Here is a 72,089-nt window from a genome sequence, read left to right as displayed (position 1 = left end):
TAGTAAAGACATAGCTATTACTAATATCTATGCACCCAACTCACCAGACTCCGCATTTTTTCAAGAGATGATGACTTGGTTGGTGGCAGTACCAGGGACTCTACACCTAATAGGAGGAGACTTTAAATCAGTCATGTCCCCCTCGATTGATCGTACGGGTAAAGTGACACATAGGGGGACCAGCAATGACAGTCTAAACATATCCCAGAAGCCCCTAGCGCAGACAATAGATTCTATATAGTTAATAGATATCTGGGGGTTAACACACTCGACAAACAGGGAATATAGCTTCTATACTCCACCCCATAACTCTTTTTCCCCAATTGATTATTTCTTCGCATCACCCGCGCTTTTACAAATGTTACGCGAGCCGGAAATTAACAACACTAGAATTTCAGACCACAGCCCCATTGCAATACATCTGATCAACACGCAACCCTCTTCCCCAATACAAATGTGGCGCTTTCCTTCATACCTAGCAGAAGACTTTCGCCACATGTTGCAAGCAACATGGACAAAAATACCTCAACTAATGCAGCACACTTCTCAGACTCAAATCTCTTCTGGGAGGCTGGAAATGCCTTCTTATGAGGAAAAATTATTTTGTATACTTCTCGATTTAAGAGAAATGCCAAACAACACTACATGCACATGAACGACTAAAGCTTAAACACATGCCTGACAATATTCAGACCTGGAGAGCAGCTAAACGAGAATTTGATCTATGGCCAGAGCAACAAGAATTAGCCAAAACCTTTTACTCTACCTTACATCTACATAAATTTGGTAATAAGGCGGGCAAATTACTGGTGAAACTCTGCACAGGGACAAAATGACCCGCCCATATCCGTGCTCTGAAAAATAGCACGGGGGTACTATCCACCACACCATACGGGCATTAGCCAAATACTAGCAGATTATTATACTAATTTGTACTCAGCAGACCCTAATGATCAGCAAATCAGAAGGCAGAAACCCTCTTAGTTAAGTTGCGTCTACTCAAACTTCAGGAGGACTTTTTAGGTGCCCTTAACGAACCCATCACTATGGAAGATATCCAAGAGACAATCAAATCACTAGCATTCTCTAAAGCCCCAGGCCCAGACAGCTATACTGCCAAATTCTACAAAGTAACAAAATAATTTATCCCAGACATTTTGAAACAGGTCTTTACAGCCATTTGGGATTGGGGTCCATATCTTCCTAAAAAGATAAAGACCCCACGCTCCCAGGGTCATACTGACCAATAGGGATGAGCTTCGTGTTCGAGGCGAATTCCGAACATTATGGGCCGTTCGCGCCAAATTCGTGTGGCGCTCATGGCCCACAACTGTGTCATCGCAGTGCATTGCTGGCTCATGATTGGCCAAGCATGCACTGTGACCCCGCATGCTTGGCCAATCACAGCACCAGCAGCGAGGAGAGCCATGATTGGCCACAGGCAGGATGCCTGTGGCCAATCATAGCTCAGGCTGTGTAGTACACGCCCCACACTATATAAGGCCGCCAGCGCGGCGGCCTTGTGTAGTGTGTTGGCGTCTGAAGCAGATAGTGGGTGTTCTGTGTACCTTCAACACAGTATACACCGATCGTTATCGGACGATTTTCGATCTTGCTCTTCTGTAGTGGTTGTTGTCTGCATGCCCTGACCGCAGTATACACCGCTATATTCACCTCACCTATATAGCTAGTGATCTATCTTTTATAATAGAGCTTGCAGTCAGTAGTGTTAGGAGCTTGTGCGTGCTGTCTGCGTGCTCTGTACCCAGTACACACCGCTATATCCACCTACATAGCTCTTCTCTATTTGAGCCATCTGCCATCTGCAGGAGTTATTGGAAGTTGTGTGTGCCTCCAGCACAGCACAGTATACATCTGTATATACCCCTTTAACTCTGGTGTTCTATAATAAAGGCATCCGCAGGAGTTAGTGGGTGTTGTGTGCCTCCAGCACAATATACACCTGTATCTACCCTTTATTGCTGTTCTCTAATAGAGCCATCTGCAGGGCTTAGTGGGTGTTGTGTGCCTCCAGTACAGTATACCCCTTTATCTCTGGTGTTCTATAATAAAGGCATCTGCAGGAGTTAGTGGGTGTTGTGTGCCTCCAGCACAATATACACCTGTGTCTACCCTTTATTGCTGTTCTCTAATAGAGCCATCTGCAGGGCTTAGTGGGTGTTGTGTGCCTCCAGTACAGTATACCCCTTTATCTCTGGTGTTCTATAATAAAGGCATCTGCAGGAGTTAGTGGGTGTTGTGTGCCTCCAGCACAATATACACTACCCAACTGCTGTTTTACCCAACTCCCTTCAGGCCATTACCATGTCTGGAAGGCCAGCAAGGAGAGGCAGACAGGCGCGAGCCGATAAAACAGGGCAAGCAGGCTCTGTGTCCAGAGACAACAGTGCTGGTCGTGGATGCGGTGCATTGTCATCAGCACGTGGCCATGGGACACGCTTGTCCTTCTTTTCGGCAGCTGGACATGTTGAACCGCAACATGCCAACGACTTGGTAGAGTGGATGACCAAGCCCTCTTCATCCTCCTCATCCTCTCTCACCCAGTCTCAGGGTACTAGCAAAGCAGCTGCCAACGCATCGTCTTCCCTCGTCTCAATGTCATCATCAGTGACTCCTTCCCTAGACCCACCACTTCCTCCTGAGGAGTCTCCTGAACTCTTTGAGCACAGGGTTGGGTACATGCTCCAGGAGGATGCCCAGTGTTTTGTAGGCTCTGATGATGACACTCAGCTAGAGGAAAGCAGTAGCGTGAATGCAGAGAGAGGGGATGCTCAAGAAGGACAGCAATCTGGCAGTCATGTTCCACAAGCTGCAGCATATTGCCAGGTTTGCTACAGCGATGAAGAGGGAGGGGATGATGAGGGCACTGACTCCACGTGGGTGCCTGGTAGGAGAGAGGAGGAGGAGGAGGAGGAAGAGGCACATGTCCAACGAGGCAGGATGCCCTCCGGGGGCTTAGGGGCAGCACACCGACTGAATCACACCGCAGAGCTCCGCCTGTGCAGGGCGCTGCCTCTGCGCGTTATTCTAAAAGTTCTTTGGTGTGGGCCTTTTTTGAGACGAGTGCATCAGATCGCACCACTGCTATTTGCAACATATGTCTCAAGCGTATCTCGCGTGGCCAAAACATCAGTCACTTGGGCACCACATGCTTGACCAGATATATGTTGACCTGCCATGCAGCTCGTTGGCAAGCGTACCTCAAAGACCCACACCAAAGAACAAAGCGGACCTCTCCTTGCTCCTCATCAGCTGGCATCTCCAACCCCACTAGACCTTCAGTCCTCTCTGAAACCTGCTCGGAGAGGAATGAAGGTGTAGAATTAGTTGTGTCACAGCCAAGTGCTTCCGGGCAGTCTGCTAGCAGTACACCCACGTCCAATTATAGCAGGCAAATGTCCCTGCCCCAGCTGCTGGAGCGACGAAAGAAGTTCACTCCCAGCCATCCATATGCCCAGCGGTTGAATGCTAGCTTGGCTAAATTGCTAGCACTTCAACTTCTGCCTTTTCAGTTGGTAGACTCGGCCCCCTTCCGTGAGTTTGTACAATGTGCGGTTCCTCAGTGGCAGGTCCCCAAACGCCACTTTTTCTCACGGAAGGCGATTTCGGCTCTCTACCGGCATGTGGAAGGAAATTTCCTTGCCTCGCTGGACAGGGCGGTCAGCGGTAAGGTGCATATTACCGCTGACTCATGGTCCAGCAGGCATGGACAGGGACGTTACCTGTCTTTCACGGCCCATTGGGTCACTCTTCTGGCAGCTGGGAAGGATGCAGGACAAGGTGCAGTAGTGTTGGAGGTTGTTCCGCCACCACGCCTCCAAAATGCTACTATTGGTTGTGACACACCTCTCTCCTCCACCCCCTCCTCTTCTTCTTCCTCCATGGCCTCTTCCAGTGCTCTGTCCTCAGAACCAGCGGTGCTTCGTAGGAGTTCCAGGGGCTACGCAAGTACGCAGGCAAAATGATGCCATGCCGTGCTTGCGCTGGTTTGTTTGGGGGACAGGAGCCACACTGGGGCGGATGTTTTATCAGCTCTGCAGGGGCAGGCCGAGAGGTGGTTGACGCCAAGCCAGCTTAAGCCAGGAATGGTGGTTTGCGACAATGGCACCAACCTCCTCTCCACCCTCCGACAGGGACAACTGACCCATGTGCCCTGTGTAGCTCACGTCCTTTACCTGGTGTTGCAGCGGTTCTTGGGCAGGTACCCAGGCTTACAGGATGTCCTGAAGCAGGCCAGGAAAGTCTGTGTGCATTTCTGCTGATCATTTAATGCCTGTGCTCGGCTGGCTGAGCTCCAAAAGGAGTTGAACCTGCCCAAGAACCGCCTTATATGTGACATGCCCACCAGGTGGAACTCAACGTTGGCCATGCTGCAGCGGCTGCACACGCAGCAGAGGGCCATCAATGAGTACCTGTGCGACTACGGCACCAGGACAGGGTCAGGGGAGCTCGGTTTTTTCTCACCACGCCAGTGGGGCATGATCAGGGATGCATGCACTGTCCTGTCATCGTTTGAGGAGGCCACAAGGATGGTGAGCAGTGACAGTGCATGCATCAGTGACACTGTACCTCTTGTCCACCTCTTGGAGCATACGCTGTGTGGAATAATGGACAGGGCACTTGAGGCAGAACAGAGGCAGGAAAAGGAGGACTTCCTTGCCTCTCAAGGCCCCCTTTATCCAGACAGTGTTCCTGCTGTGCCACCCATCACACAGGAAAAGGATGAGGAGGAGGAAGAGGAGGAGGAGGATGATTGTGTCAGCATGGAGGTGGAGGCTGGTACTCAGCATCAGCAGCAGCAGCAGTCTTGTAGGGATGATTTACAGTCCCAAGAAACTCGTGGACTTGTACGTGGCTGGGAGGAGGTAGCTGCGGATCATGTTGTCCTTAGTGACCCAGAGGTTTCCGGACCGAATGCCTCAGCTAACCTACGCTGCATGGCCTCCCTGATCCTGCAAAGCCTGCGGAAGGATCCTCGTATTCTTCGGATCAAGGAGAGGGACCATTACTGGCTGGCCACTCTCCTTGATCCACGGTACAAGGGTAAGGTTGTCGACCTTATCTTGCCATCGCAGAGGAAGCAGAGGATGAGACATCTCCGGGAGGCCTTGCAGAAAGGTCTGTGCAACGCGTTCCCAGAGACTGGGAGGTTACAAACTCCTGGTCCTGGACAACGTGTTGCTGAGGCATCGGTCAGAAGGAGCGGAAGAGAAGGTGGCCGTCTGACTGATGCTTTCAGACAATTTTTTAGTCCGCAGCCCCAAGGTATGATCGGTTCCAGCAACCATCGCCAGCGTCTGATTTACATGGTGCAGGAATACCCAGGGGCAAAGTCAGACTTGGACTCCTTTCCCACCGAAAATCCTCTGGCTTACTGGGTCTTGAGGATGGATCACTGGCCAGAGCTTGCACAGTATGCAATTGAGCTACTGGCCTGTCCTGCATCCAGCGTTCTTTCGGAAAGCACCTTCAGTGCTGCTGGTGGCTTTGTTACCGATCACAGGGTGCGCCTTTCCACCGAATCAGTTGATTGACTGACCTTCATCAAGATGAATCAGTCTTGGATCACCCACAGCTACCAAGCACTTGAAGCTGATGTAACCGAATAATTTTTTTTGAAATATCACATCCCTTCAAGACTGCCTATGCTGATGCTGAGTGACTGTCCTGTTATGTTGATTGTCTATCCTCTTCCTCCTCCGCTGATATATTGGAAGAACATTTCTGGTTCTGGGTGATGTCATCAGCCCAATTTTTCTGCCCCTGTTTAACAGGGGCGTTTAATTACAATTTTTGATGCAATGCTTTGCAGTAGGGCTAATTCCTGCAATAAAAATAGAGTATATGGGAGAGGTTGCAGTGTCGTGGCACCAGCACCAGTGCCAGCAGCCCAATTTTTCTGCCCCTGTTTAACAGGGGCGTTTAATTAAAATTTTTGATGCAATGCTTTGCAGCAGGGCTAATTCCTGCAATAAAAATAGAGTATATGGGAGAGGTTGCAGTGTCGTGGCACCAGCACCAGTGCCTAAGACCCAATTTGTCTGCCCCTGTTTAACAGGGGCGTTTAATTACAATTTTTGATGCAATGCTTTGCAGCAGGGCTAATTCCTGCAATAAAACTAGAGTATATGGGAGAGGTTGCAGTGTGGTGGCACCAGCACCAGTGCCTAAGGCCCAATTTTTCTGCCCTTGTTTAACAGGGGCGTTTAATTACAATTTTTGATGCAATGCTTTGCAGCAGGGCTAATTCCTGCAATAAAAATAGAGTATATGGGAGAGGTTGCAGTGTCGTGGCACCAGCACCAGTGCCATCAGCCCAATTTTTCTGCCCCTGTTTAACAGGGGCGTTTAATTACAATTTTTGATGCAATGCTTTGCAGCAGGGCTAATTACTGCAATAAAAATAGAGTATATGGGAGAGGTTGTAGTGTCGTGGCACCAGCACCAGTGCCTAAGGCCCAATTTTTCTGCCCCTGTTTAACAGGGACATGTAATTACAATTCTTGATATAATATTTCACAGGAGGGCCCGTTCCTGTGCCCACCCAGAGTAACTGTGAGGACTTATAGTGTTGTGGCACCAGCACCACAACCACCAAAGGTCAATTTTTCTACCACTGTTCAACAATGGCATGTAATTACAATTCTTGATATAATCGTTCACAGCAGGGCGCTCCAGCGCCCACCAAGAGTCACTTTGAGGGCTTACAATGTTGTGGCAAAACCAACACCTTGTTCCGCCATTTCTGCAGAGCATATAGGGCAGGCCCCTACTTTCAAACATCCAACTTACAAACATCTCCTACTTGCAAACGGAAGGAGACAACAGCAAGTGAGATGAAAAAAGATGTACGACAAAACAAATTATACAGGGGTGATAACCCTTCCCTATGTTTTCCAAAAAGCTTAAAAATAGTTTTTTTGACTGGAGCTACACTTTAAAAATGTACCAGTTGAAAATTACAAACAGATTCAACTTAACACAACAAACCTACACAGTCCCTGTCTTGTTTGCACCGTCTGTATACTGCTGTTCTGAGTATATAGGGCCTGGGGGCCACATGCATTTCCTTTTTTTAATATGGGTACTGGGTTCCCCTTAATATGCGTACAAGACCCAAAGGGGCTGGTAATGGGCAGGGAGGGCTACCCATGCCATTTTTCTCAATGATTTTCAACCATATTGCAGGAACCAGATATAACATTAAAACCGCAAGCAGATTTAAATGATGTTATTTAATGTAATTTTGTGCAGGGACTGTTCTAAACACGGGAAACACGTGGCACTTCACAGGCATACTACAGACACCCCCAAGGCACCATATTTAAAGGAATATTACACTTTTTTTTCACTATAATCGTCATTTAAATCAGTGCTCCCGCCAAAATGGCCATTTTTAAAAACATTTTAGGCATTGACCCATGTCCCCAAACCCTTTTTAGGACAGTATCTTGCATATTAGCCGTTAAAATTAGCACTTTTAATTTCGAACGTTCGAGTCCCATAAACTTCAATGGGGTTCTAAAGTTCGTACGAATCTGGGGTCTGTTCGAAAGTTCTGGTGCGAACCGAACCTGGGGGTGTTTGGCTCATCCCTACTGACCAATTTCATTAATTAATGTGGATGGGAAAATTCTGTCTAACATAATCGCGACACACCTAGCCCATCTACTTCCATCTTTACTACATCCGGCCCAATTGGGATTCGTAAAGGGATGTTCGGCCACTCTAAATATTCGCAAAGTCCTCATGGCACTGGAATATGCTAGATTGAACCCGGAACAAGATGTCGCTATAATGTCGCTAGATGCCGAAAAGGCTTGTCGACAACATCAGCTTGTCTTGGCTATTCCGAGTAATGGAGCTCTTCCGGTTTTCGGGTCCAATTATGTGTTTTCTACAACGAATGTATGAATCCCCAACGGCGCGTTTGGTCACACCTGACTTCATCTCAGACACGATCCCCCTGACAAAAGGAACTAGACAAGGGTGCCCCCTTTCCCCTTTATTGTTCAACATTGCAATCGAGCCTTTATCCCAATTACTTACAGTGGTTCTGCACCTAAAAAAAAAAATATTAAAAGCCAGCAGCTACTAATATTGCAGCTGCTGACTTTTAATAAAATCAAACTTACCTGTCCCTGGGTCCAGCGATGTCGGCGGCAGATGACGATCGATCGCTCGTCTCGCTGCTGCCCCCGCCGCCATCCTCTGTCAGGGAATCGGGAAGTGAAACATTGCGGCTTCACTGCCCGGTTCCCTACTGTGCATGCGCGAGTCGCGCTGCTCGTCTCTTCTGGTCCCCCGCTGTGTCCTGGGAACTGTGTGTTTCCCAGAACACAATGGGGGGGCGGGGCGTCTGCGGCGGTCTGCCCGGAAGTGGGTGCAGATACCTGGATTATCCAGGTAACTGCACCCCCCTCCCCCCTGAAAGGTGCCGATTGTGGCACCGGAGGGGGGAGAGATCAGATTAGCGGAACTTCCCCTTTAGGGTGAAGAATAGGGATGAGCCGAACACCCCCCGGTTCGGTTCGCACCAGAACTTGCGAACGACCCCCGCGTTCGAAACGAACGTTAGAACCCCATTGTAGTCTATGGGACTCGAATGTTCGAAATGGAAAGTGCTAATTTTAACGGCTAATATGCAAGATAGTGTCCTAAAAAGGGTTTGGGGACCTGCCTCCTGCCTCAGGGGACATGGGTCACTGCAAAAAAAAGTTTTAAAAACTGCCGTTTTGGCGGGAGCACTGATTTTAATGACGATTAAAGTGAAAAAAAAAGGTGAAATATTCCTTTAAATATGGTGCCTGGGGGGTGTCTGTAGTATGCCTGTGAAGTGCCACGTGTTTCCCGTGTTTGGAACAGTCCCTGCACAAAATGACATTAAACGGAAATAACACCATTTAAAACTGCTTGCGGTTTTAATGTTATATCTGGTTCCTGCAATATGGTTGAAAATCATTCAGAAAAATAGCATGGGTAGCCCTCCCTGCCCATTACCAGCCTATTTGGGTCTTGTACGCATAATAAGGGGAACCCCGTACCCATAATAAAAAAAGGAAATTCGTGTGGCCCCCAGGCCCTATATACTCAGAACAGCAGTATACAGGCGGTGCAAACAAGACAGGGACTGTGTAGGTTTGTTGTGTTAAGTTGAATCTGTTTGTAATTTTCAACTGGTACATTTTTAAAGTGTAGCTCCAGTCAAACAAACTATTTTTAAGCTTTTTGGAAAACATAGGGAAGGGTTATCACCCCTGTATAATTTGTTTTGTCGTCCATCTTTTTTCATCTCACTTGCTGCTGTCTCCTTGCGTTTGCAAGTAGGAGATGTTTGTAAGTTGGATGTTTGAAAGTAGGGGCCTGCCCTATATTATAGCGGTATGTACTGGGTACAGAGCACGCAGACAGCACGCACTATCTCCTAACACTACTGACTGCAAGCTCTATTATTAACCACTTGACCACTGGGCACTTAAACACCCTTAATAACCAGACCAATTTTCAGTTTTCGGTGCCCTCACATTTTGAATGACAATTACTCAGTCATGCAACACTGGACCTATAGGAAATGTTTGTCCTTTTTTTTAACACAAATAGAGCTTTCTTTTGGTGGTATTTAATCACCTCTCAGTTTTTTATTTTTTGTGCTATAAAAGAAAAAAGAGCGAAAATTCTGCGAAAAAATGAATTTTTCTTCGTTTCTGTTATAAAATTTAGCAGATTAGTAATTTTTTCTTCATAAATTTTGGCCAAAATTCATACTACTACATATCTTTGGTAAAAATAAGTACAAATTGGTGGATATTATTTGGTCTTTGTGAAAGTTATAGAGTCCACAACTATGGTGCCAATATCTGAAAATTGATCATACCTGAAGTACTGACGGGCTATTTCCTTTTTTTTTTTTTTTCCACAAAATTGTCATATTATCAGGTTATTTCACACACACAGCATATGCATACCAAAAGACCCTGGAGAATACAATGGTGGTCGTTGCAAATTTTTATCTCACACGGTATTTGCACAGCAATTTTTCAAACGCGTTTTTTGGGGGGAAAAAACAGTTTTGTGCTTAAAAAACAAACAAAAAAAACAGTAAAGTAAGCCCAATGTTTGCATAAAGTGAAAGATGAAGTTATGCTGAGTAAATAGATATCAAACATGTCACTCTTCAAAATTGCACATGCCCGTGGAATGGCGCCAAACGTCGCTACTTAAAAAATCCCCATAGGCGACGCTTAAATTTTTTTTTACTGGTTACATGTTTTGAGTTGCAGAGGAGGTCTAGGACTAGAATTATTGCTCTCGCTCTAACGTTCTCGGCGAAACCTCATATGTGTGGTTTGAACCCCGTTTTCATATGTGGGCGGGGCTTACGCATGCGTTCGCTTCTGCATGCGAGCACATGGGGACATGTGGGGGATGCCAGTGGGGCATGATCAGGGATGCATGCACTGTCCTGTCATTGTTTGAGGAGGCCACAAGGATGGTGAGCAGTGACAGTGCATGCATCAGTGACACTGTACCTCTTGTCCACCTCTTGGAGCATACGCTGTGTGGAATAATGGACAGGGCACTTGAGGCAGAACAGAGGCAGGAAAAGGAGGACTTCCTTGCCTCTCAAGGCCCCCTTTATCCAGACAGTGTTCCTGCTGTGCCACCCATCACACAGGAAGAGGATGAGGAGGAGGAAGAGGAGGAGGAGGATGATTGTGTCAGCATGGAGGTGGAGGCTGGTACTCAGCATCAGCAGCAGCAGCAGTCTTGTAGGGATGATTTACAGTCCCAAGAAACTCGTGGACTTGTACGTGGCTGGGAGGAGGTAGCTGCGGATCATGTTGTCCTTAGTGACCCAGAGGTTTCCGGACTGAATGCCTCAGCTAACCTAAGCTGCATGGCCTCCCTGATCCTGCAAAGCCTGCGGAAGGATCCTCGTATTCTTCGGATCAAGGAGAGGGACCATTACTGGCTGGCCACTCTCCTTGATCCACGGTACAAGGGTAAGGTTGTCGACCTTATCTTGCCATCGCAGAGGAAGCAGAGGATGAGACATCTCCGGGAGGCCTTGCAGAAAGGTCTGTGCAACGCATTCCCAGAGACTGGGAGGTTACAAACTCCTGGTCCTGGACAACGTGTTGCTGAGGCATCGGTCAGAAGGAGCGGAAGAGAAGGTGGCCGTCTGACTGATGCTTTCAGACAATTTTTTAGTCCGCAGCCCCAAGGTATGATCGGTTCCAGCAACCATCGCCAGCGTCTGATTTACATGGTGCAGGAATACCCAGGGGCAAAGTCAGACTTGGACTCCTTTCCCACCGAAAATCCTCTGGCTTACTGGGTCTTGAGGATGGATCACTGGCCAGAGCTTGCACAGTATGCAATTGAGCTACTGGCCTGTCCTGCATCCAGCGTTCTTTCGGAAAGCACCTTCAGTGCTGCTGGTGGCTTTGTTACCGATCACAGGGTGCGCCTTTCCACCGAATCAGTTGATTGACTGACCTTCATCAAGATGAATCAGTCTTGGATCACCCACAGCTACCAAGCACTTGAAGCTGATGTAACCGAATAATTTTTTTTGAAATATCACATCCCTTCAAGACTGCCTATGCTGATGCTGAGTGACTGTCCTGTTATGTTGATTGTCTATCCTCTTCCTCCTCCGCTGATATATTGGAAGAACATTTCTGGTTCTGGGTGATGTCATCAGCCCAATTTTTCTGCCCCTGTTTAACAGGGGCATTTAATTACAATTTTTGATGCAATGCTTTGCAGCAGGGATAATTCCTGCAATAAAAATAGAGTATATGGGAGAGGTTGCAGTGTCGTGGCACCAGCACCAGTGCCAGCAGCCCAATTTTTCTGCCCCTGTTTAACAGGGGCGTTTAATTACAATTTTTGATGCAATGCTTTGCAGCAGGGCTAATTCGTGCAATAAAAATAGAGTATATGGGAGAGGTTGCAGTGTCGTGGCACCAGCACCAGTGCCTAAGGCCCAATTTGTCTGCCCCTGTTTAACAGGGGCGTTTAATTACAATTTTTGATGCAATGCTTTGCAGCAGGGCTAATTCCTGCAATAAAACTAGAGTATATGGGAGAGGTTGCAGTGTGGTGGCACCAGCACCAGTGCCATCAGCCCAATTTTTCTGCCCCTGTTTAACAGGGGCGTTTAATTACAATTTTTGATGCAATGCTTTGCAGCAGGGCTAATTCCTGCAATAAAACTAGAGTATATGGGAGAGGTTGCAGTGTCGTGGCACCAGCACCAGTGCCTAAGGCCCAATTTTTCTGCCCTTGTTTAACAGAGGCGTTTAATTACAATTTTTGATGCAATGCTTTGCAGCAGGGCTAATTCCTGCAATAAAAATAGAGTATATGGGAGAGGTTGCAGTGTCGTGGCACCAGCACCAGTGCCATCAGCCCAATTTTTCTGCCCCTGTTTAACAGGGGCGTTTAATTACAATTTTTGATGCAATGCTTTGCAGCAGGGCTAATTACTGCAATAAAAATAGAGTATATGGGGGAGGTTGTAGTGTCGTGGCACCAGCACCAGTGCCTAAGGCCCAATTTTTCTGCCCCTGTTTAACATGTAATTACAATTCTTGATATAATATTTCACAGGAGGGCCAGTTCCTGTGCCCACCCAGAGTAACTGTGAGGACTTATAGTGTCGTGGCACCAGCACCAGTGCCTAAGGCCCAATTTTTCTGCCCCTGTTTAACAGGGACATGTAATTACAATTCTTGATATAATATTTCACAGGAGGGCCCGTTCCTGTGCCCACCCAGAGTAACTGTGAGGACTTATAGTGTTGTGGCACCAGCACCACAACCACCAAAGGTCAATTTTTCTACCACTGTTCAACAATGGCATGTAATTACAATTCTTGATATAATCGTTCACAGCAGGGCGCTCCAGCGCCCACCAAGAGTCACTTTGAGGGCTTACAATGTTGTGGCAAAACCAACACCTTGTTCCGCCATTTCTGCAGAGCATATAGGGCAGGCCCCTACTTTCAAACATCCAACTTACAAACATCTCCTACTTGCAAACGGAAGGAGACAACAGCAAGTGAGATGAAAAAAGATGTACGACAAAACAAATTATACAGGGGTGATAACCCTTCCCTATGTTTTCCAAAAAGCTTAAAAATAGTTTTTTTGACTGGAGCTACACTTTAAAAATGTACCAGTTGAAAATTACAAACAGATGCAGCTTAACACAACAAACCTACACAGTCCCTGTCTTGTTTGCACCGTCTGTATACTGCTGTTCTGAGTATATAGGGCCTGGGGGCCACATGCATTTCCTTTTTTTAATATGGGTACTGGGTTCCCCTTAATATGCGTACAAGACCCAAAGGGGCTGGTAATGGGCAGGGAGGGCTACCCATGCCATTTTTCTCAATGATTTTCAACCATATTGCAGGAACCAGATATAACATTAAAACCGCAAGCAGTTTTAAATGATGTTATTTAATGTAATTTTGTGCAGGGACTGTTCTAAACACGGGAAACACGTGGCACTTCACAGGCATACTACAGACACCCCCAAGGCACCATATTTAAAGGAATATTTCACTTTTTTTTCACTATAATCGTCATTTAAATCAGTGCTCCCGCCAAAATGGCCATTTTTAAAAACATTTTAGGCATTGACCCATGTCCCCAAATCCTTTTTAGGACAGTATCTTGCATATTAGCCGTTAAAATTAGCACTTTTCATTTCGAACGTTCGAGTCCCATAAACTTCAATGGGGTTCTAAAGTTCGTACGAATCTGGGGTCTGTTCGAAAGTTCTGGTGCGAACCGAACCTGGGGGTGTTTGGCTCATCCCTACTGACCAATTTCATTAATTAATGTGGATGGGAAAATTCTGTCTAACATAATCGCGACACGCCTAGCCCATCTACTTCCATCTTTACTACATCCGGCCCAATTGGGATTCGTAAAGGGATGTTCGGCCACTCTAAATATTCGCAAAGTCCTCATGGCACTGGAATATGCTAGATTGAACCCGGAACAAGATGTCGCTATAATGTCGCTAGATGCCGAAAAGGCTTGTCGACAACATCAGCTTGTCTTGGCTATTCCGAGTAATGGAGCTCTTCCGGTTTTCGGGTCCAATTATGTGTTTTCTACAACGAATGTATGAATCCCCAACGGCGCGTTTGGTCACACCTGACTTCATCTCAGACACGATCCCCCTGACAAAAGGAACTAGACAAGGGTGCCCCCTTTCCCCTTTATTGTTCAACATTGCAATCGAGCCTTTATCCCAATTACTTACAGTGGTTCTGCACCTAAAAAAAAAATATTAAAAGCCAGCAGCTACTAATATTGCAGCTGCTGACTTTTAATAAAATCAAACTTACCTGTCCCTGGGTCCAGCGATGTCGGCGGCAGATGACGATCGATCGCTCGTCTCGCTGCTGCCCCCGCCGCCATCCTCTGTCAGGGAATCGGGAAGTGAAACATTGCGGCTTCACTGCCCGGTTCCCTACTGTGCATGCGCGAGTCGCGCTGCTCGTCTCTTCTGGTCCCCCGCTGTGTCCTGGGAACTGTGTGTTTCCCAGAACACAATGGGGGAGCGGGGCGTCTGCGGCGGTCTGCCCGGAAGTGGGTGCAGATACCTGGATTATCCAGGTAACTGCACCCCCCTCCCCCCTGAAAGGTGCCGATTGTGGCACCGGAGGGGGGAGAGATCAGATTAGCGGAACTTCCCCTTTAGGGTGAAGAATAGGGATGAGCCGAACACCCCCCGGTTCGGTTCGCACCAGAACTTGCGAACGACCCCCGCGTTCGAAACGAACGTTAGAACCCCATTGTAGTCTATGGGACTCGAATGTTCGAAATGGAAAGTGCTAATTTTAACGGCTAATATGCAAGATAGTGTCCTAAAAAGGGTTTGGGGACCTGCCTCCTGCCTCAGGGGACATGGGTCACTGCAAAAAAAAGTTTTAAAAACTGCCGTTTTGGCGGGAGCACTGATTTTAATGACGATTAAAGTGAAAAAAAAAGGTGAAATATTCCTTTAAATATGGTGCCTGGGGGGTGTCTGTAGTATGCCTGTGAAGTGCCACGTGTTTCCCGTGTTTGGAACAGTCCCTGCACAAAATGACATTAAACGGAAATAACACCATTTAAAACTGCTTGCGGTTTTAATGTTATATCTGGTTCCTGCAATATGGTTAAAAATCATTCAGAAAAATGGCATGGGTAGCCCTCCCTGCCCATTACCAGCCTATTTGGGTCTTGTACGCATATTAAGGGGAACCCCGTACCCATAATAAAAAAAGGAAATGCGTGTGGCCCCCAGGCCCTATATACTCAGAACAGCAGTATACAGGCGGTGCAAACAAGACAGGGACTGTGTAGGTTTGTTGTGTTAAGTTGAATCTGTTTGTAATTTTCAACCGGTACATTTTTAAAGTGTAGCTCCAGTCAAACAAACTATTTTTAAGCTTTTTGGAAAACATAGGGAAGGGTTATCACCCCTGTATAATTTGTTTTGTCGTCCATCTTTTTTCATCTCACTTGCTGCTGTCTCCTTGCGTTTGCAAGTAGGAGATGTTTGTAAGTTGGATGTTTGAAAGTAGGGGCCTGCCCTATATTATAGCGGTATGTACTGGGTACAGAGCACGCAGACAGCACGCACTATCTCCTAACACTACTGACTGCAAGCTCTATTATTAACCACTTGACCACTGGGCACTTAAACACCCTTAATAACCAGACCAATTTTCAGCTTTCGGTGCCCTCACATTTTGAATGACAATTACTCAGTCATGCAACACTGGACCTATAGGAAATGTTTGTCCTTTTTTTAACACAAATAGAGCTTTCTTTTGGTGGTATTTAATCACCTCTCAGTTTTTTATTTTTTGTGCTATAAAAGAAAAAAGACCGAAAATTCTGCGAAAAAATGAATTTTTCTTCGTTTCTGTTATAAAATTTAGCAGATTAGTAATTTTTTCTTCATAAATTTTGGCCAAAATTCATACTACTACATATCTTTGGTAAAAATAAGTACAAATTGGTGGATATTATTTGGTCTTTGTGAAAGTTATAGAGTCCACAACTATGGTGCCAATATCTGAAAATTGATCATACCTGAAGTACTGACGGCCTATTTCCTTTTTTTTTTTTTTTTCACAAAATTGTCATATTATCAGGTTATTTCACACACACAGCATATGCATACCAAAAGACCCTGGAGAATACAATGGTGGTCGTTGCAAATTTTTATCTCACACGGTATTTGCACAGCAATTTTTCAAACGCGTTTTTTGGGGAGAAAAACAGTTTTGTGCTTAAAAAACAAACAAAAAAAACAGTAAAGTTAGCCAAATGTTTGCATAAAGTGAAAGATGAAGTTATGCTGAGTAAATAGATATCAAACATGTCACTCTTCAAAATTGCACATGCCCGTGGAATGGCGCCAAACGTTGCTACTTAAAAAATCCCCATAGGCGACGCTTACATTTTTTTTTACTGGTTACATGTTTTGAGTTGCAGAGGAGGTCTAGGACTAGAATTATTGCTCTCGCTCTAACGTTCTCAGCGATACCTCACATGTGTGGTTTGAACACCGTTTTCATATGTGGGCGGGGCTTACGCATGCGTTCGCTTCTGCATGCGAGCACATGGGGACATGTGGGGGATGCCAGTGGGGCATGATCAGGGATGCATGCACTGTCCTGTCATCGTTTGAGGAGGCCACAAGGATGGTGAGCAGTGACAGTGCATGCATCAGTGACACTGTACCTCTTGTCCACCTCTTGGAGCATACGCTGTGTGGAATAATGGACAGGGCACTTGAGGCAGAACAGAGGCAGGAAAAGGAGGACTTCCTTGCCTCTCAAGGCCCCCTTTATCCAGACAGTGTTCCTGCTGTGCCATCCATCACACAGGAAGAGGATGAGGAGGAGGAAGAGGAGGAGGAGGATGATTGTGTCAGCATGGAGGTGGAGGCTGGTACTCAGCATCAGCAGCAGCAGCAGTCTTGTAGGGATGATTTACAGTCCCAAGAAACTCGTGGACTTTTACGTGGCTGGGAGGAGGTAGCTGTGGATCATGTTGTCCTTAGTGACCCAGAGGTTTCCGGACCGAATGCCTCAGCTAACCTACGCTGCATGGCCTCCCTGATCCTGCAAAGCCTGCGGAAGGATCCTCGTATTCTTCGGATCAAGGAGAGGGACCATTACTGGCTGGCCACTCTCCTTGATCCACGGTACAAGGGTAAGGTTGTCGACCTTATCTTGCCATCGCAGAGGAAGCAGAGGATGAGACATCTCCGGGAGGCCTTGCAGAAAGGTCTGTGCAACGCGTTCCCAGAGACTGGGAGGTTACAAACTCCTGGTCCTGGACAACGTGTTGCTGAGGCATCGGTCAGAAGGAGCGGAAGAGAAGGTGGGCGTCTGACTGATGCTTTCAGACAATTTTTTAGTCCGCAGCCCCAAGGTATGATCGGTTCCAGCAACCATCGCCAGCGTCTGATTTACATGGTGCAGGAATACCCAGGGGCAAAGTCAGACTTGGACTCCTTTCCCACCGAAAATCCTCTGGCTTACTGGGTCTTGAGGATGGATCACTGGCCAGAGCTTGCACAGTATGCAATTGAGCTACTGGCCTGTCCTGCATCCAGCGTTCTTTCGGAAAGCACCTTCAGTGCTGCTGGTGGCTTTGTTACCGATCACAGGGTGCGCCTTTCCACCGAATCAGTTGATTGACTGACCTTCATCAAGATGAATCAGTCTTGGATCACCCACAGCTACCAAGCACTTGAAGCTGATGTAACCGAATAATTTTTTTTGAAATATCACATCCCTTCAAGACTGCCTATGCCGATGCTGAGTGACTGTCCTGTTATGTTGATTGTCTATCCTCTTCCTCCTCCGCTGATATATTGGAAGAACATTTCTGGTTCTGGGTGATGTCATCAGCCCAATTTTTCTGCCCCTGTTTAACAGGGGCATTTAATTACAATTTTTGATGCAATGCTTTGCAGCAGGGATAATTCCTGCAATAAAAATAGAGTATATGGGAGAGGTTGCAGTGTCGTGGCACCAGCACCAGTGCCAGCAGCCCAATTTTTCTGCCCCTGTTTAACAGGGGCGTTTAATTACAATTTTTGATGCAATGCTTTGCAGCAGGGCTAATTCCTGCAATAAAAATAGAGTATATGGGAGAGGTTGCAGTGTCGTGGCACCAGCACCAGTGCCTAAGGCCCAATTTGTCTGCCCCTGTTTAACAGGGGCGTTTAATTACAATTTTTGATGCAATGCTTTGCAGCAGGGCTAATTCCTGCAATAAAACTAGAGTATATGGGAGAGGTTGCAGTGTGGTGGCACCAGCACCAGTGCCATCAGCCCAATTTTTCTGCCCCTGTTTAACAGGGGCGTTTAATTACAATTTTTGATGCAATGCTTTGCAGCAGGGCTAATTCCTGCAATAAAACTAGAGTATATGGGAGAGGTTGCAGTGTGGTGGCACCAGCACCAGTGCCTAAGGCCCAATTTTTCTGCCCTTGTTTAACAGGGGCGTTTAATTACAATTTTTGATGCAATGCTTTGCAGCAGGGCTAATTCCTGCAATAAAAATAGAGTATATGGGAGAGGTTGCAGTGTCGTGGCACCAGCACCAGTGCCATCAGCCCAATTTTTCTGCCCCTGTTTAACAGGGGCGTTTAATTACAATTTTTGATGCAATGCTTTGCAGCAGGGCTAATTACTGCAATAAAAATAGAGTATATGGGAGAGGTTGTAGTGTCGTGGCACCAGCACCAGTGCCTAAGGCCCAATTTTTCTGCCCCTGTTTAACAGGGACATGTAATTACAATTCTTGATATAATATTTCACAGGAGGGCCCGTTCCTGTGCCCACCCAGAGTAACTGTGAGGACTTATAGTGTTGTGGCACCAGCACCACAACCACCAAAGGTCAATTTTTCTACCACTGTTCAACAATGGCATGTAATTACAATTCTTGATATAATCGTTCACAGCAGGGCGCTCCAGCGCCCACCAAGAGTCACTTTGAGGGCTTACAATGTTGTGGCAAAACCAACACCTTGTTCCGCCATTTCTGCAGAGCATATAGGGCAGGCCCCTACTTTCAAACATCCAACTTACAAACATCTCCTACTTGCAAACGGAAGGAGACAACAGCAAGTGAGATTAAAAAAGATGTACGACAAAACAAATTATACAGGGGTGATAACCCTTCCCTATGTTTTCCAAAAAGCTTAAAAATAGTTTTTTTGACTGGAGCTACACTTTAAAAATGTACCAGTTGAAAATTACAAACAGATGCAGCTTAACACAACAAACCTACACAGTCCCTGTCTTGTTTGCACCGTCTGTATACTGCTGTTCTGAGTATATAGGGCCTGGGGGCCACATGCATTTCCTTTTTTTAATATGGGTACTGGGTTCCCCTTAATATGCGTACAAGACCCAAAGGGGCTGGTAATGGGCAGGGAGGGCTACCCATGCCATTTTTCTCAATGATTTTCAACCATATTGCAGGAACCAGATATAACATTAAAACCGCAAGCAGTTTTAAATGATGTTATTTAATGTAATTTTGTGCAGGGACTGTTCTAAACACGGGAAACACGTGGCACTTCACAGGCATACTACAGACACCCCCAAGGCACCATATTTAAAGGAATATTTCACTTTTTTTTCACTATAATCGTCATTTAAATCAGTGCTCCCGCCAAAATGGCCATTTTTAAAAACATTTTAGGCATTGACCCATGTCCCCAAATCCTTTTTAGGACAGTATCTTGCATATTAGCCGTTAAAATTAGCACTTTTCATTTCGAACGTTCGAGTCCCATAAACTTCAATGGGGTTCTAAAGTTCGTACGAATCTGGGGTCTGTTCGAAAGTTCTGGTGCGAACCGAACCTGGGGGTGTTTGGCTCATCCCTACTGACCAATTTCATTAATTAATGTGGATGGGAAAATTCTGTCTAACATAATCGCGACACGCCTAGCCCATCTACTTCCATCTTTACTACATCCGGCCCAATTGGGATTCGTAAAGGGATGTTCGGCCACTCTAAATATTCGCAAAGTCCTCATGGCACTGGAATATGCTAGATTGAACCCGGAACAAGATGTCGCTATAATGTCGCTAGATGCCGAAAAGGCTTGTCGACAACATCAGCTTGTCTTGGCTATTCCGAGTAATGGAGCTCTTCCGGTTTTCGGGTCCAATTATGTGTTTTCTACAACGAATGTATGAATCCCCAACGGCGCGTTTGGTCACACCTGACTTCATCTCAGACACGATCCCCCTGACAAAAGGAACTAGACAAGGGTGCCCCCTTTCCCCTTTATTGTTCAACATTGCAATCGAGCCTTTATCCCAATTACTTACAGTGGTTCTGCACCTAAAAAAAAAATATTAAAAGCCAGCAGCTACTAATATTGCAGCTGCTGACTTTTAATAAAATCAAACTTACCTGTCCCTGGGTCCAGCGATGTCGGCGGCAGATGACGATCGATCGCTCGTCTCGCTGCTGCCCCCGCCGCCATCCTCTGTCAGGGAATCGGGAAGTGAAACATTGCGGCTTCACTGCCCGGTTCCCTACTGTGCATGCGCGAGTCGCGCTGCTCGTCTCTTCTGGTCCCCCGCTGTGTCCTGGGAACTGTGTGTTTCCCAGAACACAATGGGGGAGCGGGGCGTCTGCGGCGGTCTGCCCGGAAGTGGGTGCAGATACCTGGATTATCCAGGTAACTGCACCCCCCTCCCCCCTGAAAGGTGCCGATTGTGGCACCGGAGGGGGGAGAGATCAGATTAGCGGAACTTCCCCTTTAGGGTGAAGAATAGGGATGAGCCGAACACCCCCCGGTTCGGTTCGCACCAGAACTTGCGAACGACCCCCGCGTTCGAAACGAACGTTAGAACCCCATTGTAGTCTATGGGACTCGAATGTTCGAAATGGAAAGTGCTAATTTTAACGGCTAATATGCAAGATAGTGTCCTAAAAAGGGTTTGGGGACCTGCCTCCTGCCTCAGGGGACATGGGTCACTGCAAAAAAAAGTTTTAAAAACTGCCGTTTTGGCGGGAGCACTGATTTTAATGACGATTAAAGTGAAAAAAAAAGGTGAAATATTCCTTTAAATATGGTGCCTGGGGGGTGTCTGTAGTATGCCTGTGAAGTGCCACGTGTTCCCCGTGTTTGGAACAGTCCCTGCACAAAATGACATTAAACGGAAATAACACCATTTAAAACTGCTTGCGGTTTTAATGTTATATCTGGTTCCTGCAATATGGTTAAAAATCATTCAGAAAAATGGCATGGGTAGCCCTCCCTGCCCATTACCAGCCTATTTGGGTCTTGTACGCATATTAAGGGGAACCCCGTACCCATAATAAAAAAAGGAAATGCGTGTGGCCCCCAGGCCCTATATACTCAGAACAGCAGTATACAGGCGGTGCAAACAAGACAGGGACTGTGTAGGTTTGTTGTGTTAAGTTGAATCTGTTTGTAATTTTCAACCGGTACATTTTTAAAGTGTAGCTCCAGTCAAACAAACTATTTTTAAGCTTTTTGGAAAACATAGGGAAGGGTTATCACCCCTGTATAATTTGTTTTGTCGTCCATCTTTTTTCATCTCACTTGCTGCTGTCTCCTTGCGTTTGCAAGTAGGAGATGTTTGTAAGTTGGATGTTTGAAAGTAGGGGCCTGCCCTATATTATAGCGGTATGTACTGGGTACAGAGCACGCAGACAGCACGCACTATCTCCTAACACTACTGACTGCAAGCTCTATTATTAACCACTTGACCACTGGGCACTTAAACACCCTTAATAACCAGACCAATTTTCAGCTTTCGGTGCCCTCACATTTTGAATGACAATTACTCAGTCATGCAACACTGGACCTATAGGAAATGTTTGTCCTTTTTTTAACACAAATAGAGCTTTCTTTTGGTGGTATTTAATCACCTCTCAGTTTTTTATTTTTTGTGCTATAAAAGAAAAAAGACCGAAAATTCTGCGAAAAAATGAATTTTTCTTCGTTTCTGTTATAAAATTTAGCAGATTAGTAATTTTTTCTTCATAAATTTTGGCCAAAATTCATACTACTACATATCTTTGGTAAAAATAAGTACAAATTGGTGGATATTATTTGGTCTTTGTGAAAGTTATAGAGTCCACAACTATGGTGCCAATATCTGAAAATTGATCATACCTGAAGTACTGACGGCCTATTTCCTTTTTTTTTTTTTTTCCACAAAATTGTCATATTATCAGGTTATTTCACACACACAGCATATGCATACCAAAAGACCCTGGAGAATACAATGGTGGTCGTTGCAAATTTTTATCTCACACGGTATTTGCACAGCAATTTTTCAAACGCGTTTTTTGGGGGGAAAAAACAGTTTTGTGCTTAAAAAACAAACAAAAAAAAACAGTAAAGTTAGCCCAATGTTTGCATAAAGTGAAAGATGAAGTTATGCTGAGTAAATAGATATCAAACATGTCACTCTTCAAAATTGCACATGCCCGTGGAATGGCGCCAAACGTTGCTACTTAAAAAATCCCCATAGGCGACGCTTACATTTTTTTTTACTGGTTACATGTTTTGAGTTGCAGAGGAGGTCTAGGACTAGAATTATTGCTCTCGCTCTAACGTTCTCAGCGATACCTCACATGTGTGGTTTGAACACCGTTTTCATATGTGGGCGGGGCTTACGCATGCGTTCGCTTCTGCATGCGAGCACATGGGGACATGTGGGGGATGCCAGTGGGGCATGATCAGGGATGCATGCACTGTCCTGTCATCGTTTGAGGAGGCCACAAGGATGGTGAGCAGTGACAGTGCATGCATCAGTGACACTGTACCTCTTGTCCACCTCTTGGAGCATACGCTGTGTGGAATAATGGACAGGGCACTTGAGGCAGAACAGAGGCAGGAAAAGGAGGACTTCCTTGCCTCTCAAGGCCCCCTTTATCCAGACAGTGTTCCTGCTGTGCCATCCATCACACAGGAAGAGGATGAGGAGGAGGAAGAGGAGGAGGAGGATGATTGTGTCAGCATGGAGGTGGAGGCTGGTACTCAGCATCAGCAGCAGCAGCAGTCTTGTAGGGATGATTTACAGTCCCAAGAAACTCGTGGACTTTTACGTGGCTGGGAGGAGGTAGCTGTGGATCATGTTGTCCTTAGTGACCCAGAGGTTTCCGGACCGAATGCCTCAGCTAACCTACGCTGCATGGCCTCCCTGATCCTGCAAAGCCTGCGGAAGGATCCTCGTATTCTTCGGATCAAGGAGAGGGACCATTACTGGCTGGCCACTCTCCTTGATCCACGGTACAAGGGTAAGGTTGTCGACCTTATCTTGCCATCGCAGAGGAAGCAGAGGATGAGACATCTCCGGGAGGCCTTGCAGAAAGGTCTGTGCAACGCGTTCCCAGAGACTGGGAGGTTACAAACTCCTGGTCCTGGACAACGTGTTGCTGAGGCATCGGTCAGAAGGAGCGGAAGAGAAGGTGGGCGTCTGACTGATGCTTTCAGACAATTTTTTAGTCCGCAGCCCCAAGGTATGATCGGTTCCAGCAACCATCGCCAGCGTCTGATATACATGGTGCAGGAATACCCAGGGGCAAAGTCAGACTTGGACTCCTTTCCCACCGAAAATCCTCTGGCTTACTGGGTCTTGAGGATGGATCACTGGCCAGAGCTTGCACAGTATGCAATTGAGCTACTGGCCTGTCCTGCATCCAGCGTTCTTTCGGAAAGCACCTTCAGTGCTGCTGGTGGCTTTGTTACCGATCACAGGGTGCGCCTTTCCACCGAATCAGTTGATTGACTGACCTTCATCAAGATGAATCAGTCTTGGATCACCCACAGCTACCAAGCACTTGAAGCTGATGTAACCGAATAATTTTTTTTGAAATATCACATCCCTTCAAGACTGCCTATGCTGATGCTGAGTGACTGTCCTGTTATGTTGATTGTCTATCCTCTTCCTCCTCCGCTGATATATTGGAAGAACATTTCTGGTTCTGGGTGATGTCATCAGCCCAATTTTTCTGCCCCTGTTTAACAGGGGCATTTAATTACAATTTTTGATGCAATGCTTTGCAGCAGGGATAATTACTGCAATAAAAATAGAGTATATGGGAGAGGTTGCAGTGTCGTGGCACCAGCACCAGTGCCAGCAGCCCAATTTTTCTGCCCCTGTTTAACAGGGGCGTTTAATTACAATTTTTGATGCAATGCTTTGCAGCAGGGCTAATTCCTGCAATAAAAATAGAGTATATGGGAGAGGTTGCAGTGTCGTGGCACCAGCACCAGTGCCTAAGGCCCAATTTGTCTGCCCCTGTTTAACAGGGGCGTTTAATTACAATTTTTGATGCAATGCTTTGCAGCAGGGCTAATTCCTGCAATAAAACTAGAGTATATGGGAGAGGTTGCAGTGTGGTGGCACCAGCACCAGTGCCTAAGGCCCAATTTTTCTGCCCTTGTTTAACAGGGGCGTTTAATTACAATTTTTGATGCAATGCTTTGCAGCAGGGCTAATTCCTGCAATAAAAATAGAGTATATGGGAGAGGTTGCAGTGTCGTGGCACCAGCACCAGTGCCATCAGCCCAATTTTTCTGCCCCTGTTTAACAGGGGCGTTTAATTACAATTTTTGATGCAATGCTTTGCAGCAGGGCTAATTACTGCAATAAAAATAGAGTATATGGGAGAGGTTGTAGTGTCGTGGCACCAGCACCAGTGCCTAAGGCCCAATTTTTCTGCCCCTGTTTAACAGGGACATGTAATTACAATTCTTGATATAATATTTCACAGGAGGGCCCGTTCCTGTGCCCACCCAGAGTAACTGTGAGGACTTATAGTGTTGTGGCACCAGCACCACAACCACCAAAGGTCAATTTTTCTACCACTGTTCAACAATGGCATGTAATTACAATTCTTGATATAATCGTTCACAGCAGGGCGCTCCAGCGCCCACCAAGAGTCACTTTGAGGGCTTACAATGTTGTGGCAAAACCAACACCTTGTTCCGCCATTTCTGCAGAGCATATAGGGCAGGCCCCTACTTTCAAACATCCAACTTACAAACATCTCCTACTTGCAAACGGAAGGAGACAACAGCAAGTGAGATGAAAAAAGATGTACGACAAAACAAATTATACAGGGGTGATAACCCTTCCCTATGTTTTCCAAAAAGCTTAAAAATAGTTTTTTTGACTGGAGCTACACTTTAAAAATGTACCAGTTGAAAATTACAAACAGATGCAGCTTAACACAACAAACCTACACAGTCCCTGTCTTGTTTGCACCGTCTGTATACTGCTGTTCTGAGTATATAGGGCCTGGGGGCCACATGCATTTCCTTTTTTTAATATGGGTACTGGGTTCCCCTTAATATGCGTACAAGACCCAAAGGGGCTGGTAATGGGCAGGGAGGGCTACCCATGCCATTTTTCTCAATGATTTTCAACCATATTGCAGGAACCAGATATAACATTAAAACCGCAAGCAGTTTTAAATGATGTTATTTAATGTAATTTTGTGCAGGGACTGTTCTAAACACGGGAAACACGTGGCACTTCACAGGCATACTACAGACACCCCCAAGGCACCATATTTAAAGGAATATTTCACTTTTTTTTCACTATAATCGTCATTTAAATCAGTGCTCCCGCCAAAATGGCCATTTTTAAAAACATTTTAGGCATTGACCCATGTCCCCAAACCCTTTTTAGGACAGTATCTTGCATATTAGCCGTTAAAATTAGCACTTTTCATTTCGAACGTTCGAGTCCCATAAACTTCAATGGGGTTCTAAAGTTCGTACGAATCTGGGGTCTGTTCGAAAGTTCTGGTGCGAACCGAACCTGGGGGTGTTTGGCTCATCCCTACTGACCAATTTCATTAATTAATGTGGATGGGAAAATTCTGTCTAACATAATCGCGACACGCCTAGCCCATCTACTTCCATCTTTACTACATCCGGCCCAATTGGGATTCGTAAAGGGATGTTCGGCCACTCTAAATATTCGCAAAGTCCTCATGGCACTGGAATATGCTAGATTGAACCTGGAACAAGATGTCGCTATAATGTCGCTAGATGCCAAAAAGGCTTGTCGACAACATCAGCTTGTCTTGGCTATTCCGAGTAATGGAGCTCTTCCGGTTTTCGGGTCCAATTATGTGTTTTCTACAACGAATGTATGAATCCCCAACGGCGCGTTTGGTCACACCTGACTTCATCTCAGACACGATCCCCCTGACAAAAGGAACTAGACAAGGGTGCCCCCTTTCCCCTTTATTGTTCAACATTGCAATCGAGCCTTTATCCCAATTACTTACAGTGGTTCTGCACCTAAAAAAAAAATATTAAAAGCCAGCAGCTACTAATATTGCAGCTGCTGACTTTTAATAAAATCAAACTTACCTGTCCCTGGGTCCAGCGATGTCGGCGGCAGATGACGATCGATCGCTCGTCTCGCTGCTGCCCCCGCCGCCATCCTCTGTCAGGGAATCGGGAAGTGAAACATTGCGGCTTCACTGCCCGGTTCCCTACTGTGCATGCGCGAGTCGCGCTGCTCGTCTCTTCTGGTCCCCCGCTGTGTCCTGGGAACTGTGTGTTTCCCAGAACACAATGGGGGAGCGGGGCGTCTGCGGCGGTCTACCCGGAAGTGGGTGCAGATACCTGGATTATCCAGGTAACTGCACCCCCCTCCCCCCTGAAAGGTGCCGATTGTGGCACCGGAGGGGGGAGAGCTCAGATTAGCGGAACTTCCCCTTTAGGGTGAAGAATAGGGATGAGCCGAACACCCCCCGGTTCGGTTCGCACCAGAACTTGCGAACGACCCCTGCGTTCGAAACGAACGTTAGAACCCCATTGTAGTCTATGGGACTCGAATGTTCGAAATGGAAAGTGCTAATTTTAACGGCTAATATGCAAGATAGTGTCCTAAAAAGGGTTTGGGGACCTGCCTCCTGCCTCAGGGGACATGGGTCACTGCAAAAAAAAGTTTTAAAAACTGCCGTTTTGGCGGGAGCACTGATTTTAATGACGATTAAAGTGAAAAAAAAAGGTGAAATATTCCTTTAAATATGGTGCCTGGGGGGTGTCTGTAGTATGCCTGTGAAGTGCCACGTGTTTCCCGTGTTTGGAACAGTCCCTGCACAAAATGACATTAAACGGAAATAACACCATTTAAAACTGCTTGCGGTTTTAATGTTATATCTGGTTCCTGCAATATGGTTAAAAATCATTCAGAAAAATGGCATGGGTAGCCCTCCCTGCCCATTACCAGCCTATTTGGGTCTTGTACGCATATTAAGGGGAACCCTGTACCCATAATAAAAAAAGGAAATGCGTGTGGCCCCCAGGCCCTATATACTCAGAACAGCAGTATACAGGCGGTGCAAACAAGACAGGGACTGTGTAGGTTTGTTGTGTTAAGTTGAATCTGTTTGTAATTTTCAACCGGTACATTTTTAAAGTGTAGCTCCAGTCAAACAAACTATTTTTAAGCTTTTTGGAAAACATAGGGAAGGGTTATCACCCCTGTATAATTTGTTTTGTCGTCCATCTTTTTTCATCTCACTTGCTGCTGTCTCCTTGCGTTTGCAAGTAGGAGATGTTTGTAAGTTGGATGTTTGAAAGTAGGGGCCTGCCCTATATTATAGCGGTATGTACTGGGTACAGAGCACGCAGACAGCACGCACTATCTCCTAACACTACTGACTGCAAGCTCTATTATTAACCACTTGACCACTGGGCACTTAAACACCCTTAATAACCAGACCAATTTTCAGCTTTCGGTGCCCTCACATTTTGAATGACAATTACTCAGTCATGCAACACTGGACCTATAGGAAATGTTTGTCCTTTTTTTAACACAAATAGAGCTTTCTTTTGGTGGTATTTAATCACCTCTCAGTTTTTTATTTTTTGTGCTATAAAAGAAAAAAGACCGAAAATTCTGCGAAAAAATGAATTTTTCTTCGTTTCTGTTATAAAATTTAGCAGATTAGTAATTTTTTCTTCATAAATTTTGGCCAAATTTCATACTACTACATATCTTTGGTAAAAATAAGTACAAATTGGTGGATATTATTTGGTCTTTGTGAAAGTTATAGAGTCCACAACTATGGTGCCAATATCTGAAAATTGATCATACCTGAAGTACTGACGGCCTATTTCCTTTTTTTTTTTTTCCACAAAATTGTCATATTATCAGGTTATTTCACACACAAAGCATATGCATACCAAAAGACCCTGGAGAATACAATGGTGGTCGTTGCAAATTTTTATCTCACACGGTATTTGCACAGCAATTTATCAAACGCGTTTTTTGGGGGGAAAAAACTGTTTTGTGCTTAAAAAACAAACATAAAAAACAGTAAAGTTAGCCCAATGTTTGCATAAAGTGAAAGATGAAGTTATGCTGAGTAAATAGATATCAAACATGTCACTCTTCAAAATTGCACATGCCCGTGGAATGGCGCCAAACGTCGCTACTTAAAAAATCCCCATAGGCGACGCTTAAATTTTTTTTTACTGGTTACATGTTTTGAGTTGCAGAGGAGGTCTAGGACTAGAATTATTGCTCTCGCTCTAACGTTCTCGGCGATACCTCACATGTGTGTTTTGAACACCGTTTTCATATGTGGGCGGGGCTTACGCATGCGTTCGCTTCTGCATGCGAGCACATGGGGACATGGGCGCTTTAAAAAAAAAAAAATTTTTATTGTTCATTTTACTTTATTTATTTTAGTTTGACATTTTTTTCCCCAAAAATATATTTTTGATCACTTTTATTCCTATTACAAGGAATGTAAACATCCCTTGTAATAGGAATATGGGGTGACAGGTCCTCTTTACAGTGAAATCTGGGGCTCAATATGACCCCACATCTCACCTCTAGGCTGGGAAGCCTGAAATAAAAAATAAAAAAAAGATTCTGGCTTTGATCGTACTGGCGAGTTGGTAGAAGCACCGGAGGGCGGTGAGGGGTGGGGGGCGTCTATGGCTGGGTATTTCAGGGTATCACCGAGTATGGCTGGGTATCTCCGAGTATGGCTGGGTATGGCAATTTATGGCAGGGTATTGCAGAGTATTGGCGGGGTATTGGCGGGGTACTACAGAGTAATAGCAGGGTACTGCAGAGTATTGGGGGGTACTCCAGAGTAATGGCAGGGTACTGCAGAGTAATGGGGGTTACTGCAGAGTAATGGGGGGTACTGCAGAGTAATGGCAGGGTACTCCAGAGTAATGGCAGGGTACTGCACTGCACAGTAATGGCGGGGTACTGCAGAGTAATGGCGGGTACTGCAGAGTATTGGGGGGGTACTGCAGAGTAATGGGGGGTACTGCAGAGTAATGGCAGGGTACTGCAGAGTAATGGCAGGGTACTGCAGAGTAATGGCGGGGTACTGCAGAGTAATGGCAGGGTACTGCAGAGTATGCACTGGTATTGCAGAGTATTGGAAGGGAATTGAGGGGTTAAATTCGGTGAGCAGCGATGTGGGCACTGCAGATGCAGCCCACATCGCTGCTGACACCGATCTCTTTCCCCTCCGCTGTACCGATCGGTACAGAGAGGGGAGGGAGGAACCGGCATCATAACATGACGCCGGTTTGTTTACAAGTGATCACTCCGTCATTTGACGGAGCGATCACGTGGTAAACGGCCGCGACGAGCGGCCGTTTACCGTGATCCGTGTAATGCGCCAGGTCCACGGATGCTCTCGAGTGCGCGCCCCAGGGGGCGCGCGAGAGCAGAATTCTGGGAGGCCGTTAATTAACGGCCTCTCAGAGTTAAACAACCGCCCTGAAGCCGTTAATCAGCAATGGGCAGTTGTTAAGTGGTTAAAGCTAGATCACTAGCTATATAGGTGAGGTGAATATAGTGGTGTATACTGCGGTCAGGGCACAGACAACAACCACTACACAGCAGCAAGATAGGAAATCAGCCAAAAACGATCGGTGTGTACTGTGTTGAAGGTACACAGAACACCCACTGCTTCAGATGCTAACACACTACACGAGGCCGCCTCAAAGGCGGCCTTATATAGTGTGGGGCGTGCACTACACAGCCTGAGCTATGATTGGCCACAGGCAGGATGCCTGTGGCCAATCATGGCTCTCCTCGCTGCTGGCGCTACAATTGGCCAAGCATGCGGGGTCACAGTGCATGCTTGGCCAATCATGAGCCAGCAATGCACTGCGCCACCGCAGTGCATTGTGGTCCGCGTGCGCCACTCGAATTTTGACGCGAACGGCCCAAACGTTCGGAATTCGCCGAACGGCCAATGTTCGAGTCGAACGTACGTTCGACTCGAACACTAAGCTCATCCCTAGTGAAGAACCGCTTTAATTCACCTGACAGAATTAGTGGTATAACAATAGGGGACCAAACACTTTGTTCTGCTCTATTCACGGACGACATACTTCTCTTTTCTACCAAACCCCCAGCAGACTTTGAGAGACTCAGAGACCTCTTCCAGACATTCCGACTGTGTTCAGGTCTACATATTAACTTCGACAAAAGCAAAATACTGTCTCTCTGTGTCACTTTTCTACCTTGAAAGATTGGACACTATTTCATTAAACTTCCGTTCTACCTCATGATTTTTCATGAGGTAGCACAGATTTATGGAACATATGTTTTCCCAAGAACAGATACAAAAATATATGCAGCCGTTCCGATACACGGACTGGTACCTCAAATGGGGCCTTACAAATTCTCTAGGTATCCTAATGCCCCGTACACACGAGCGGACTTTTCAACATCCAAAGTCCGTCAGACCGAGTCCGTCAGACTATCCGATCGTGTGTGGGCTGCAACGGACTTTAGCTTCGCAAAAGTCTGACGGACTTTAGAAATGAAGCATGCTTCAAATTTTCCCGACGGAACTCCGCCGGACCCGGTCCCCTTTGAAAACTCCGCTCGTGTGTATGCTACTCCGACGGACTAAAACCGACGCTAGGGCAGCTATTGGCTACTGGCTATGAACTTCCTTATTCGAGTCGGGTCGTACGTCATCACGTTCGAATCCGTCGGAGTTTAGTGTGATCGTGTGTGGCCAAGTCCGTTCGGCCGAAAAGTCTGTCAGAACTCCGTCGGAACTCCGGCGGAACTCCTTTGGAAGTCTGTCGGACATAAGTCCTCTCGTGTGTACGGGGCATTAGGCTACCCAATTCATTGGACCTATCTGAGTCCCTTTCACCCTGAACTACAAAAAGAATCTATGGGACTCCTTGACGTTCGTAATTAGCTCACCCCAGCACTTGCAAACCTTGTCCGACACTGTTACCCTGTTTAGGTTATTGTATACATTTGTTGACTTAATCTTATGAATGCAGCTTCCACTCCTGAAGGCACGAAGTGTTATAAAATTTGATAACCCCAACACGTTGTTATGAAAAGGTTGTCAAATGTACTTTTTACGTATTTGTATAATTTTAAAAAACCCAATAAAAAAATAAATTAAAAAAAAATGCATTTCATAAACCCAGCTTTCCTTTATAACTTAATAACTTTAAGCATGTAGTACCATTCATTAGGGATTGAAGCTCTTGCTTACATCTATGGCTTTATTGTTGTAACTGCGAATTCTGCACCTAACCATAATGGTTCAATAGCACCTTTCCCCTGACCACATGCCTATTTGTTTCAAGTTCATATTATCTTTACCTCTTATTACTGTTCTTACTGTATGGTATAGACTGTGGTTACCATAATTTTGTGCAGTGGTTGTCTAGGTGTCCTGGCCTCCTGGTTGCCCATGTTAATTTGGTGCGGGAGCCGCGATGTACATGGAGCCTTCCTCAATCCCCCCGGCCCTTGACGCTCAGGGGCGGATACTGTGTAATGACATCACACGTGCACGCCCGATGCATGGCGTCCTTGTGACGCAGTCCTTTTGGCAGAGCACTATCCTTCTCCCGAGACCGAGCGGGACTGTGGTTGGCGTGTTGTGCCTAGCGGAATTCTGCCTGGATGCTGGCGTCCCCACTCCCCTTCCCTCCATGCTTGTGTCTGTGGTGTAGGGGGTGTGGCTGCGGTGGCGTGTATTTATAGGCAGCAGCCCCGGGTGTAGTCTGAGTTCCTCTGAGCCCTCCGTCACATTGGTCTTATACCATTGCTGGACTGTTTTAATTTTTTCTTCAACACAGGTACATTTTACACTTTCACTTGTTTTTTCAATTTCCTCCTTCACTGGGTGTCTTGGTGATGATCCTCTACCATGGCCCTGCAGCCTCACTCCCGGTGTGACGGTGCGCGACGTCGCCAGCAAGGGGACGCCGCACGCACAGCGCAGGTGCGTGATGTTGACGTGCAATAGCGGCGCATCCACCCGCCCCAAAGGTCGGAGGCGGGAGGAGACCCGCAATGCACGTCACGTGACATGCATTGCGGGTCTCCTCCCACCTCCGACCTTTGGGGCGGGTGGATGCGCCGCTATTGCGCGTCAACGTCACGCACCTGCGCTGTGCGTGCGGCGTCCCCTTGCTGGCGGCGTCGCGCACCGGCGTCTGTTTCCAGACTCGTGGGCTGAGGGGAATTTAGAAGCGTGCTGTTTGGTCATGTATTTCCGGCCATTCTAGCGACGCTCTTCTCCCTCGCCACACGGCGTGACGTTGGTGGGCGGTCCCGCGATGGCGTTATATGGATGCCTCTTCGGGCGGATGGGGCACTTGAGGCATTCTCTATATCAGACATCACAGCACTTGGGTTTCCATTTCTCCCCTTTCTTCTGGGATTTAAATCTTGTCAGGTATTTTTGTCGTTTTGATTTCTCACAGTTTTAACTGGTTCTTATCTTTTTCCTTAGTCATCACTGGCAACCTTTCATATTGTCCGCTCACTTCTTCCTATCAGTCTTTGTAGTGCGGGCTCTATGTCCCTCACTTCTACTTTTCAGTATCCCACTTCTTATTTGTGGGTTTCTTATTTTTCTCTCACTTTTTACTCTTCACCCGTGGCAATTTTGCCTCTCCCTTCACTCATGGACTCACTTGTACTGGCTTTCACTCTCCTGCCTCACTATTATATGTTGATGAACCAATCATCACCTCACTTCTCTTATAGATATGCCTCAGTCCCTGTGCCAGCCTTATTTGGCACCCGTCTCGTCTTTGCGGGGCCCCCTGCCGCGGCTTCCGGTTGGGGGTACCCTGGATGACTGGTGGTACCCCGCCACTACATCATCATTACATAGAATCTTAGTGAGTATATATACATATAATGGTTGGGGTTTTTTTTTTACGTCCCACCCCTGATTATATTTGTTTTTGTCCACTCCGCTTTTACTCATATTTATATCTTTACAGACCTTGATACCATATGTGCTTGCTCCTGACGAGTGGCACGAAAGCCACGAAACGCGTAGAGCCAATAATTGCTGTGGTCGTATATATTTTTTGATTCCGATTCTCTACAATATTATCAACTACTCATCTTTACAGGCTTAATGAGGCCTTAGGTCTGCAGGTTATATCGTTTAATTATGATTGTATCCCATTCTGATTGTGGTGAACCAGGGAATTTTATGGAGGTCTTACCTTTAATGACAATTGCTTTGTATATTTTTTATTAATTCATTTATCATTTTACCATTGATATGAACACTACAATGTATGTCTATTCATTTTATGACTTACCTGTGCATTTGTTGTATGGTTATATGCAATTCGTGATTGTCACTTGTATGTTCCAGTATCATGTAAATAAAATTCCCTTATGATCACCCAACTACTTTTTTGGCAGTCATGTGCTTCATGTAAAGTCCTACCTCCCCTTTTTTGGGGCTGGTAAAGCCCCTTCCTTATCACAAACACAGGGCTAGTGGAGGTCAACAGGGCAGCAACAGTGTACTTAAAAATAAGTCACTTGTAGAAGAGGGAGCCTCCGCAAACTGAAAGTCATAGAGAATACATCCGAGTGTCTCTCAGAAGCCATAGTTGGGTTGCAGAGTAAGTATGCAGTACAAGAGTATTCTTCCATAGTATGACATGGTGTATGAGGTAAATGCTATCTGGTATCCCAGCGCTGTAATACACCATCTGCATACACTGATGTTGGTAAATAATATGACAAAACAGTAGACTGTGCAGAAATGCAAGAACTGTAGGTAGGCAAACTATCTAACCAGGGAACCCAGGATCGGGACCCAGAAAGAAAAAGGAAGATCTTACTGGCATTGGACTGTCACTATCCAGGCAGATGCCTCCTCGGGAAGTAAAGAAGCCGGTTGTCTTTCCATCTTCTACACGCAGTCTGGCCGGGAACAACATGCTGTATTTAAGCCCCTTGGCTCTGAGCTTGGCACGGACTGCGTCAAATGATTTACATTGCCTCTGAGTTTCCACCGAAATAGCTAGGGAATATCATGAGCTTGGCATTTTCATAATAGAACTCCGCCAGGGCCCTGGCTTCTCACAACACCAAGGCTCTATTTTTGAAATGCAGTAATTTAAATATAAATGTGTGAGGAGGGGATCCCTGAGGGCCTCTGGAGGCAGGTATGCAATGAGCCCTTTCCACCGTGAAGAAGGGGGAAAATCGGCGCCGGGGAGAAACATGGTGAGGAAATGTTCAGTAAAAGCCATAGGATCATTACCTTTATTATGATACAATATTGTTTATTATATATTTCTATATATCTCTTTTTGACTTTTTTTTAACCGCTGTATTGTAGATATATGATTGACCTCCTCATAACACCCCTGAAGAAAGAGACATTAATACTCTGAAATGCATCAGTGAATCACGAGAACTTTACAGTCAATCTTTGTGGTGCTTCTGTACCCTGTACACAGTAATTGTAACCATTCCAATACATTAGATTTTTATCTTGTTTATTATGTTTAATAAAATGTACTTTTTCTATCAATCATGTTAGTTCCTTAAAAGTCCACTTAGGGGACACTTTCCTTTTGTCTAGTTAGTTTGGATGTGGCACCCTATAGGGATACCTTCACCGATATAGTTATTGTTTTTTTTTTTTAAATCTGTTTCTTGTAAGCGGTTTTGTCAAGCTTTTGATCCACTTTTGTTTCTCATGAGTTGGAAGGCTTTGCATCTCATCCCGTGAATCTGGCTCTGGTTAATGCTATGCAAACAACATAGGACAAATGTTTGGCTGGGATGCCTTTATTGCTTCTGGTGGAATTCCTGATTAAAGCCTTTTGTGGCCTGGATTCTTTGTTTATGGTATTTGGATTGTCTGCGTTATTTCTATTTCTTTATCACTTTGTTGCTTAGCTTCATGTGCCACTGATGTGGAATTTCCCTCAGTTTGAAGCGTTTGTGTTCATAAAATGTTGAACACACCAAAGTTTCACTGACAATTAAACTTCTACTGATGTTACCTTGTATGTGTCTTGGTGTAGAATTCTGTATCCCTTTTGAGATTCATTTTACCCCATAAGTACATCTCATTTTGTACATTTTTGTTTTGGGAAGTGCACATAGGCTTTGCTTCCAAATTTTTTAGATGGTTAAAATTTAGAGCCCTTTGCATTCCACAGTTCATTTGGAGTTTTTTTATTGATTTTCCTGGTAGTCGATTTTGGAGATAGCATGCGGTCATAATTGCCTTCCCGCAGTATGTGGTGGCATATCTGCATTAACACCATTGTTCTTCCACTCTGACATAGAGTACAGTTCATTCTTCCTACAGTTAGAATGTTTTTCCTCCTTCTCAGTATTACCCACCTCATTGCAGTTCAGCTGATACAGTTCATCTGTAATTTTAGCCTTGCAAATAAGATATCCCCTTTTGTCATGGCACAACGTTCATGTTGAAAGGTCACTACATTGCCATATTTTATGATCTTCTTCACTGAAAAAAATTGTTTCAGGAGCAGGGACATTTTTCACAGGTATCTTTCTGGTGACACTCTGGGAAATAAGGCAGTAAAGAAAATCATCTCATATTCCTTGTGCTTCCATTATTGTCCATAAGCTGTGGTGATTGTTTCTGTTTTACTCTGTTAAAGGTGAATAAAGACATTTCTGTCATTTATCATGTGACTCGTAGCTCCTGAATCAACACACCATGCCTGCAAAGATGAGGTGCAACTTTTAGATTGAAAACAATCTGCAGAAAAATCTGTTTCTTCCTTCACACTTTTGGGCTTTTGTAGTTTTGTTTGTTTTTGTATTCTAGCTTTCCAGATTCTGCAATTTGCTTTTAAATGACCTTGTTTCTGCATGTTACTGTTTTTTTTCCAAATTTTTGTCTTTAAAGCAGGCTCTGAAACAGAAGCACTGTCACTACTCACTATTGATGCTTTCTGTTTTACGCTTACATCCATCCACAAGCTTGCCCTTAATATAGTCCAATGTCAGTTCATCATCTGGACGTGCATCAAGTGCTGTGACAAGCGTTTCATAATTTTCTGGTAAGCCACTTAGTAATAGTGCTCTGGCATGACATTTTTTTTTCTTCTCCTATACCTTTCAGGCATTCAACCATTTCCACGGTACACCTTATTTAACCCTGCATATCCTGGCCTTTCATCAGCTTGGTTTGGTAGAGCTTTCTAATTAAATACAGTTTATTGCTGAGATTAGCTCTTTCATGCATCTCTTGTAATCCTTCCCACATTTAGCAGTTTCACACTTACATATATGTTTGATCTGATAATCTTCTATGCTAAGACAGATTGTGTTGTGAGCTTTTTGGTCTTTCTCTATCCACTCATTTGGAGGGTGTTCTTGCCCGACTTAATTTATACATTTCCACTTACCTTCTCTTATTTTCATCTTTAATTTCCATTATATTCCATGGCGGTTCTACTTTGTCCGATTTTCAAATGAAAGCTTTGTTGCAGCTGTGTTATTAGCCATTGTCTTTTATATTCTGTTGCAGTCTTTGTTCTGTTGCTGTATCTTGCACTTGCTGTAGCAGGCTAAAACTGGGTGTCTGAGTGGGTGTCTGAGCTGTGCCTCGGTTTTCAGCTTTTCTCTTGTCTATACCTGGGCCCATAACCTATTAGAAATTCTGTATATACCTTACAGAACAGACAGACAGTGCACAGTCCACATGTGCCGTGTAGCTTAAATGCAGACAGGAAAGAGGAAATCTATTTAGGAAGAAGACATAGAAGAAGACATAGAGTATAGTCATGGATGTAGCTAAAAACTTATAAACACTGCCATCTACTGGGGGATGTAGTTGTTGCACAAAATACAAATGAACATTGTATTCCAACACAAACTATTAACACTTCTATTTATGAAAGAATTCTTTATTTACAGTATTTTTCACACCTGCCTAAAACTCTTTCATGGTACTGTATGTCTGGTAGTTATTCAGTCATAACACGGCATCAGCAAAATTAAAGGAAATAGAAATGTGTTTAACAAGGAACAATGCAAGTTCACTACATTAAACCACGGTTCAAAGGCTAAGTTCTGGGTCCAGATGTAGCCAAGTGCATTACAGCAAGGGAAGCCAAGTCTACAGTGGACTGAATTCAATGGCCTTTCCATAATCCTGGAACCCCAACCTGAACATTTAGGTTTCCAGTGGCATCAGTGTGTCAATCCAAGAAAAAAAAATTAAAGGGTTCCAAAAGAGAGGGCTCTAGAAGGAAAAGAGTAATAAGAAGAAAATATGATTAACTGTTATATATGTCAGTGGAAATGGCAGGTGTCAGTATCTTTTTATATATCAGAAAAGATTTAAAGGTAACCTACAGTATTCGTAAACATTTTTTAGATAAATATGTATCTCCGTGTATATTTAAGTAGTTGTAAAGGCATTCTCTGCATTAAGGTAAAAAAACTGTGTTCATCTCCTAACCCCAAATTCTTATCTGAGCCCAATCTCGATCCAGTACAGTGCCTAAAAGCAGTGGCTCTCTCCTCTCTCTCTCCTCACCAGTCATGGAGGCAGCAATGGGAGCCATCAGCTCCTGATGCCTGTCAATCACAGCCTGTGATAAGAGTGTGTGTGTGTAGGGGAGTAGGGGAGCTAAGCCAAGCTGTGTGTGTCAATGGACACACAGAGCCCAGCTGGGGAATGAACCCACACACGTACCTCCATGGAAAGTGGATTGGGAAATCAAGAAGAGGAAGATCAGGGTTGCTCTGTGCAAAACCATTGCACAGAACAGGTAAGTATTATATGGTTGTTTTTTTTTTCTATTACATTTTACAATAACTTTAAAGTGGAACTAAAATAAAAACTGTCATTCTCATATGTTGCGACCATAAAAAAATCACAATCCGATCTCTTTAAATCTCTAGCTGCTGCCTTACTGTCACTCTGAAGGCAGATTCTGTAATTGCTGATCGATAAATACAACTACTTTTTAGGCTTATAAGGCCTCATCAGTGCATGATTTGGTTTAACTGGCCCTATAGTGTAGGACTTATAGGTCCAGGAAAACAGTACAGCTAATAATGTTTTGTTGATCATTAGGGTTCATGCACCCAGACAATTGTAGGCATTTTTTAAGCCTAGCAAATGAGCCTGTTCACACATAAATATGCACAAAAATGCTTCAAAAATTGATGTGCATTGCTTTCCATTGTCATGCATTGATAATCATTTTTATGCGCTTTGATACACATTTTAATGCACGTTGACCTGCTTTATCTTTATTCTGAAGGTTTAGTGGGTGCACAGATCCTTGCTGAGACATGTTGTAGCAACATTAGCAAAACAAGTTGCAGTATCCCTAAATAACCACCAGATTTCAACAGAACAACAACAAAATACATATAAAGTAGGACAGAACACACACTCCAAAATTAGTTTCAAGACAAAACCTGCTTCATACATTCTTACAGTATATATAGTCCTTGCCAAGTTTCTTACATACTGTACAGCCACTGTACAATATTTGCGACTATTGTCTCCTAAATAAAACACTCTTATTTCTTATTCGGGATAAAACCTGCTTCATCTCTCCATTTTATAGTGTGGCCTATCCAAGCTGCTTACATACTGTCCAACCACTGAACAATACTTGTGGATATTGCCTCTTTAAAAAAACCTCTAATTTCTATTTCCGGATAATACCTACATTATCTCTCCCTCTTATTGAGCAGCCTAACCAACCTGCTTACATACTGCCCAGCCATTGAACAATATTTGTGACTATAGATGTCAACAGAACAACCACAGAAAAACACATATACGTAGGTCAGAACATACACTCCAAATAATTAAATAGATGAAGCAGCTGCTTAGAAGACCACTGGTCAGGTGCATGGCTTTGCCCAATCGGGGCACAGAGCACAGTCAGAGCAATAATTGGACATGACTTTGCCCAATCATTACTCAGTGGTCATACTCCCACCCCACATAAAAAACTGTTCCTTCCCACAAGAACCTTTTGCAGTGTGTTGTTGAAGTGGAGATAGAGTACGGCTCTGTTTGCTACTAGCGAGTTAGTGTGTTATTGTGACTCTGAGTGTAGAGTGTCAGTGTAGCATTACAAACATCACTGCTTTACATAACATTTAGTGCTGCATACATTGCTGTATACCATGTCTTACATTTTTTTGGTTGTTGCATTTTTTGGGGTTTTTTTTGTCCTGTCCCTGACCTCGTATTTTAAATTGGCAGCTGTAGTTTGCTGTTGTCCCCGCCTGTAGTTCACTAGAGCTGCCAGAATGGTTTATTCTGCCTTTTCGTCCACAGCTACTCCTGCCATAGCCCCAGCATTTTGCACGTAGGAGTAAGCTGAATTATTTGAACACAGCGTCAGCCACTTGCTTCTTGACAATGCACAGACATTACTTGATTCTGTTGTTGGTTCTGAGGTTGAGGAAGGGAGTAACATGAGCCTATAGGGAAGGGAAAACACTGATAAACAACAAATTGTCAATCATGTTCCCCAGCCACATTGTATTGCCAAGTTGGCTCCAGTGATGATGAGAATGGAGGGGATGATGAGGAAAAGGTCACTGACTTTATCTGAAAAAAAAAATGTTTCAAAAAATTGCAGGGAAAATCAACTTAAATGTCATTTTTCATCATTATATACTGTATGTCAGTTTTTCTGCAGCCGGGTCTATATACGGTATGATGTATCACTTTACAGACAGACTAAGGGGACTCCCCAGGCACTATATCTTAAGGAATTTTTAATTTCACGTTAAGCATTATTAAAATCAGTGTTCCTTTAAAAATTATCTTTTTAAAAAATATTTGAATGCATTTATAAATGTCCCCCAGGGCAGTACTCAGGCCCCCATAAATTTTTTATGGCCAGTGACTTGCATATAAGCCTTCAAAATAGGCACTTCAACTTCCAGTCCCCTAGACTTCAATGGAGTTTGGGTCCGAACTTTTGCAATGTTCGAGAGTTCTGGCGTGCACCGAACCATTGGGTGTTCGGCCCAACTCTATTGTTTGGCAGCTGTCCGTACTGACAGATACAGAATGCGTAGCTATTTTATTGACAGCAGGGCTTTGCTTATTACTCCAAGAAAGCTGCATTTTTACAGTGTAATCTGCAGGACTATGCTGTCAGTTTGACAGCCCAGTGCTGCATATTGCAGAAGATGGCTGGGACGATGCAGAGGCAGGAGACACTTCCAGCTGCTCCTCCCTCCTCAGCACATCACCTTTGGTACATTTTATTATCCTACCTTTAATTTAGTCCAGCCTCTTTTCATATTGACTAATGTAAAATTGGATGGTAAAAAGCCTGTTTTAAGGCAGCAAATGAATCCTGCAACTTAGTGAAGTCACATCTTACTTTCACTATATACAATCCAATGATGCGGGTGCTGGGGGGCTGGGCCGAGTCCTACATTCTGCATCTATAAACGTAAATGCTGGACTCGGGAGCTCACCAGCAAGGCAACCCACTGGGAGAACGCTTCTCCTAGGGGGTTATACGATGCAGGGAGGAGCTGATAGTGCCGCTGGGGGATCCCAGAAGTCGAGGATTGGGGCCACACTGTGCAAAACAAACTGCACAGTGGATGTAAGTATGACATGTTTGTTATTAACCCCTTCCCACAGAGCGTACGCAGATCTGTGTATTCGGCTTCCGGGGGGTATACCGGGATGATGCCCGCACCTGCAGGCATCATCCCTGTACCGTTTTCTTCAGCAGGCGATTGGCTTTCCAGCCATAACAACCGATGCGGCTAAAAGAAGCTCGGCTGTTATGCCGGAGGAGCGGGAGGGGACGTCCCCCCCTCCCGCCGCCTCCCGCCGCTGTTACCGGTGTGATGCCTCCGGCCGCTGGGGAGGAACTGTAACAAAGCCGTAATCGGCTTCGTTCCAGTCTCCTCATAGTAAACACGGAAGCGACGTCATGACGTCACTTCCCGTTTACTCGGCTGCCAATGGCGCCGGTTTTAAAAAAATATACGGTATTCAGAATCGCCTTTTTCAGTGATCTGAATACGTTGAAGTGTAAAGGAGGGGTGGGGGGTCTTTTAGACCCCCGATCCCTCCATAAAGAGTACCTGTCACCACCTATTACTGTCACAAGGGATGTTTACATTCCTTGTGACAGCAATACAAGTGATCAAATTATTATTATTATTTTTTTTTAAATTTAGTCATTTTAAAATAAATAAAATAAATAAAAAAATAAAAAATTTTTTTAAAAGCAACCGCCGTCCCCGTGAGCTCGCGAAGCAAAGAAAACGCATATGGAAGTCGCGCCCGCGTATGTAAACGGTGTTCAAATCACACATGTGAGGTATCGCCACGATCGTCTGAGCAAGAGCAATAATTCTAGCACTAGACCTCCTCTGTAACGCTAACCTGATAACCGTAAAAAAAATTTAAAGCGTTGCCTATTGAGATTTTTAGGTACCGTACTGTGCGTGCGATTATAAAGTGTGACATGTTTGGTATCCATTTACTCAGCGTAACATTATCTTTCACATTATGCAAAAAATTGGGCTAATTTTACTGTTTGTTTTTTTTTAATTCATGAAAGTGTCCCTTTTCCCAAAAAGTTGCGTTTAAAACACCGCTGCGCAAATACCGTGTGACATAAAATATTACAACAATCGCCGTGTTATTCTCTAGAGTCTCTGCTAAAAAAATATATATAATGTTTGGGGGTTCCAAGTAATTTTCTAGCAAAAAATATGGATTTTAACTTGTAAACACCAAATGCCAAAAATAGGCTTAGTCATGAAAGGGTTAAAAAACAAAACAAAAAAAAACAAAGCTTTACAATCCCTTTAAAACAGTTTAAAGATTTACTTTGAATTCCACTTTCAACACATATTGTGCATAATACACGCTATAGTAGATGATCATAAGCAAAACAAAAAAATATTGGTAGGATTTACAGTATACTGTTTATCTCCTAACTTTTTAAGGTTCCTGCTTATTTCCAATAGGATTACCCCCTTTGTATGAATCCAAGTAGTCATACCCTTGACAATTTGGAGGAGCGTAGAGCTGTTGACAGGGACATGATTACACATTGACATTTGTACCAGAGAGATCCCAGTGACAAGTGACAGTGACACATCATACTGTGCAGAAGGAATACATCTACTGATGTGATTTAAATTAAGTACGAGACTTATTTCAGAAGTATAAAAGTACAAGTGATGTATCTTCTGTATATATTTCCTAGCTGCAAGCACTGACATTGTTTGGGTTTGTTTATTGCTATTTTGTGGTAAATTTTGTATCATATATTTCATAGAATCTTTTATCTGAAAGCACCTTTCAATGTAGAGACAATGCATACTATATATGTGATACATATTTAAATGAACCCTTTCTGGGGAGCATGGTTTGGACGGCCTTGAGTCATACTGTTTTTTGACATAACCTAAAGCCCTAAATTTGGTCTACCCACCCTTCCTTTAAATGTGTACAAAACAAAAGCTAAAGAAATCTAAAGTTCTCCTTAGTGTTTTCAGACACTATTGGACAGGTTTTCAGGCTACAAGGATGCCTATGGTGGTATTTGCATCTGCATATCAACCTGGACTATTGCAACCAGCTTTCAATTGATGATCGGCCAGCTAGAACACTTCTTTTTTACTTGGTGACCAGTAGCATAGACTCATCCTCTCCATACAAAATTGTTAATTGCATGAAAGGAGCATTCTGTCAGGACATGGTTCACCAGTGAATGGCACTGCAACAACTAACACATTTATACAATTCATAGAGTAGGACAGGGGCTTACAATCTGTTCTATTTTTTTTTTTTTTAATTGATAACTATGTGATTATGTCAGAAAGTATGGATAATATTTACCATTTACAATGTCATTAAAAATAATTCACCCCAACCCAAGTGGGGGGTGGTGGTGAGTCGTGATTTCAACAAACAGAACAAGTTTATAGGACAAAACTGATATATAGCCTAAAGGCCACTACTCTTCCTAGACTTAAAGTGGATGTAAACCTAATGTTATCCTTTCTAAACTACTGCCATCTATAAGGATATACATGTCTCCTGCATGTATCTTTACCTGTCAAATGTCTCCCCTCTGTCTGTTATGAGAACTGAAAAACTGCAGATTCTGTGGGTGGGTTTATTGTCTGGAGCTCGGTGGGTGGAGTTGTGATGTTAGTAGACTCCCAGCCCACCTCTACACTCCCCTTGTCAATATGCATTTTTCCTGTGTATTTCTTACACTGAACTTCTGCTATGATCTCTAATATTCAGTGAAAAGACAGGAAAGTAACCACATGACTTCAGCATGTCCAATTATGCTGAGGTGGGGAACATCCAATCCTGGCAGTGCAGCAGAAGAAAGGAGTGGGAGGGAATTAAAAAAATAATGCATGTCTCTTAGGCTAGTGCACAAGATATGTAAATCACCTGTCACTCACAGCAAGGGGGAGGATTTGACAAAGTTTTTCTCTGTTTGTCAAGATTTATATCACTGAACAATAAAAGAGGATTGCTCAGAGCTGGATTAACTCTTTGTGGCAAGACTGGGCTCAAATGATAGGAAATCTTATACTCTACATTATGACATCAAAAATATATATATATATTTTCGGGTTTACATCCACATTAAAGTGTTACCAAACCCAGCACCCTACATTCACTATATCTGGTCTCCCACAGTACACAGAACATGGAAATGCAATCGTTTTAATAAATATAAACTGCTAAATACCCTTTCTCATCAGCAGTTAGAGCAGTTTTGTGACTTCTATCAGTGTCCAGCAGAGAGCAGCTAAATTTTGTAGGAGGAATTCTCATTCTCCCCGGATTGTCCTATGAGGCTGCGGGTCCCTTGACCCTCTGTCTTGACCATGCTGATTGGCCCTGTGCTGATCACATGCACTCTTCCAAGAAAAAAAAGAAACTCTCTAGCAATACAATGCAAATGCCCCCAAGGCTCTGTTCTATTAGGAGATGGTTTGGGGACTGTGGAAGAAAAAGATGATCAGGATAAAACAGCCTTTTTACACACTACAGAGGATTAATCCCTTAGGTTCCATGGTGAGTATAACAAGCATGCTTAATGCATATACAAACTGATTTTACTGTTGTGGGTTTAGTAACACTTTTTCTTCAGCTGAATTAAAACCAGTGGAACAAAAAAGGTGGTTCTAATGAATGATCTATTGATTGTTAACGTTGAAACAGAAACTAAAAGGTTGTTGGTATGGGTAACATTCTTCACCCCATTATTTTGGTTAGTTTTTTCTTTTTGTTACAATTTGAGCAAAATGCTATTATTTTGGGTAGACCTTTTGTTTTTTATGGCTACCTGACACTCCATTAGGGAGAAGTGATGGGAAATCTCCGGCAGCAACACAGACAGAAATTTTTTGTCTATTTGTAGAATAAGTTAAGGCTAGAAACTGTCAGATTTTTATTACTAATCGCCCTTTCACACGGGGCGGATCAGTGCTGATCCGCCCCGTGGATATCCGCTTGCTCAGCGGGGATCGCCGGAGCGATCTCCTCTGAGCAGGAAGATGACAGGTCCATCTCTGCACACTGCGCAGGGACGGACCTGTCACAGCGCCGCTCTCCCCTATGGGAGATCGGGTCACGACGAACCGCAGTGTCCGTCGTCACCCGATCCGATGACGGATGGAAAAATAGCTTTTTCCTCCGTCACACTTTTTCGGATCGGAGCGGGTCGGATGTCAGCGGACTTGTCTTTCCTCCTCCTGGGCAGTCTGCCAAGAAAAGAGCAAAGAGATACAATTTTTACACTTCTGAATGAACTCAACTCAGTGTGTAGGAGTTCTCAGTTTAACCATTTAAAGACTAAATCTTTTCTTACAAGTAAAAATCCTGTATTTTCTGCCAGAAAATCACTTAGAACCCCCAAAAATTATATATATATTTTTAGCAGAGATCCTAGGGAATAAAATAGCGGTTGTTGCAATATTTTATGTCACACGACATTTGCGCAGAGGTCTTTCAAACGCAATTTTTTGGGAAAAAAATACACTAATGATTAAAGATTAAAAAAGAAAAAAACTACCTGTTTTTACTTAATATTTAATATATATATTTTTTGTTTTTTTTATCTAAATTATACATACAAGTAAACTGATCGGAGGTTTGTTTTGTTTAACCACTTCCCGACCAGCGCACGACGATGTACGTCGACAGAATGGCACGGGCAGGCATATTGGCGTACAGGTACGTCCAATATTAAATGCCGCCCTGCCATCGGGAGCGCGCCGCCGGTGGCGCGCTCCCGCGCTGGTCGGGACCCCCGTGAGTCCGGTCGCGGGACCCGCAGACTCGATCGCCGCGGGCATCCCCGCGATCGTCTCACGGAGCGGCCGAATGGAGGAAATGCCGTGTAAACAGCATTTCTCCATTCTGCCTAGCAACTAGTGACGCTGATCTCTGCTCCATGTGATTGGAGCAGAGATCAGTGTTCACTAAATGAAAGCCCAACCCCCTCACAGTTAGTAACACACCCCTAGGAACACTTAATCCCTACACTGCCACCCCCTGGTTAACCCCTTCACTGCCAGTGTCATTTACACAGGAATCACTGCATTTATATAGCAGTGATTACTGTATAAATGACAATGGTCCCAAAAATGTGTCAAAAATGTCCGATGGGTCCCCCACAATGTCGCAGTCACAATAAAAATCGCTGATCACCGCAATTACTAGTAAAAAAAAAAAAAAATTATTAATAAAAATGCTATAAAACTATCCCTTTTTTGTAAACGCTATAACTTTTGCGCAAACCAATCAATAATCGCTTATTGCGATTTTTTTTACCAAAAATATGTAGAAGAATTCGTATCGGCCTAAACTGAGGGAAAAAAATGTTTTTTTTATATATTTTTGGGGGATATTTATTATAACAAAAAGTAAAAAATAATGCGTTTTTTTCAAAATTGTCGCTCTATTTTTGTTTATAGCACAAAAAATAAAAACCGCAGGGGTGATCAAATACCACCAAAAGAAAGCTCTATTTGTGGGAAAAAAGGATGTCAATTTTGTTTGGGAGCCACGACGCACGACCGCACAATTGTCAGTTAAAGCGGCGCAGTGCCGAATCGCAAAAAATGGTCCGGTCTGCAAGTGGTTAATAAATGTTTAAATGTAAGAAATGTTCTGTATCACTTATTAAGGCTGCTTTCACACTGGAACAGGCAGGCGTTAATGGTAAAATGCTGCTAGTTTTAGCAGCGCTTTACCATCATTTTAGCAGTGCTATTCAGCTGCTGGTGGGGTGCATATAACCCAGCTAGCGGCCGAGGAAGAGGTTAAATGCGTCCGTGAAGCGCAGCTGTCAAATCTCATTGCAAGCGCTTCGGCAGTGGTGCCCATTCATATCAATGGGCAGGAGTGGTGGAGGAGCGGCATAAACCACTCCAAAGGTGCTGCTTGCAGGACTTTTTTTAACATCTTGCCAGCGCATCGTCTCAGTATGAAAGCACTCTGTATTTCACACAAACTGCAGGGGAGCCGTTTTGCAGGCACTTTACAGGTGCTATTTTTAGCCCAAAAGCACCTTGTCCCCATGTTGATGAGGACAAGGGCCTCTTCCCAACAACCCTGGCCGTTGGTTGTCGGGGTCTGCGGGCAGGGGCTTAACGAAATCCGGGAGCCCCCTTTAATAAGGGGGCCCCAAGATACTGGCCCCCCACCCTATGTGAATGAGTATGGGGTACAGTGTACCCCTACCCATTCACCTGGTGAAAAAAATGTAAATAAAGCACAACACAAGGTTTTAAAATAATTTATTGCACAGCTCCGGGGGTCTTCTTCCTTCTTTATGGGATCTTCCCTCCGCTATCTTCTGCTCTTTTGCTAGCTCGTTTACTAGTGGAGGAGCCTAGCTTTCTTCTTCGTCGCCGTCCGGGGGTCTTCTTCCGACTTCGGGGGTCTTGTCCCCCTCTTCGGGGGTCTTGTCCCCCTCTTCGGTTCTTCTTGCCGGGCCTCCGCTTTCTTCCTTTAGCTCTTTTACTAGCGGTGGCCCGGTCTTCTGACGCCGCCGCCTCTTCTTCCGACTTCAGGGGTCTGGTTCCCCTCTTCCGTTCTTTTTGCTGGGCCTCCATCCTTCTTACAGCTCTTTTACTAGTGGTGGCCCGGTCTTCTGTCGTTGTCTCCGCCGCCGCTGTCACCGCCGCCTTCTCTTCTTCTCTTCTTCTTCCTTCTTCCTTGAGATGTTGACTCGACACTCTCTCAATGACAGGGACGTGTTGCGTGGCAACTTATATAGGGACAATTGGCTGGACCACCGGGTGGTGTCCCCGCCCATTATGATGATTATGATCCTCTTTATTATCCTTTATTATCCTTTGTATTTGTATCAATATGTGATGCTATGAAGTGTGCTCTATACTTCATCTTTTACTTATTACTATATTTTGTCAAGAACTTGGTAGGAGGCCGAGATGCTCCCCTTGCAGCTGAGCGTAGCACAACTCTGAAGATGACACAGAGATGCGGTGCCTGGCTGTTGAAGCTGGCTGCCAGGAACTTGGTAGGACAGGCAAGGTTGCTGGAAGCAGTCATGCTTAAGAGGTCCAGTGGATGGGGACCAGTGGTATGTTCAGGTAGCAGAGTCAGGAGCCAGGCCAGGGGTCAAACACAGCAAGAGGTCCAAGATCAAAGAGCAGCAGAGCCATTAGCACAGGAGACAGGAATAGACGGAGTCCGTTAGCCAGGCCGGGGTCAGATGCAGGAAGCAGGCAGGAGGAAGTCAGGTACAAGCCGGGGGGGTTAAGCCGAGGAATCAGAAGGAGCAGGTCAGACAAGCCGGATTGGTACACAGCAGATCAGATAAGCAGATACAAGGTACAGGAATGCAGGGGAAGCTGATGATAAACCAGTGATGCATCACTGTCAGTAGTGAGTTTAAATAGGCAGTGGCGCCCCTATCACGTCATGCACGTGCCGTTGCGCATGCGCCTTTGCCTGATCACGGCACCGCGCGTCCATCTGATTGTGATGCTGCGCATCCTTGTGCGCTGATGCTCGTCAGCGGGTCCTTGCCTATGTCGGTTCACCATTCTTGTAGTATTGCGCATAGGGATGCACCTATTTCCCTGACATATTTATATGTGTATCTACTCCTGAGGAAGTAAACAGATTCATGAAATGCGTTGAGTTTTTGAATGCATTTTCAAATCTAATCATGTATTGATACTTGAAATGTATATGCCCAGTAATATTTTAACTATGTATGAAATGTATTGATTTGGAATAACTACAAATCAGCTCCCTATTTTTTTATGTTTTTTATGTAATGAGATTTGTAGCTATTTATCAATAAATCAGTAATCTTGTATACCAGCTATTTATTGGTATGTGGTGTTCCTCATATAAAGTCCCAGGGCAAGTAAAATGTTTTTATGGATATGTTAATGTAGGGATGGAGGCACATCATTGGGTGCAGCCGATCACATATTTTCATTTCAGCTCAAATTAACCCAGTTACTTTTAGCTGATGGGGAAATTTCATATTTCCTTTTATAAAAACTGTCTCACAATATCTAAGAAAGCCTCCAAAGCCTGGTTACCTTAGCTGACTTAATACCAAAGCAATGTTATTACAAACTGACCAAGTCCTTAAAAGGTCATGTTGCTTGTTGGGTTAATCATTTACTTACACACAAGTCTTGTATATAACACAGCTAAAAACTTGGAATAATCCAGTCCCATTTCAGGAATGCATAAATGCACGTGCCTGATAACGATCATCTATGCCATGCCATGAATGTGGGTGGAACTCTGTGTCAAAAAGGCATCTTTAGTTAAGTATTCTTGTTATATTTTCTAATATTATTACATTTGTTATCTGTATATGTTATCACTTAATTAAATGTTATACGTATATAAGTATTTGTGTAATCACTTTGCACATCCTGAATACAACCTCAAAACTGTAAAATATCAGGTAACAGTGATAAAGAATTTGCTTAAAACTTCCTGACAGTATGAAAATTCACCCCGTGTTTCATGTATCCTTGCTCTAACCAGTTCATGAAAAACCCCTTCTGTGGGAGAATTCTCCTTCCACCTCCACCTGTTGAGGTACAAGGTGAGGATGTCACATGCCCTCGGTCAGACGAGTTGCCAAGAGCATCTTTTGCATGTTTAATGCCAGCTTTTATGTGAATGTTTTAATAAATAGTATTCTATTGGAGCCATCTTTTTTGCATCTGCATTACACTGGAGAGTACCTGCGATTCTAACCTGGGAGCAGTGGATAATTTACAATGGAAACATACAACATAAATGTGTATTGACCTCTTAAGTGCAGTGAGGTCCTGCCAATTGGTGAGTTTACACCTTATGTTCTTGGTGACAGGGTGTTCTTCTTTCACATGGATCTCCTTATCCTAGGTGTTCTGGATGTTACAACTCACAATGAGACATAATTATTTTGCTGTGGTGGATGTTTTGATTATACTAAACTATCTGCAATCAATTGGTTTCACTCTTATTATGGCAAATAATTTTGCTGATTTGGATATTGTGGTTGCAGGGGGTTATTATATTTGATTAGTCTAATTTCTAGCGCTGCAATTTATTACCTTTGCTTATTGAAGAATACATCAATTGTCTTTTTTTGTTTTTTGTTAAATATATTTTTATTATTGCCTACGTACTTCTTGCAGAGTTTCCCTTACTTCCATTCTCATTAAACTATTGTCAACATAACAGTATGTGGGGGGAGGGGACTATATAACCAACGCTTGGTTAGTAGTAATACTTGACAGGGCCTTCCTAATATTTTCTGACTGTAGTAAAACAAAAATCTTCTGAGCTACATAATAGAATACTCCTCTAGAGAGATTGAAAGCCAGAGGATGAGCATGACAGGTAACTAGCAGTTTTTTAATGGAGGTTAGCATGCATTTTTCTGTTGAAAGGATTCCTTTAAAGTGTAATTTAGGCTCGGTTCACACTGGAACTGACTGCGGATCACACAGGAAAGCTGTGTGTCCCTGTTCAGGGATAAATCAGGGTCAAATGTCTGCCTGAATTCGGCCCTGAAACAGAACCAAAGATGCACAGCGTTTCTGTGCAGTGCGCTCTGCAGCCGCCCCGGAGATATGTGAACTGGCTCCATAGAGAGACGGTCACATTCTCCTGCAAAGCAAATTGGTTGCGGAAAACCCACTTCCTATTTGCATAGGTGTGAACCCAGCCTAAAGGCTTTTTTGTTTTCTAGTTTTGGATAGAATGGAGAGAGATTAGAACTCTTATCAGGTCATATTATTGTCTGTGCCCCCATTAGGGCCGGTTCCCACTGGTGCGATGTCTGACATCAGATGTAATTCGCACCGCACTGCAAATCACATGCGATCTCTGTACTATGCAATTTCTGTCATACAGATAGTATGACTGAATTTGCAACGCATTCAGACCAAACTTGCATAGGACCCTTTTTTGGTTCACAGCAGAGTGTTCACATGCATGCGATCCAAATCCTGTCCAAATGCGATATGCGAACTGATTTGGAGGTGTCATTAACTTTCAATTGACACTCCCAGCAGTTTGCATAGGGCAATGTCAACTGCCGCTAGGACACATGCAATGTGGGAACCCGCATTGGATTCACAGGGTTCCCGCATTGCTGCAGTGTGAACCAAGCTCTCTCTATTTGCCCCCCTGTCTATTTTTCCTGTTTACTGCTATCATCAAAAGTAAAAGTAAAAGAAAAAGTGCAACTAAAGTTCTGCTGTGGGAAACAGCAAACAGGCAGGCATGCTTTTATTGCAGAAGAGATGTGAAATGCCTATTCTACAATAATACACCCCTATCTTCCTGCTCACTTTCTTGTAAACTGAGTTGTGCATGCACATGCATTACAACACTGTTCTGGGATGACTGGCTCCTGCGCATGTGCAAGAGCGAGGTCATCCTGCACTAGCCAATAAAGAGGCCAGCATTCAGTAGAAGATTTCAGCACCAACAAAGTACTCTGAAGCCCCATACACACTATCAGATTATCTGCTGAGTTTTTCCTTCAGATTTACCATGTAGTAGAAGGGCCTGCCTGATTGCATACACATTGAAACTCCTAAGGTTTGTCCTTATATTATATGGTTTTGGTAAATCTGAAGGAAAAACTCAGCAGAAAATCTTTTTGTGTATGGGGCTTTAGACAGGTAAAGAGTATTAACACCCTTATTTTCACTTTAAGATTTGTGTTTAGGTCTCTATTAAAAAAACAACTTTTATATTTTGTCACCAAAATTTCAAAGTGGAAGACACACGTAACATTTGAATTTTTCTAGTTATCAGATCATTCCCCTCTATCTAGGTGCTCACAGAGTGAGGTATTAGTAATTTTAAAGCATAGAAGAGATACGGTAATCACATTTATTGCTTTTTGGTTTCTATGAACTTGTCAGAGGGATGACATGTTTTGTTCTGCAGAAATGGCTCTGCCCGTTCACCTTTCATGGGAAGGTCACCATCACTAAGCACACTGCTGTTGGGTGATGATCTATGGAATGTGAAGAATAGAATGCCACTGATGATATTAAGATAAACCATTCTGTTTTACAAATCCTTTCTTTCCTTATGTGACTCCAGGGCCATGTTTCTACCCTACAAATTATTAGGCCACTGAATGCTCCTGCCAAGAAAAAGAATAGAGAAGTCAATTCTTTATGACTTTTCAGTTTCAAATTGATGGAAAGACATTTCTCAACAAAGAGATTTGGGAATGCGGTGCTATATTAACACTTATCTTAACTCTAAAGAAAATGCAACATAAAATTCCATTTATGTAGAAGACTTTTTGTAATGTGTGATATTCATTAGGAGAATCAAGAAAAAATTAAGAATGCACAGTAAATGTATAGTTTAATGCTATAAGAATAAAACATACTATTTCTACTTAACATTTTCCAGTAAAATATTTCAAATAATGATTTATTTTATTTGCTGGTGGTAGAATAGCAATAAAGACTTCTCTGGGTATTTGGTCATGAGTGATGCTGGCATAACCTTTTGAAATCCTGTGTGTGCATGCTGAAGCAGTATGTTTTTATACTAAAAGTCATTTTTGTATATTGTCTTTCAGCTATAAACTTTATTATCATTGAGTGCTTATGAAGAAGAAGTCTGCTATTTAAAGACAAGCATTGGAAGTGTTTTTTTCAGGAAAATATAAATGGTTTTATTTTGCACTTGATTGAATCTCTGACGCAGCCGGCGGTGACCGGTGAAACCGCTCAGGCGTTGCCACAGTCTTATCCTCATGACCCTGTTGACCTTGTGACGGCACCCAGTGTTTTGAATGCACCCTGCAATGAAATACTGATTGCTGCACCATCAATGCGTTGGCCACAGTTTTGGATCTGACAAGTATACCTTACACTCCAAGAACTTGGGAACTACGCAATATCTTACTGTATATGCAACCTTGGGATTACAAATGGTGTGTGCACAACCATCCTGTTTGACATAGCTCCTCTAGACCATTGGAAAAGTTTTCCCCTTTTTGGGTTGTCCAAACACCATCAGGACATTGTCAGCACATTGTGTATGTGTGGCCACTATTGGATCCAACTATGCAGGAGACTACCATTGTGGATATGCACATTTTACTCCATGGCAAATTTTGGACCAAGGCTCCATTACTAGACCTCCCTCTCTGTCTGCACGCTCTCCTCCCCCCGTATCCTAAATCTACACATATTCTTTAAAAATCAGGCAAAACATAACTCTGATAGCAGCAAAATAACAAATACTCTTGCACACAAGTGTGTTGATCAGGGGATCTAGAGTTCGAAATGGATAGTGTCTCAGACCTTGCTGCCCTCCAGGTAGGGATATCCTAGCAGTCAAACAAAGAAAAAGAAAAAGAGGGGGCTCACCAGCCTTGTCCATTATCCTTTGCAGGGACATAGCTAAGGGGGGGTTTTGGGGGTTGAAACCCCCCAGAGCATCAGTGCAGAAGTACTAACATTATGGGGGCTTCAATTATATCTCCGCACTTGGCAGGCACTGACTCACACAAGCTGTTGTGTGCTGTCTGAGCCTGCTGTTACACCGTATAACCACTGGGGTGTGCCGGACCAGGCTGCTGGGCTGAAGGAGGCTCTGTCATCAGGGAAGGGCAGGGCCGGGAGCTCCATTGACGCTCTGACCTTGCCCTGCCCCATGTAGCCTGTATGTGATTGAAGTTGCAGAGCAGAGAGGAGCTGAGAGTGCCTCCCCTGTACATCTGAGAGCCCCTGCCATGGAAAGATTTTTTTTTCATTTTTCATTCAGCCAGTACCAGGCTTTAGACTGGACAATAGCCAATCTCACTGGGCAATGTTCATAAAAATTGGAAAACAGCAAAACTGAAATTAGGTTTGATTTTCAAGAGGATATGAAAAAATCGAATTAAGGATGTGATTGCTTACTGTGAGCAACACATAGCTTTTCCTTTTTCCAGTCTTTAGGTATTTGGCACAATTTCTTTTTTTTTAAATACCCCCCCCGAGCAAAAAAGGATCTACGGCCCTGATCCTTTGATAAGTTTAATACAAGAATATATTAAAAACTACTCACAAACATGTGAAGGAAAACCGCAATATGAAAAGCCGAATCTGATGGCAATCAGTCTGGTATCAACAGTCTCCAGGTGATGAAGGAGAGGACACAGGAACTACTGCTGACTGACGCGTTTCAAAGGAGTAACTTCTTCCTCAGAGCCTGGCAGTGCTACCTCCATCAGCTACTTAAATACCCAAATGCATGCATAGAACCGATCCCAGAAGGGCCCCAGGGACCCGCCTACTAAAATACCCAGTTCCTCTGCACTTTCAAGAAGCCCACTGTATAGTGTGAACATGTGAACTCACAGACTGACATAGCGGATCTCTATAGCCAGTGTGAAAGACAATCCAGTGCTAGGTACATAAAGATGTCTGATGGCCAACCAACATTTTATGTAATACTATATGAGTATGGGTCTTACCATGTGTTGGTATGTTGATCCATAACTAATGCTTCATCTTTGTGGTCATTAGCGCCTGGAACGCATGCCGTTTTGTTTACTTTCCTGAAAATCGGAAGTGAGGACCAGGTGTCAGTTCCTGTTTGTCCACAGTTGCACAGGAAATGATGTCAGCCGCTGTTGGTAGTGTCCTCCATTTTGATGTAGACTTCACACAGAGGACGAAGCAGACAATTCTGCCATTACTCTATGTGAAAACATAAATAGACAGAGATAAAGGGGGAGACAAGTAAATATACATTGTCTATCTCTCCCTTCGCATCAAGATGGAACAAGGGAACCTGAGCCCCTCTGGAATTGGATCAATGTCTGCAGCAGGCGACCTATATAGACACTTGAACAGTATGGAATACATACGCATCAATGGATATACAGATGGGAAATTAAGATATAGACATATATATGAATACACAAATGTGAATATAGATGCACAATAAGAAAGTAAGCCATAAGCATCTATAACTGCAGCTGGATGGGCAGAATTGTCAGCAGCAGGTATTATGTAAAAGTATTTAAACAAAATAGAATTGGGCCGAATTCATAAAGACTGGAAAAAGGAAAAGCTATGTGTTGCTCACAGTAAACAATCACATCCTTAATTCTATTTTCTCATTGAAAATCGAACCTGATTTAAGTTTTGCCTTTTTCCGATTTTTATGAACATTGCCCAGTGAGGTTGGCTATTGTCCAGTCTAAGGCCTGGTACTGGCTGAATGAAAAATGAAAAAAAAAACCTGATGGATCAGTTCTCTCTGCCATTGGACTGCCTATAACCTGGTGGTGCATTGTAATAGCCAATCTTACTGGGCAGGTGCAAAGGGCACCATTTTGTGGAAGGCAGCACACTCACTGATTTTTTGTTAACCCGGGATACCAGACAAGAGAAGTGGTGCTGTGCAGAGTCCATACATACAGAACGTACCTATAAACTTTTGAGCTTGAGAATAAGGGCCATGACAGGGAAGCAAGTCATGGCCCTTAAGTGTCCTTTGACGCGTGCAGCACGCTGCTACAAAAAAGTGGGTGTGGCCAAACATGATACTGGGAGGGTCTTAAGGGATACGGTTAAACAAAACCTGGGCTTCCTTGTACCTAAAAAAATATGCTGAGGCCGAGTCTTCCATAATTGCTGTTAGCCTGTTAAGCCCTGACTGTTCACATGTAGCTATTTGGGATCTTGGGCAGAATGCTGTGATATATTCTTTTATTAAACTTATCAAAGGATAATGCACAAGGCTGGTGCACCCTCTTTTTCTTTGTTTGACTGCTAAAATATATCTTTGGGCTGTTCTTCCAGAACTGAGCTGAAAAAAAAGGTTATTTCAAAATCACTTATTTTGTTCTTAAAAATCCTTTGCTTGTTGCTTTTTTTTATTTTTCACGTGTATTAATTCACATTTTTACATAATCTATTTTATATCTGCATGACTAAGAACCTGATTTTAAAATAAAAAGGCTTTCAATAAATGTTTTTATTTTAATTATCATACTATTTCAATTTTTTTAATTATACTGGAAGGTAACGCTTTGTAGCGGGATTGTTATAGATTGTGATATGCTGTGCATGGTTAATACTTTTATATATTTGCCTTTTTTAGTACAACATTCATAGATGACTAGCTCTAAATTAATTGAAAGCATTTTCAGTGCCGTTCTTACTTTATAGGAATATATTTCTGACTGCAAACATTTGACTAGAAGATCTAATTTGCCTTGTCACACATTTAACTACCTTTTTTCAACAGTATAAAAAGAAAATTGTATTCTCAACAAATGTATTATGATAATAAATCCCTATAGGATAAGTCATTTTATTTCTGAAGATAGAAATAATGGATAATACCACATTCCATAAAGCACTTAATGTGTTATTTAATTTAATATAGTGGTGGCTCCCAGAAGTCTCACGTCTCTGTCAGTAAGTGTGAGATTATAATAGGCACAAAGCAGTGGACAATAACTTGACATTTAACCCAGTGTGAAAATATTTTAAATGCAAATTTTCATACATTTAAAATTAAAAATACAACTTTGATTTCAGTACTCACATTATCCTCATCCCTATTTACAGCAGTACCAATTTAAAGTACAGCATGCATGTCTTTCAGATTGAATGCCAACCAACAACATACAAACAACATCATTTGACACCAGGTCATTGACATTCCCACTGAAAGCATGTAATCATGCAGCCTGGGCTGAAAGTACTCCAGGAGTCAGGACTGGGAGGTACACATGACCATGACATGAGCTCTGCATAGTTAAAGAGAAAGGACAGTCAACTGCAGCCAAAAAAGAAGAGGAAAGAGCCAATTGCATATAAAGAGTTTTCATTTTATTTTTTTAAATAAACATTTGGGGAGGGTGGGTAGGGGATATAAAGCTATATTTTAATGAATGTGCTTTATATGTTAATTTATGATTACTCCTTCTACAGGCTAACTTTATATTAAACAGCAATGAGCAATGTTTTTCTGTTAGGGAGACTGTTCTTCTGGCACAGCTGATTTGTAGTTGCACAATCTCATCAAGCTGATTCATTAATGCCGCTTACACATGAACAGACTATCCGGCGGACTTAGTCCGGCGGACCAGAGTCTGCTGGACAATTCGACCGTGTGTGGGCTCCGGCTGACTTTTTCTTCCCAAAAGTCCAGCGGACTTTGAAAGAAGACCTCACTAAAAACCCAGCTTTCCGGCGGACAATCCGCTCGTCTGTGTGCTAGTCCGCCGGACTTTCCAAACGAACGGACTAGCCCACACACGGACTAATGTAGTGCGGCCCCTCACCCCAAAGCACCTTGTCCCCATGTTGATGAGGACAAGGGCCTCTTCCTGACAAACCTGGCAGTTGGTTGTCAGGGTCTGAGGGCGGGGTTTTTTTCGGAATCAGGGAGCCCCCTTTAATAAGGGGGCCCCCCACCCTATGTGAATGAGTATGAAGTACATCGTACACCTACCCATTCACCTGGGGGCAAAAAGTGTCAATAAAAAAACACACAACACAGGTTTTTAAAGTAGTTTATTAGGCAGCTCCGGGGGTCTTCTTCTGACTTCAGGGGCCTTCTCGCCAGGCTCCCTGCTATCTTTTGCTCTTTTGCCGCTCTTTTGCTAGTGGAGGAGCCCGGCTTTCTCCTTCATCATCGTCGCCATCCGAGGGTCTTCTTCCAACGTCGGGGGTTTTCTTCCAACTTCTCCATGCTTTTACGACCTCTTCTTCTGCTCTCCGGTTCTCCTGCCGGGCTCCTCCGCTATCTTCTTCCAGCTCTTTTACTAGCGTTGGCCCGGTCTTTTCATTCGTCCTTGCCACAGTCTTCTTCTTCTTCTTCCTTCTACTTTTCTTCCGATGTTGACACGATGCTCTCTCCCGCTTATATAGGCATAAGGGGCGGGATCACCAGGTGATATCACATGGCGACCCCGCCCCTTATGATGTCACAGCCCCAGCATCCCCCAGAATTTAGTCCGTGTATGGGAAAATTCAATTCATGTGTGGTCATGTATGGGCAAGCCCGCTCGTTCAGAAAGTCCGGCGGACCTCCGCTGGAAAGTCCGGCAGATTGTCCACTGGATAGCCTGATCGTGTGTACGCAGCATAAGGGTATAAAAGACAAAAACACTAAAGCCTTGTACACATGGTCTGATTGTTGGACAACTGAGCATCTGATTTTTGTCAAAAGGGCATGTGCAGGATTTTGTCTGACATACTAACTATCCGCAAATTGTCATTTGACAAACGCGAACATAGTGATGCACTATGAGAGTATAAAGAGGAAGTTCATTACTCAAGTGCCACCCTTTGGGCCCCTCCTGCTAATTTCATGTTAGTATAAGTTTGGTGAGCGTTGATTCACAATTTTCAGATCGTACAAAACGAAATGCCTTTTAGAATATGTTTGGCATAACTCCATCAGTATCACCAGCAAAGCAGCTTCATTATTATCCCATTAACCACATAATCCCCAGACCATTTTGCTGGCCAAAGACCAGACCACTTTTTGAGATTCGGCACTGCGTCGCTTTAACTGACAAATGGGCAGTCGTGCGACGTGGCTCCCAAACAAAATTGACATATTTTTTTCCCCACAAATAGAGCTTTTTTTTGGTGGTATTTGATCACCCCTGCGGTTTTTATTTTTTATGCTATAAACAAAAAGAGCGACAATTTTGAAAAAAATGAATTGTTTTTGACTTTTTGCTATAATAAATATCCCCCAAAAATGTATAAAAAAATGTTTTTTCCTCAGTTTAGGCCAATACATATTCTTCTACATATTTATGGTAAAAAAAATTGCAATAAGCGATTATTAATTGGTTTGCACGAAAGTTACAGCATTTACAAAATAGGGGATGGTTTTATGGCATTTTTATTACTACATTTTTTTTACTAGCCATGGCGGCGCTCAGCGATTTTTATTGTGACTGTGACATTATAGCGGACACATCGGACATTTTTGACACATTTTTGGGACCATTGTCATTTATAAAGCACTCAGCGCTATACAAATGCACTGATTCCTGTATAAATGACACTGGCAGTGAAGGGGTTAACCACTAGGTGGCAGTGTAGGGGTTAAGTGCGTTGCTAACTGTGGGGGGCATGGCTGTGTTTTACACATCACTGATCCCTGCTCCAATCACAGGGAGCAGAGATCAGTGTCACTGTTGCTAGGCAGAACAGGGAGATGCTTGTTTACTTTAGCATCTCCCCGTTCTTCCTCCCCGTGAGACGATCGCGGGTATCCCCACGGCGATTGAGTCTGCGGGACCCGCGATCAGTCTCACTGAGGTCCCGACCGGCATGCGAGCACGGTGGCAAATTTAAAGGGACGTACCTGTATGCCCATTTGCCTGTCCATGCCATTCTGCCGACGTACATCAGTGTGCGCTGGTCGGGAAGTGGTTAAAGATGAAGAGAATGTGTGCTGCATTTCGACATTTCATAATTTGTCTCGTCACGAATATTAATTCTCCATTACAAATGCTAGTTTACAAGACCGGCCACTTCCGGCTCGTTCCTTGGTTCCGCTCATGCATGCTTGTACTTTTGACTTTTGTATGATGGATTTGTGTGCTGACCATCCAAAAATCAGACGTGGAGCCCTCGTTCACCAAAAATGTACTAGCCTGTCATCCAACATTTGTTGTCTGAAAATTGGAAAACAGTTGTCGAAAGGAGCGTACTAGCGGTAAGAATTTCGGACAACAGCCTGTCAAACGACAATCCCCTTCCAATTTTTGCATCGTGTGTACTAGGCTTTAGATTGGGAAGCAAAATTATTTACCTTGAAAGTGCATTATGTTTGACCAGTTATATGGAATGACTCTTTATTTAATCAGATATTTAATCAGAGCATATACCTGTGATGAGAACACACACATATTTGTGAGAACACACACATATGCACTTATAAAGTACTGTAGAAAATTTTTAGTCAGATGCGGAAAAATGCTGTAAATTAAGAATGCTTTCAAAAATAGAACTGTTAACAGTTTATTTTTATCAGGTAACAAAATGGAAATGAGATGAACAGAAGAGAAAACCAAAGCAAATCAATATTTGGTGTGGCTACACTTTGGCTTCAAAACATCAGTATTAGCTAGAGTTTGGCTTCAATTTGTTAGTGTACCTAAAACTGCTAGTACAACTAAAACTGCCCTCCCCCAGATTAACAATGCTGATGTGCCCCTGTCCTCCTTCATCCAGAGGGCACTCTAAAACAGGAGGTGTGTTACTAGCCAGATCACCAGGTGAATACAAAGGGAAAAAAATCTAAAGAAAAGAAAAAGAAAACAAATGCCGCCACCACATGTAAGGATTTGAAAGCTGCAATATACAAAATTTAGATTTTGGATTTAATACCACTTTAAGAGGTCTATGTATAAAAACATTTACTTTGCAAATGTCTCAAACGTAAGAAATAACACCCATGATGTTTGTAATATCTGTACAATGTCATTTTCTATTTGTTGCCCTTTTCCATGCAAAAGTAACATTTATGAACATTTGTAAATAGCCAAAAGAACATCCAACCAATAGAGAAAATATCCTAACACCATAGGCTTAAGCTGGCCATACACCTATAGATTATCTGCAGATTTTCTATGGTTAGATGGAAAAAGTGCAACAGATTTCTCCATGTATGCTAAACTGTGTGGATGGAGGAATCTCCCACTGGGCCAAGCTCAGTATCTTGTTAGTCAGCCCCGCTGGCTCTTAACCTAAACAATGCCTGCACCCAATCAGAATGTTCGGGTATTGTAAGAGCCGGGCCGACTAGCAAGATATGGAAGCTTGGGCCAGTGGGAGATTCTTCCATCCACACAGTTCAGCGTAGGTGAAGGAATTTGTTCCACTTTTTCCATCTGACCATAGAAAATCTTCAGATAATCTATAGGTGTATGGCCAGTCTAACAATATTCGACCATACTGTTTTTTGTGGATTTCCCCTTAAAATCCATATCTGACCTAAAAGGCATTTTTTTAACAACTTCAGCCCGGAAGGTCTTACCCCCTTCCTGACCAGAGCACTTTTTACAATTTGGCACAGCGCTGCTTTAACTGGTAATTGCGCGGTCATGCAATGCTGTACCCAAACAAAAATGTTATCCTTTTTTTCCCCACAAATAGAGCTTTCTTTTGGTGGTAATTGGTCACCTCTGTCCTTTTTTTTTTTTTGCAATATAAACGAAAAAAAAAATGTAAAATTAGAAAAAAATTACATTTTATACTTTTATGCTTTAAAAAAACTACAATAAGTTCAATTTTAGTCATAAATTTAGGCCAAAAAGCATTCAGCCACATGTCTCGGGTAAAAAAAAATCAATAAGCATATATTTATTTATTAATTTACACAGCTTTTAGTTTATGACTGCCTATCTCATTTCGTGAGGTGCTAAAATAACAGGGCAGTACAATACCCCCCAAATTACCCCATTTTGGAAATTAGACACCCCAAGTCATTTTCTGAGAGGCTTGTTGAGCACATTGAATAATTTATTTTTTGTAACAAGTTATTGAAAAATGGCAAAAAAAATGAATAAATACATTTTTACATAAAGTTGTCACTGAAATGATATATTGCTCAAACATACCATGGGCATAATGTATGTGAAATTTCACCCCAAAATACATTCTGCTGCTTCTCCTTAGTACGGGGATATCACATGTGTGAGACTTTTTGGCAGTCTACCCACATACAGGACCCCAAAAAAACAATCACCGCCTTCAGGATTTCTAATGCCGCGTACACACGATCGGAAATTCCGGACAGAAAAAGACAGATGAGCTTTTCATCGGAAAATGTGACCGTGTGTATGCTCCATCGGAATTTAGCTGTCCGAATATCCGCCAGCCAAAAATTGATAGCATGTTCTCAATTTTCCAGATGGAAAAACTCTGATTGTGGGTATTCAATTCCGACACACCAAAAATCAAGCATGCTCAGATTCAACTACGAGACAGAAGCTATTGGCTACTGGCTATTGAACTTCCCTTTTTCTAGTCCCGTCGTACGTGCTGTACATCACCGCATTATAAACTCAGAATTTGGTGTGACCGTGTGTAGGCAAGATAGCTTGAGCCGAATTTCATCTGAATTCCATCGGGTAAACCATCAGAGCTTTTTCCAATGAGAATTCTGATCGTGTGTATGCAGCATAAGGGTGTACATTTTTGATTTCACTCCTTACTACCTATAACAGTTTCAGATTTATATGTGGAATGTGGAATTCCACATATAACCATGAACAACATATAATTTAGTGACAACTTTGTTTTTAAAAAAAAAAATCCCAAAACTTGTGGCAAAATTTAAAATATTTCATGGACACAACATGCCTCTCGGCAAATAGCTTGAAGTGTCTACTTTCCAAAATGGAGTCATTTGTGGGGGTTTTGTGTTATCTTGACATTTCATGGGCTCCGAAACTGTGATAGGTAGTGAGGAAGTGAAATCACCATTTTATGCCCTTAGAAAGCCTGAAGGCCTGAAGGTCCTGTACGTGGCTAAGCTCCCAAAAAGTCTCACACATGTGGTATCTCTGTACTCAGGAGAAGCAGCAGAATGTATTTTGGCGTGTAATTCCACATATGCCCATGGCGTACTCTTTTTTTTTTTTAATCGGGTCTATTAGACTCTAGATCTCTCCTCTGCCCTCAAAGCATCTGACCGCACCAAGATCGGCATGATCAGATGCTTTCCCAATTTCCCAATGGCGCTATTTATATCCGGTGAAACCAAACTCATGAAATGCTCGTAGCTTCTGGTTTCTTGATTGGAGCCATTCTCTTCAATCAGCTCTATGGTCAGCTGGTAGAGCCACCGGCTGCATTATCAGGTTCCCCTGGTGGGACAGGTGGGAACCAGTGACAACCAAGGAAGATAACAGGGGGGTGTTCCCTCCCACTGCTTGTAAAAGCAGTCTAGCGGCTAATTAGCTGCTAGGATTGCTTTTCTGTGAAAGCTGACCACTGGCTGAAAAAAATTATACCAAGATGATACCTAAACCCTGCAGGCATCATTCTGGTATAACCACTCAAAGTCCAGCAACATACTAGTACGTTGCTGGTCCCTGTTGGGCATATATTGTAATGTTCTTTTTTTTCATGCAGCCTGTGGGCTGAACGAAAAAAAGATATTGATCGGTGGATATGCCCACCATTAGATTACTGCCCTGCATCCATCCACTTCTGATGGGCATACATGCACCTTTTTTTTTAAACTGTGGTGGTGAAATCACATCCTACAGCGATGGAGTTGCTGATTTACGTATCATGAGAGCAAACTCTGTTGCTGTCAAGATAAATAAATCAGTGCTGCAGCTGAATGGTGTACCTGAAAAGCAAACGATAACAATAAAACATTAACTCAATAAAACCACAACAATCTGTGCCAAAAAAGAGTAAAAAAGATATGCAGAAGCATTGGGGCAATTCGCCCTTCAACCCCTGTCCCCATGCTTTGGCATATATGCTCTTTTTTTTTTTAACTATGATGCTGAAATCACATCCTATAGCGCCGGAGTCGCTGATTTACGTATCATGAGAGCAAATGCTGTTGTTGTCAAGATGAATGAAAAGAAAATAATGGTTAACAATAAAACACAGTAAACGGTAAAGTATAAAAGAATTACATACCTGAAAAGCATACATTATAAAACATAGTAAACATAGTAAAAAGAGCAGAACAGTAGAGAGAGAGAACAATAGAGAGAGAGAGCAATAAAATGACAACTATTTTTGACTTTTTTATAGCTTACGAAACATTCACAAATGCAAAGACCAGGATGGTCAGGACAGGAAGGACAATAATAGCCAGTGTCATGCCTATATCCACGCTTACTACAGACACGACATCTTCTTTGGAGTGATCGTTGGGTCAGGGTACGAGGGAGGACATACGGAAAATGCCTCCCATGCAGCCGGCTTACTGCATTTGGAAGTTGGGGCACAGCACTGTCTGGAAACAGATGGTCTGGGACAATCTCTTCCTAGAAGGAAGGATCCAGTTTGTCCTGACGCTTTGTATAGCACATAAACGTTCAGCAGAGCCAATTGGGATAAGTATACAGACACTTTTTTTTACCAGCATCTAGCCTTACGGGCAATTAAGTACGGTTCCATCAGCTGGTTGTTGAGGTCCACCCCTCCCATATTAAGGTTGTATTTGTGGACACAGATAAGTTTCTCCACAACACCAGTTGTTGAATTTGGACTGTCATCTCTGCGTGAAGGGAGGACAGAACAAAAACATTCTGTGAATCCCTCCACTTCACTACAAGCAAATTATTACTTCTCGAGCAGGCTCTCTCGACCAGCCTAAGACGGGAATCTACACGGCTCTGGGGTAAGCCCAGGCAATTTGATTGCACGGTGCCACATGTGCCAAGTCCATGATCAAACAAATGACTAAAAAGTGGCAAGCTTGTGTAATAATTGTCCACATACAAGTGGACCCCTTTCCAAATAAGGTTGACACCAAGTCCCACCCAATCATACCAGCGCTCCCTATGTAATTTGGGCAGTTCTCCATCACCACGTGACTATATTTTCCTTCATAAACCATAAAACTATATGCCTGTTGCCCTGTCACAGAGCTTATGCATCTTGACCCCATATTTGGCACGCTTGCCGGGAAGATACTGTTTGAATGACAGGGGGCCAGAAAACGTAATCAGGGACTCATTAATGCAAACAACTTGATCGGGAGTAACCAAGGCTGCAAACTGTTGGCTGAAGTGGTTTGCGAGGGGGCGAATTTTGTGGAGCCGATCGTATTCAGGGTCACCCAGAGGACGACTGAAGTGCATAAATCGTAAGATCAGCTCATATCTAACCCTGGTCATGGAGGCAGAGAACACGGGTATATGGTGAATTGGGTCAGTGGACCAATATGAACGCAACTCATTTTTTTTTTTGTTATGCCAATGAGGAGGAATAGGCCCAGAAAGGTCTTAAATTCAGAGACCGTGATAGGTCTCCAATCTCTGGCAAGGGTCAACTGGGGATTAGCGGCAATGAATTTACCAGCATGCAAATTGCTTTGGTCCACAATAGATCTATAGAGATCTTCAGTGAAAAACAGCAAGTAAAAATCAAGTGATGTAAAATCAAATGTTTCCACCTGAATTCTGGGTTGGCCAGTGAATGGGGGAAGTACGGGTGCTGCAGTAGACGGGCTCACAATTCAGATTGGCAAATGCAGCAGGAAGGGCACTATGGGCTCGACGGGCCTGGTTTTGTCTTCTTGGTGGCTGCAGGACACTAGTTGTGCTAGCCACCTCACCAGCTTGAACTGCACTTATGGGACTCGCCACGTAAAAACGTGATGCTGCAGTGCTGGTTTGACTATGACCAGGACGTACTAGGCTGGTGCTTGCCATTTCACCAGAAAGATGAGCGGCACTATTACTGGCTCTCTGCTCCATACAAGAGCCCTGCGGTTCTTGCACCTCAACAACAGCAGAAGAATGGGGTCGGGTAAGTCTGACCTTGGAAGGGACCACTCCATTGTCAGAGCTATCTGTCAGGGTGCCGCTGCTGTCTACAGGATTGTATTCTGACTAGGGATGAGCCGAACACCCCCCGGTTTGGTTTGCACCAGAACTTTCAAACGGACCGAAAATTTGTACAAACTTTAGAACCCCACTGAAGTCTATGGGACTGGAACGTTTGAAATAAAAAGTGCTAATTTTAATGGCTAATATATAAAATACTGTCCTAAAAAGGGTTTGGGGACCTGGCTCCTGCCCCAGGGGACATGGGTCAACGACTAAAATGTTTTTTAAAAATGTCAGTTTTGGCGGGAGCACTGATTTTAATGACGATTAAAGTGAAAAAAAAGTGAAATATTCCTTTAAATATCGTGCCTGGGGGGTGTCTATAGTATGCCTGTGGACTGCCACGTGTTTAGAACAGTCCCTGCACAAAATGACATTTAACGGAAAAAATGTCATTTAAAACTGCTTGCGTTTTTAATGTAATATCTGGTTCCGGCAATATGGATGAAAATCATTGCGAAATATGGCATGGGTAGCCCCCCTGCCCATTACCAGCCCCTTTGGGTCTTGTACGGATATTAAGGGGAACCCTGTACTCATATTAAAAAAAAGGAAAGACGTGGGGCCCCCAGGCCCTATAAACTCAGAACAGCAGTATACAGGCGGTGCAAACAAGACAGGGACTGTGTAGATTTGTTGTGTTAAGTAGAATCTGCGTGTAATTTTGAACTGGTACATTTTTAAAGTGTAGCTCCAGCTTAATCTGTTTTTAAGCTTTTTGGAAAACATAGGGAAGGGCTATCAGCCCTGTATAATTTGCTTTGCCGTCCGTCTTTTTTTATCTCACTTCCTGTTGTCTCCTTCCGTTTGCAAGTAGGAGACGTTTGTAAGTTGGATGTTTGTAAGTAGGGGCCTGCCCTATAGGGATGAGCTTCGTGTTCAAGTCGAACATACGTTCGACTCGAACATCGGCTGTTCACCCGTTCGGCGAATTCCGAATGTTATGGGCCGTTCACGCCAAATTCATGTGGCGCTCACGGCCCACAATGCACTGCGATGGCGCAGTGCATTGCTGGCTCATGATTGGCCAAGCATGCACTGTGACCCCGCATGCTTGGCCAATCCCGCCAGTGGGGCATGATCAGGGATGCATGCACTGTCCTGTCACTGTTTGAGGAGGCCACAAGGATGGTGAGCAGTGACAGTGCATGCATCAGTGACACTGTACCTCTTGTCCACCTCTTGGAGCATACGCTGCGTGGAATAATGGACAGAGCACTTGAAGCAGAACAGAGGCAGGAAGAGGAGGACTTCCTTGCCTCTCAAGGCCCCCTTTATCCAGACAGTGTTCCTGCTGTGCCACCCATCACACAGGAAGAGGATGAGGAGGAGGAAGAGGAGGAGGAGGATGATTGTGTCAGCATGGAGGTGGAGGCTGGCACTCAGCATCAGCAGCAGCAGCAGCAGTCTTGTAGGGATGATTTACAGTCCCAAGAAACCCGTGGACTTGTACATGGCTGGGAGGAGGTAGCTGCGGATCATGTTGTCCTTAGTGACCCAGAGGACTCTGGACCGAATGCCTCAGCTAACCTACGCTGCATGGCCTCCCTGATCCTGCAAAGCCTGCGGAAGGATCCTCGTATTCTTCAGATCAAGGAGAGGGACCATTACTGGCTGGCCACTCTCCTTGATCCACGGTACAACGGTAAGGTTGCCGACCTTATCTTGCCATCGCAGAGGGAGCAGAGGGTGAGACATCTCCGGGAGGCCTTGCAGAAAGGTCTGTGCAGCGTGTTCCCAGAGACTGGGAGGTTACAAACTCCTGGTCCTGGACAACATGTTGCTGAGGCATTGGTCAGAAGGAGCGGTGGAGAAGGTGGCCGTCTGACTGATGCTTTCAGACAATTTTTTAGTCCGCAGCCCCAAGGTATGATCGGTTACAGCAACCATCGCCAGCCTCTGATTTACATGGTGCAGAAATACCTAGGGGCAAGGTCAGACTTGGACACCTTTCCCACCGAAAATCCTCTGGCTTACTGGGTCTTGAGGATGGATCACTGGCCAGAGCTTGCACAGTATGCAATTGAGCTACTGGCCTGTCCTGCATCCAGCATTCTTTCGGAACCTTCAGTGCTGCTGGTGGCTTTGTTACCGATCACAGGGTGCGCCTTTCCACCGAATCAGTTGATAGACTGACCTTCATCAAGATGAATCAGTCTTGGATCACCCACAGCTACCAAGCACCTGAAGCTGATGTAACCGAATAATTTTTTTTGAAATATCACATCCCTTCAAGACTGCCTATGCTGATGCTGAGTGACTGTCCTGTTATGTTGATTGTCTATCCTCTTCCTCCTCCGCTGATATGTTGGAAGAACATTTCTGGTTCTGGGCGATGCCATCAGCCCAATTTTTCTGCCCCTGTTTAACAGGGGCGTTTAATTACAATTTTTGATGCAATGCTTTGCAGCAGGGCTAATTCCTGCAATAAAACTAGAGTATATGGGAGAGGTTGCAGTGTCGTGGCACCAGCACCAGTGCCTAAGGCCCAATTTTTCTGCCCCTATTTAACAGGGGCGTTTAATTACAATTTTTGATGCAATTCTTTGCAGCAGGGCTAATTCCTGCAATAAAACTAGAGTATATGGGAGAGGTTGCAGTGTCGTGGCACCAGCACCAGTGCCTAAGGCCCAATTTTTCTGCCCCTGTTTAACAGGGGCGTTTAATTACAATTTTTGATGCAATGCTTTGTAGCAGGGCTAATTCCTGCAAAAAAACTAGAGTATATGGGAGAGGTTGCAGTGTGGTGGCACCAGCACCAGTGCCTAAGGCCCAATTTTTCAGCCCCTGTTTAACAGGGGCGTTTAATTAAAATTTTTGATGCAATGCTTTGCAGCAGGGCTAATTCCTGCAATAAAACTAGAGTATATGGGAGAGGTTGCAGTGTCGTGGCACCAGCACCAGTGCCTAAGCCCAATTTTTCTGCCCCTGTTTAACAGGGACATGTAATTACAATTCTTGATATAATATTTCACAGGAGGGCTCGTTCCTGTGCCCACCCAGAGTAGCTGTGAGGACTTATAGTGTTGTGGCACCAGCACCACAACCACCAAAGGTCAATTTTTCTACCACTGTTCAACAATGGCATATAATTACAATTCCTGATATAATCGTTCACAGCAGGGCGCTCCAGCGCCCACCAAGAGTCACTTTGAGGGCTTACAATGTTGTGGCAAAACCAACACCTTGTGGGCAGGCCCCTACTTTCAAACATCCAACTTACAAACATCTCCTACTTGCAAACGGAAGGAGACAACAGCAAGTGAGATGAAAAAAGATGTACGACAAAACAAATTATACAGGGGTGATAACCCTTCCCTATGTTTTCCAAAAAGCTTAAAAATAGTTTTTTTGACTGGAGCTACACTTTAAAAATGTACCAGTTGAAAATTACAAACAGATTCAACTTAACACAACAAACCTACACAGTCCCTGTCTTGTTTGCACCGCCTGTATACTGCTGTTCTGAGTATATGGGGCCTGGGGGCCACACGCATTTCCTTTTTTTAATATGGGTACTGGGTTCCCCTTAATATGCGTACAAGACCCAAAGGGGCTGGTAATGGGCAGGGAGGGCTACCCATGCCATTTTTCTCAATGATTTTCAACCATATTGCAGGAACCAGATATAACATTAAAACCGTAAGCAGTTTTAAATGATGTTATTTCAGTTTAATGTCATTTTGTGCAGGGACTGTTCTAAACACGGGAAACACGTGGCACTTCACAGGCATACTACAGGCACCCCCCAGGCACGATATTTAAAGGAATATTTCACATTTTTTTTTCACTTTAATCGTCATTAAAATCAGTGCTCCCGCCAAAACGGCCATTTTTAAAAACCTTTTAGGCATTGACCCATGTCCCCTGGGGCAGGAGCCAGGTCCCCAAACCCTTTTTAGGACAGTATCTTGCATATTAGCCATTAAAATTAGCACTTTTAATTTTGAACGTTCCAGTCCCATTGACTTCAATGGGGTTCTAAAGTTCGTACGAATTTGGGGTCCGTTCGAAAGTTCTGGTGCGAGGGGTGTTCGGCTCATCCCTACTGCCCTATATGCTCTGCAGAAATGGCGGAACAAGGTGTTGGTGTTGCCACAACATTGTAAGCCCTCAAAGTGACTCTTGGAGGGCGCTGGGGCGCCCTGCTGAGAACGATTATATCAAGAATTGTAATTACATGCCAACAAGTGGTAGAAAAATTGACCTTTGTTGGTTGTGGTGCTGGTGCTGATGTCACAACACTATAAGTCCTCACAGTTACTCTGGGTGGGCACAGGAACGGGCCCTGCTGTAAAATATTATATCAAGAATTGTAATTACATGCCCCTGTTAAACAGGGGCTGAAAAATTGGGCCTTAGGCACTGGTGCTGGTGCCACAACACTGCAACCTCTCCCATATACTCTAGTTGTAGTGCAGGAATGAGCCCTGCTGCAAAGCATTGTATCAAGAACTTTAATTAAATGGCCCTGTTAAACAGGGGCTGAAAAATTGGGCTTTAGGCACTGGTGCTGGTGCCACGACACTGCAACCTCTCCCATATACTCTAGTTGTAGTGCAGGAATGAGCCCTGCTGCAAAGCATTGTATCAAAAATTATAATTAAACACCCCTGTTAAACAGGGGCAGAAAAATTGGGCTGCTGGCACTGGTGCTGGTGCCACGACACTGCAACCTCTCCCATATACTCTAGCTGTAGTGCAGGAATGAGCCCTGTTGCAAAGCATTGCATCAAGAATTTTAATTAAACGGCCCTGTTAAACAGGGGCTGAAAAAATTGGGCCTTAGGCACTGGTGCTGGTGCCACGACACTGCAACCTCTCCCATATACTCTAGTTGTAGTGCAGGAATGAGCCCTGCTGCAAAGCATTGCATCAAAAATTGTAATTAAACGCCCCTGTTAAACAGGGGCTGAAAAATTGGGCTGGTGGCATCACCCAGAAAATGTTCTTCCAACATATCAGCGGAGGAGGAAGAGGATAGACAATCAACATAACAGGACAGTCACTCAGCATTAGCATAGGCAGTCTTGAAGGGATGTGATATTTTAAAAAAAAATTATTCGGTTACATCAGCTTCAGGTGCTTGGTAGCTGTGGGTGATCCAAGACTGATTCATCTTGATGATGGTCAGTCGATCAACTGAGTCGGTGGACAGGCGCACCCTGTGATTGGTAACAAAGCCACCAGCAACACTGAAGGTGCGTTCCGAAAGAACGCTGGATGCAGGACAGGCCAGTAGCTCAATTGCATACTGTGCAAGCTCTGGCTAGTGATCCATCCTCAAGACCCAGTAAGCCAGAGGATTTTCGGTGGGAAAGATGTCCAAGTCTGACCTTGCCCCTAGGTATTCCTGCACCATGTAAATCAGAAGCTGGCGATGGTTGCTGTAACCGATCATACCTTGGGGCTGCGGACTAAAAAATTGTCTGAACGCATCGGTCAGACGGCCACCTTCTCCACCGCTCCTACTGACTGATGCCTCAGCAACATGTTGTCCAGTACCAAGAGTTTGTAACCTCCCAGTCTCTGGGAACACGTTGCACAGACCTTTCTGAAAGGCCTCCCGGAGATGTCTCATCCTCTGCTCCCTCTGCAATGGCAAGATAAGGTCGGCAACCTTACCGTTGTACCGTGGATCAAGGAGAGTGGCCAGCCAGTAATGGTCCCTCTCCTTGATCCGAAGAATACGAGGATCCTTCCGCAGGCTTTGCAGGATCAGGGAGGCCATGCAGCGTAGGTTAGCTGAGGCATTCGGTCCAGAGTCCTCTGGGTCACTAAGGACAACATGATCGGCAGCTACCTCCTCCCAGCCATGTACAAGTCCACGGGTTTCTTGGGAATGTAAATCATCCCACAAGCCTGATGCTGCTGATGCTGAGTGCCAGCCTCCACCTCCATGCTGACACAATCATCCTCCTCCTCCTCCTCCTCTTCCTGTGTGATGGGTGGGACAGCAGGAACACTGTCTGGATAAAGGGGGCCTTGAGAGGCAAGGAAGTCCTCCTCTTCCTGCCTCTGTTCTGCCTCAAGTGCCCTGTCCATTATTCCACGCAGTGTATGCTCCAACAGGTGGACAAGAGGTAGAGTGTCACTGATGCATGCACTGTCACTGCTCACCATCCTTGTGGCCTCCTCAAACAGTGACAGGACAGTGCAGGCATCCCTGATCATGCCCCACTGGTGTGGTGAGAAAAAACCAAGCTCCCCTGACCCTGTCCTGGTGCCGTAGTCGCACAGGTACTCACTGATGGCCCTCTGCTGCGTGTATAGCTGCTGCAGCATGGCCAACGTTGAGTTCCACCTGGTGGGCATGTCACATATAAGGCGGTTCTTGGGCAGGTTCAACTCCTTTTGGAGCTCAGCCAGCCAAACACAGGCATTAAATGATTGGCGGAAATGCACACAGACTTTCCTGGCCTGCTTCAGGACATCATGTAAGCCCGGGTAATATGCACCTTACCACTGACCGCCCTGTCCAGCGAGTGGCACTTGGCTGTGACACATCTAATTCTACACCTTCATTCCTCTCAGAGCAGGTTTCAGAGAGGACTGAAGGTCTAGTGGGGTTGGAGATTCCAGCTGATGACGAGCAAGGAGAGGTCCGCTTTGTTCTTTGGTATGGGTCTTTGA

Source organism: Lithobates pipiens, unplaced genomic scaffold, assembly GCF_037356315.1.
Source record: "Lithobates pipiens isolate NorthernLeopardFrog02 unplaced genomic scaffold, aLitPip1_a1.2 Scaffold_16, whole genome shotgun sequence".
Taxonomy (NCBI): domain Eukaryota; kingdom Metazoa; phylum Chordata; class Amphibia; order Anura; family Ranidae; genus Lithobates; species Lithobates pipiens.
The sequence above is the reverse complement of the archived record's forward strand: the minus strand, read 5'-3'. Positions refer to the sequence as shown.